The sequence below is a fragment of the Scyliorhinus canicula genome, chromosome 4 (genome assembly GCF_902713615.1).
Source record: "Scyliorhinus canicula chromosome 4, sScyCan1.1, whole genome shotgun sequence".
Taxonomy (NCBI): domain Eukaryota; kingdom Metazoa; phylum Chordata; class Chondrichthyes; order Carcharhiniformes; family Scyliorhinidae; genus Scyliorhinus; species Scyliorhinus canicula.
Window position 1 is genome coordinate 160,484,772 of NC_052149.1, and position 72,089 is coordinate 160,556,860.

Genomic DNA, 72,089 nt, shown 5'->3' on the forward strand with positions numbered 1-72,089 from the left:
CCTCTATTCACGGGTGAGCCTTGACATTTTTCCCCTCATCCAGGATGTGCCCACCTACTCCAAAGTGATGGCGCTCCTGAAGGTACATTACGTTCGACCTGTGAACCAAATGTACGCCAGGCACCTCCTGGCCACGAGACAGCAACTCCTCAGGGAGACTCTGGACCATTTCCTGCGTGCCCTGCAGGTCCTAGGTAGGAACTGTGACTGTGTAGCCACCTGAGTTGGCCACTTCCCAAGTTAAAATGGAGACACACAAGGAACGCATGGAAAATTGGACAATCCCAGAAAAACAAGCAGTTTGCAGACTTTTCCTGTGTATTCTGCCTGCAAAGAAAGCAGACAGCACTGAAACCAACAGCCATACATATTAATGAGCGATTCCTGGGCACAATAGTAACAATCAAAGGTGATCGAAGTAAAGCTAGACTCCTCGGCGCCAGCAGGAGTCCAAGACAAAAGAAGCAAACGGGCACCCAAGGACCGCCCAGCAATCGGGAAACAGCCCCAGTACTGGGGAATTCAAACATGCAGCAGGGTAGCATGGTGGTTAGCATAAATGCTTCACAGCTCCAGGGTCCAAGGTTCAATTCCCGGCTGGGTCACTGTCTGTGTGGAGTCTGCACATCCTCCCCCTGTGTGCGTGGGTTTCCTCCGGGTGCTCCGGTTTCCTCCCACAGTCCAAAGATGTGCGGGTTAGGTGGATTGGCCATGCTAAATTGCCCGTAGTGTCCTAATAAAAGTAAGGTTAAGGGGGGGTTGTTGGGTTACGGGTATAGGGTGGATACGTGGGTTTGAGTAGGGTGATCATGGCTCGGCACAACATTGAGGGCCGAAGGGCCTGTTCTGTGCTGTACTGTTCTATGTTCTATGGGCAGCACGGTAGCATGGTGGTTAGCATAAATGCTTCACAGCTCCAGGGTCCCAGGTTCAATTCCCGGCTGGGTCACTGTCTGTGTGGAGTCTGCACATCCTCCCCCTGTGTGCGTGGGTTTCCTCCGGGTGCTCCGGTTTCCTCCCACTGTCCAAAGATGTGCGGGTTAGGTGGATTGGCCATGCTAAATTGCCCGTAGTGTCCTAATAAAAGTAAGGTTAAGGGGGGGTTGTTGGGTTACGGGTATAGGGTGGATACGTGGGTTTGAGTAGGGTGATCATGGCTCGGCACAACATTGAGGGCCGAAGGGCCTGTTCTGTGCTGTACTGTTCTATGTTCTATGTTCTATGGGCAGCACGGTAGCATGGTGGTTAGCATAAATGCTTCACAGCTCCAGGGTCCCAGGTTCGATTCCCGGCTGGGTCACTGTCTGTGCGGAGTCTGCACATCCTCCCCGTGTGTGCGTGGGTTTCCTCCGGGTGCTCCGGTTTCCTCCCACAGTCCAAAGATGTGCGGGTTAGGTGGATTGGCCATGCTAAATTGCCCGTAGTGTCCTAAAAAGTAAGGTTAAGGGGGGGTTGTTGGGTTACGGGTATAGGGTGGATACGTGGGTTTGAGTAGGGTGATCATTGCTCGGCACAACATCGAGGGCCGAAGGGCCTGTTCTGTGCTGTACTGTTCTATGTTCTATGTTCTAAATCGATTGGTATGGGATCCAATCCATTGGAGGTAAGCTCGGGGTCCACCCAAAAGGGTCCCTGAGGACTATAAGATAGAGCCCCCAAGGTCAGTTCGCTCTCTTAGCCAGCCCTCCCAGCAGAACATCTTAGCAGCTCTCGAAGAACTTGACCGTAAGAAGGAGAGGCCTGGCCAACTGCTGCACCATCAAGTAAGTGTCCAGTCAACGCACGCTACGAGATAGATGCTCCTGTCCGCTTAGTCCATACCAGCTGGAAGCCTGCAGACTCAGGATCGCGCAAGAGGTCATTGTTACCTGACCCAGTGGGTTCCCTTATCCAGATAAGTACTGGCCTGTTAGTGGTAGGAATAGCCTAGTCTTTCAGTATTGTATGCATGAGTAGCGATTAACTGTGTATTAATAAACGTGTTTTGATTTGAACCTTACTAATTGGTGTATTGAGTCATTGATCTGAACTTGAACTTAAATCTCGTGGTGCTATCATAAGGATACCTGGCGACTCTAGAGCTAAGTAATAAAACAGAGCCAATTGAGTGTAAAGCGCACTAACCAGAACGAGCAACAACTGCCAGGCAGTTTCGGCAGTCCAGTACACCGAACTTTTAATTAGAGACGCTTACGTCACGGGCATGAAGTCTGCTTACGTCCGCCAATGGCAACTGGAAGGGGGTACGCTCAATCTTGCAGGAACTAGGCAGCTCGCTAATTCATTAGAAGCGGCCTCCCGCAACGTTCAGTCCTACGCCCCGACCGTGCGGCACCTTCATGGGCATCATGGGCCCCACCAGCTGCCGACTCCAGCTAACCGCAAGCCTACGCCGTGCGGAAGCCAGCCAACCCTAGGGGGCCCTAGTGTTATTTTTGCAGGCAACATAAACACCCCAGGCAGCGCTGCCTGGCGCGGAGCGCGACCTGCAACGGGTGTGGGAAGAAAGGACACTTCGCTTCTGTTTGCCAGGCCCGGTCGGTCGCCGCTGTTTTCAGGCCCGGCGTTCCTACACCCCCGACGTGCGACCCAGGGATGCCACCATTTTCCCCTTCACAAGACACGTGTGGCCCGTGGGCGTCGCCATCGTTGATGCCGCCTGCCATGTGCGCCCCGTGGGCGCCGCCATCTTCGGTGCCATTTTGGTGGCGCCTCAGGACCCCTGCTCATCTGGCCGTTCATCGCCTGCCGCTACCTCTGCCACCGCTGACCAGCCCGGGACTTCCTAGCATCTGCCGCAGCTCGCCTCTATCACCCTGGATCAGTCCCGAGCCCGCAACTTCGCGACCGCGACGATGACGGTGAAGATCGATGGGCACGAGACGACCTGCCTCTTTGATTCCGGGAGCACAGAGAGCTTCATCCATCCCACTACGGTAAGGCGCTGCTCCCTCCCGGTACACCCCGTCACCCATGAAATCTCCCTGGCCTCTGGATCCCATTCTGTGGAAATCCGGGGGGTACTGTATCGCGACCCTCACCGTCCAAGACGTAGAGTTCAGCAACTTCCGGCTCTACGTCCTCCCCCACCTCCGCACTGCCCTGTTACTCGGCCTGGATTTTTAGTGCCATCTCCAAAGCCTAAATTTAAAATTCAGCGGACCTCTACCCCCCTCACTGTTTGACGCCTCACCTTCCTTGATCCACCTTCCCTGTTTGTGAACCTCACCCTGGATTGTAAACCCGTCGCCATTGAGTGCAGACAGTACAATGCCCAGGACAGAACCTTCATCAGGTCGGAGGTCCAATGGCTTCTGCGGGAATGGGTCATTGAGGCCAGCAACAGCCCCTGGAGAGCTCAAGTGGTGGTAGTGAAGACTGGGGAGAAGCATAGGATGGTCATTGACTACAGTCAGACCATCAATCGGTACACGCAGCTCGACGCGTACCCCCTCCTATGCATATCTGACATGGTCAATCAGATTGCGCAGTATCGGGTCTTTTCCACAGTGGACTTGAAGTCCGCCTACCACCAGCTCCCCATCCGCCCGGAGGACCTCCAATACACTGTGTTCAAAGCAGATGGCCGCCTCTATCACTTCGTTCGGGTTCCCTTCGGTGTTACTAATGGGGCCTCGGTCTTCCAGCAAGAGATGGACCGAATGGTTGACCGATATGGACTGCGGGCCGAGATAACGTCACCATCTGCGACCACAATCAGCAGGACCATGATGCAAACCTCCAAAAATTCCTCCAGACCGCCAAACTCCTTAATCTCACATACCATAAGGAGAAATGCGTTTTCCACACCAACCGCTTAGCCATCGTTGGCTATGTCGTGGAAAATGGAGTCCTAGAGCCCGAACCCAACTGCATGCACCCCCTCCTGGAACTCTCCCTCCCCTACAGCCACAAGGCCCTGAAACGATGCCTGGGGTTTTTTTTTCCATTACGCCCAGTGGGTCCCTAATTATGCGGACAAGGCCCGCCCACTCATTCAGTCCACAGTTTTCCCCCTGGTGGCTGAGGCCCGCCAGGCCTTCAACCGCATCAAAGCAGACATCGCTAAGGCCACGATGCATGTGGTCGACGAGTCCCTTCCCTTTCAGTTTGAAAGCGATGCATCGGATGTAGCTCTGGCCGCCACCCTCAACCAGGCGGGCAGGCCCGTAATCTTCTTTTCCCGCACCCTCCATGCCTCAGAAATGCGACACTTCTCTGCTGAAAAGGAGGCCCAAGCCATTGTGGAAGCTGTGTGACATTGGAAGCATTACCTGGCCGGCAGGAGATTCACTCTCCTCACTGACCAACGATCGGTTGCCTTTATGTTTAATAATACACAGCGGGGCAAGATCAAAAATGCCAAGATTTTGAGGTGGAGGATCGAGCTCTCCACCTATAATTATGAGATCTTGTATCGCCCGGGTAAGCTCAACCAGCCCCCGATGCCCTATCCCGCGGTACATGTGCCAGCGCACAAGTGGACCGACCCCAGGCTCCCCACTATGACCTCTGCCACGGGGGTCACCCGGTTCTTCCATTTTATCAATGCCCGCAACCTGCCCTACTCCATTGAGGAGGTCAGGACCGTCACCAGAGACTGCTAAGTCTGCGCAGAGTGCAAGCAGCACTTCTACCAGCCGGATCGAGCGCACCTGGTGAAAGTCTCCCGCCCCTTTGAACACCTCAGTGTGGACTTCAAAGGTCCCCTCCCCTCCACCAACCGCAATACGTACTTTCTGAACATGATTGATGAGTACTCCCGGTTCCCTTTCGCCATCCCATGCCCTGATATGACTTCTGCCACGATAATCAAAGCCCTGCACAGCATCTTCACTCTGTTCGGTTTCCCCACCTACATCCACAACGATCGGGGATCTGCTTTCATGAGCGATGAGCTGCATCAGTTCCTGCTCAGCAAGGGCATCGCCTCGAGCAGGATGACCAGCTACCCACCCCTGGGGAAACAGGCAGGTGGAGAGGGAGAACGGTACGGTCTGGAAGGCCGTCTGCTGGCCCTGCCATCTAAAAATCTCCCGGTCTCCTGCTGGCAGGAGTTCCTCCCTGACACGCTCCATTCCATCCGATCTCTCTTCTGCACCGCGACTAACGAGGACCCTCACGAACGTGTGTTTGCCTGCCCCATGAAGTCTACCTCCGGCGTCTCGCTCCCAACGTGACTGACAGTTCCTGGACCCATCCTCCTCCGGAAGCATGTGCGGACCCATAAGTCAGACCCCTTGGTCGAAAAGGTCCACCTCTTACATGCAAACCCGCAGTACGCCTACGGGGCACACCCAGACGGGCGCCAAGACACAGTCTCCCTCCGGGACCTGGCACGCGCTGGATTCCCACCCACGACCCACGATGAATGTGGTAGTAACCACTAGTGGCATATTAAATGCATTACGGCATTGCCCGTATATTAGAGGTACAATAGTAAAAGTGTGTGCTCTCCGATGTTGCAGCCATTCTGGTTCCAGCTATAGAAGGCACGACATCTTGCTCAATAAAGCCTCGATTGGTCCACCATTCTTGTCTTGTGGTAATTGATGGTGCATCAGATGCCCCACCAGCAGGATTGCAAATGATGCCTGTTCTGTGAAACTGAGCAGGAATAGATGGAATCTCACATCTCGCTAGTCATGTGTGCAGCCATAGTTATCTATGTAGAAAATATGGAGGCATGGGATTCAAGGTGATTTAGCAGTTTGGATCAGAAAGTGGCTTGCTGTAAGAAGACAGACGGTGGTGGTTGATGGGAAATGTTCAGCCTGGAGTTCAGTTACTAGTGGTGTACCACAGGATCTGTTTTGGGGCCACTGCTGTTTGTTATTTTTATAAATGACCTGGAGGAGGGCGTAGAAGGATGGGTGAGTAAACTTGCAGATGACACTAAAGTCGGTGGAGTTGTGGACAGTGAGGAAGGATGTTGCAGGTTACAGAGGGACATAGATAAGCTGCAGAGCTGGGCTGAGAGGTGGCAAATGGAGTTTAATGCAGAAAAGTGTGAGATAATTCATTTTGGAAGGAGTAACAGGAAGGCAGAGTACTGGGCTAATGGTAAGATTCTTGGTAGTGTGGATGAGCAGAGAGATCTCGGTGTCCATGTACATAGATCCCTGAAAGTTGCCAGCCAAGTTGATAGGGTTGTTAAGAAGGTGTACGGTGTGTTAGCTTTTATTGGTAGAGGGATTGAGTTTCGGAGCCATGAGTTCATGTTGCAGCTGTACAAAACTCTGGTGCGGCCGCATTTGGAGTATTGCGTGCAGTTCTGGTCGCCGCATTATAGGAAGGATGTGGAAGCATTGGAAAGGGTGCAGAGGAGATTTACCAGGATGTTGCCTCGTATGGAGGGATGATCTTATGAGGAAAGGCTGAGGGACTTAAGGCTGTTTTTGTTAGAGAGAAGAAGGTTAAGAGGTGACTTAATTGAGGCATACAAGATGATCAGAGGATTAGATAGGGTGGACAGTGAGAGCCTTTTTCCTCGGATGGTGATGGCTAACACGAGGGGACATAGCTTTAAATTGAGGGGAGATAGATATAGGAGAGATGTCAGAGGTAGGTTCTTTACTCAGAGAGTGGTAAGGGCGTGGAATGCCCTGCCTGCAACAGTAGTGGTCTCGCCAACATTAAGGGCATTAAAATGGTCATTGGATAAACATATGGACGATAAGGGGATAATGCAGATGGGCTTTAGAGTGGTTTCACATGTTGGTGCAACATCAAGGGCTGAAGGGCCTGTACTCCACTGTAATGTTCTATGTTCTATGTTCTAGGCCCGGATTTTCCCCTACCCGGCGGGGCGGGGGGTCACGGCGTTTCGGAGTGGCGTGAACCACTCTGGCGTCGGGCCGCCCCAAAGGTGCCGAATTCTCCGCACCTTTAGGGGCCGAGCCCTCACATTGAGGGGCTAGGCCCGCGCCGGAGTGGTTCCCACTCCGTCGGCTGGCGTGAACGGCTTTTGGCGCCATGCCTGCTGGGGCCGAAAGGACTTCGCCGGCTGGCGTAAGTCTGCGCATGCACCGAAGCGTCAGCGGCTGCTGACGTCATACTGGCGCATGCGCAGGGGAGGGGGTCTCTTCCGCCTCTGCCATGGTGAAGGCCATGGCGGAAGAAAAAGAGTGCCCCACATGGCACAGGCCCACCCGCTGATCGGTGGACCCCGATCGCGGGCCAGGCCACCGTGGTCAGATCGCCCTGCGCCCCCCCCCCCCCCCCCCCCCAGGACCCCGGAGCCCGCCCGCCCCGCCTATCCCGCCAGTAAGGTAGGTGGTCAGCCGCGGGACTTCGGCCCATCGCGGGCCGGAAGAATCACCGCGGGGGGCCCGTCGACCGACGCGGCGCGATTCCCGCCTCCGCCGAATTTTGGGGGCGGAGAATTCGGGACACGGCGGGGGCGGGAGTGACGCCGGCCCCGGGCGATTCTCTGGCCCACCGGGGGGTCGGAGAATTCTGCCCCTAATGTCTTAGCCAGACTTCAGATGCCAGATGTGGCAAATTTTCTTGTTCACTGCACATTACTTGAATTGTTAATTATATGTTTGCTAATGGTTGTATTTGGATCTTTTAAACATCCAAAAGCAATTTAATATTTAGAAGCGACTTTGTGATATGAATTCATCATATGTAACAAAGTATAAAATACTTTGCAGCAAGACAATAACGGGTAAGCACAAACGTTTGGACTGACAATAAAGGATTACATGGCTTCTGGTGTTAACCTCTAAACAAACTAAACACTGCAGCAAAGTTGCCAGGCAATATTCATAGTCCACCACATTCTGATAACAAGAAAATCCAACTAGGATTGTCAAGTCCTTTTTTGATTACAGGGCACACGACAATTTATCAAACACTAAAGTGCAGTTTTGGGGCTCAGGAAGGTTCAATGCATTAAGCTAAAAACTGTGACCTTGAAATTGCATTGAGCACAGAAACTCTTAATACATTATTCTGCTATTCTTTTCTCTACCATTTATCAGAGGCTTTACGAGGTTATATTTTAGTTCCTCCGCTAAAATATCAAACAAATGCATTTCAGCAAATGTTTTGACAATGCACATGCTATTAACTCACGTTGGGATTATAGTCCCTCCATATCTGATGGCATCAAGTAATAACTGTCATTCAATTCCTTTGATAATGAAACCCGAGGATTTATCCATGAAAACAAAACTATCCAATCTGATAAGCAGAATTGGACATAAAGTAGCAGTGGACATTAAAATTAGTCCTTGTTCATCCCTTGGAATGATGAATTCAAAAATTTCAAACTTGCCGTTTAATATCCAAACTCTTGACGAATCATAGCAAAACGAGAGATAGTGGAAGTTAAGGTTCTATGCAAAAAGCACATAAACAAATTACTGCTGCATTGGCACAGAAATTAAATATTGCAATTTCCAGTGTTGTAAAAGCTGTTCATTGCAGAGGTGGAACATGAATATTTACATTACGAGTTAATTAAGCAATAGCAAGCGAGCATTACAGTTAGATAGTTGAAGCCAATTTGTTCCAGGCTTGTGATGGTTTAGATTTAACTACAGGAGGCTGACTCAATCACGCATATGCAAAATATAAACAGAAAGCGTGAGGAGCATACAGCTGATCAGTCAACATTCTGTGGAAACATCTTGCCTGTGAGAAACTTGTAGGCAGGTGGGGGAACATTGGCTGTTTCTTCTGTTTCAGATACTGCCTAACCTGCTGTGCCTTTCTATTCCAACTTGGTGTGTTTTTGCTAACCGCAAGGAAACCTAAGGAAGGGTGGTCGAAATCTGGAATTCACTGCCCTCAAAGGTTGTAGATGTTGGATCAGTTGGAGTTTTAAAATTGAGGGCAATGTAGTTATGTTTAGTAAGGGTATGAAGAGATGTGTGAATAAAGTTGAGGTACGGACTGAGCATGATTTCACTTCAAGGTGGAGACAGCGCAAGGGGTTGAATACTCTTAAGGTTTGACCCTGGACCACGCTGCCTTCTCTTAAATCAAGCCTAGAGGTACAAGCAACAATGGAATTCTGATTTTCCACGCCTTCATACAGCTCTGCTTGATTAATGTATGTTCGTTAACCCTTCATTCCCAATCATGTTTTTTCCTTTTCAACTAAAACAAAGACACCCTCTTATTTTTGGATTATGGAGAACAATTGGAGATGGCATTGGTAAGTGTAAACATTTTGAGCTACTCTTGCATTTATGTCCTTTTCATATCTGTTTGCTGTGTTTTAGCAATCATTTGTGCCACTGTGATTTCTGTTTGGTAATAGCTGTGTGAAGTGTTTCAGTGTCAGTCCGCCCCCGAGGCTTGTGTACTTTACAAGAAATGCTTGCAGGTCGCAACGATTATTTTGCTTACACAAGAGGAGATTTGGAAAATAGCATGCAAGATCTAATACTACACAATTCCAGATGAAATAGAAAACACCACATGTAATTTCAAAATCCAGGATTTGTTGCATTTTCTCTCAGCTGCTGAGCTTACCATGGAGGATCCTAAATTAGGAGGCATCATGTTCGTCAAATACGACATTCATGACCTGCCTCCTACTCACAATGTGTCCAGAATTTGTTCTTTCATTCATGCCTGTCCCTTGTTTTTGCTTGTGAACCAGTTCTGCAACACTGAGAGCATCTCATCCCCGATGACCAGGTTCTTACCTGAAATGGAAGATGAACATTGCTCTCATATGCCCAGATTTTGTTTCACGATAACTTCATGCTCCTTATAGTTTTAGTGCACACCCTGGGCCCTCTGAAACATATCCCAAGCACCTATGGGCAAGCCAATGGTGAAGGGGATAAGGAATCAATGTGACAAGTTCCAAAAGAACACTATCCCCTTTTTGGCACAAGCCCTCTGGACTCAACATTGAGTTTAATAACTTCAGACCATGAACACAGAGGTCTCTTTTCTGTGAGGGGAGCGGGGTCTGTGTGGGGTAGGGTCTGTGTGAGGGGATCCGTTTATGTAGGGGCCCTTGTGGGGGATTTCTCCATTACCGTATGGAGGGTCACTCCATTACAGGTGTCCCAATGGGAAGTCCCATTGGTCAGGGGGTCCAGGTCTCCCCATTACAAGGGTCTCGGAGAGCAGGTCAGGACACTGATATACTTGTGGGTGGGGGGGTCATCCATGTAATTTGGGGGTTGGGGCTGCTCTGATGTACGGGGGTGGGAGGTTTGGGTCTGATTTGCGGTGCAGGGTGGGCTGGCCAGCTGCGGGACCTCGCTATTGGCCCACCTGCTCAAAATAGCAGCCTGATAACAGGGGCGGAATTCTCCGCTCCTGGGAAGAATCGGGAGGGCCGTCGTGAACTCGGCTGAGTTTCACGACGGCCTCGGAGGCCGCTCCTCACCCCCTATTCTCCCCTCCCGGCGGGGCTAGGAGCGGCGCTCTGTAAATCTTGGCTGCGGGCGTCGTGCCGAGAATGGCGCGGCCGGCGCGCCAAATGACGTCAGCCGTGCATGCGCAGATTGGTCAGCTCCAACCCGCGCATGCGCGGCTGACGCCATGACATTGACGGCATGAACCCGCGCATGCGCGGTGGCCGTCTTTCCCCTCAGCCGCCCCGCAAGACGTGGCGGCTTGATCTTGCGGGGCGGCGGAGGGGAAATAGAGCGTCCGATTTGGACGCCGGCACGACGATCGGTGGGCACTGATCATGGGCCTGTCCCCTCCCAAGCACAGTCGTGGTACTCTTTCCTTTCTAGGCCACCTACAAGCCCCAAAGGGGCTTCTCACTCCCGTTTCACGCCGGCAGCGACTAGGTGTGTTTGCCGCCGTCGTGAAACGGGCGTGAATGGCAGGCCGCTCGGCCCACCCGGGTCGGAGAATCGGCGTTCGCCGTGAAAAACGGCGAGCGGCGATTCTTCCGAGCGGGAACAGGGGGGGGGGGGGGGGGGGGAGAATCGCGGGGGGGAGGGGGACGTGAATTTTGTCGGGGGGGCGCTCCCGCGATTCTCCCACGCCACGTGGGGAGGGGAGAATCGCGCCCCAGGTTTCTCTCAAGAATCCCTCTTATTCCACCCCATCAACAAATTTGCATGGCAAGGAATATGGAATTACTTGCCGGTTGTAATTTACCTCCGGTGGGAGAACATGCGGCAGTATTCTCCGCCGGCCGACCTTGAAATCGTGAAGCGCGATTGGGTGGAAAATAACCTCTGATATCAAAATCGCAGTAGGCGCCGGTTTGACGCAAAATCGGGATGCCCCGGCACCCTGAAAATTACTGAAATGTGTCGCTCACCGCGTGGTGTTTAAGCAGGCCTGACCCTCTGCAATTCACTACCGCCGATGGGCCGAGTTCCCAATGTCCTTCCAGTAGCCGAGTGGGGACCTGTCCGGAGTCTCACAGACCTCAGTGCACAGGTGCATCCGTGCAATCACAGAGGCTCTATATGCCAGGCGGGTCAATACATTCATTGCAACATGGACTGAGCCCACCAGGATGCCCGGGCAGCTCAATTCGCTGCCATCGCCGAGATTCCCCGTGTCCAGGGGTGATAGACGGGATGCATGTCGCCCTACGGGCACCAACGGATAACAGGCTGCTGTACAGAAACTGGAAGGGATACCACTCAATGAACATACAGCTGGTCTGTTACCATCAGCTGTGCATCGTGCACCTCTGCGCCCGATACCTGGGCAGTGTGCACGATTCCTTCATCCTGGCACACTCGGCGATCCCTGACATGTTTTGGGACTCCTCTCCCGGCTGGGGGGTTGGGTCCTGGGCAACAGGGGCTATCCGCTGCGGTCGTAGCTGATGACACCTATCCGGAGGCCACAGACTGATGTTGACACCGATTACAACAATGGTCATAAAGCAACCAGGAATGTGATCGAGTGGTGCTTCAACCTCCTGAAGATGCGGTTCATGTGCTTGGACCAGTTTTCAACAGCCCTCCAGGACAAAGCTGAGAGGGTCGTCCGCATTGTGGCGGCCTGCTGCATCCTTCACAATATCGCGCAGCAGAGGGGCAATGTGTTGGAGGAGGAGGATGAGGAGGAAAGGAAGGACTCGTCCAATGAGGAGGATGCGGGGTTGGGGGGGACGATGAGCAGGAGATGGGGCCCAGGCAAGCAGGGGAGGTCACATGACAGCTGCGCCAGGGCCAGTGTGCACAGGACACTCCAATCACCTCCAGATTCACCGACTAGAGAGAGGAGATCGAGTGAGGGTGCTGGCCAGTGGTACGGACACCACAACCCAAACCCACACCCCCTCATGTCCCACCCTGTCAAACCACCTGCTTGCACATCCCTCTGTTACATATACCTGCGGCACTATGAGCTGGGGGCCTGGGTTGGCAGTAACAGCGGGTCTGCTCCATGGGATGGAGGCCGATGACAACCTGCTCTGCGATGAACTCTGGTGTTGCGCATCATATGACAATGCCTGACTCAGTCCCACAGTAGCACCATCCACCTGGGTGATCCCTGCATGCGAGCTGACCAATCCATCACACGGTCCCATCGAATCCTTGGAGTGGGGGTGCTGGGGATGGTCAGGACACGAGGGGGGAAAAGAAGGGTGGGGAACACGTTCCCTCCACAGGGCCTGCACTGGTTTCCCCCCCACTCCCCCCCCACCCCGGCTGCCAGACCAGCCCATCCCCACACCCATCAGACAGAGCACCGAGGCAGGTAGTAACGGTGGTAGCAGGTGTTTAATGTGAGCAAATAAAGTCTGTGCCCTAGCCCTGCACCCGTGCCAACCTAGCTGGTGTCTAACTTTCTGGCCTTACGGGACCTAACACTACGCGGAGGTGGTTCCCCAGACGGTATAGAAGGAGTTGAGGCGGCCTCCGCCGCCGGTCGAACGTGTCAGGTTTTGAAGATGGCCGCTCCCATGACTCGCACGAGGTTCGATGACGCGTCGGAAGTGGGCGTGCCCGGCCGCTGCGCAGCTGCGTTGCGGGGTCTGTGAGACAGGGAGCTTGATTTCTGGGCCTGGTGAGGGTTTCGTTTGTGGCCTTTGGTCCCAGCCAGGCAGACTTTAGCGAAGTGCCCTTTCTTCCCGCAGTCATTGCAGATCGCGGAGCGGGCCGGGCAACGCTGACGTGGGTGCTGGCCTTGCCCACAGAAATAGCATGGGGAACCCCCGGAGTGAGCGGATCGCCGCGCGGCACAGGCCTGTAGCGTGGCCAAGTCTGGAGGGGATCGGGAGGGGTTCGCAAGGTCCGCAGAGTATGTACGGAGGTTACGGTGGGCCGTTTTGAGAGAAGAGGCGAGCATTACCGTGCCCTGGAGATCTTTTTCCCCGTCTTCTAGGAGCCGCTGCCGGATGTACGAGGACCTGATACTGGACACAAGGGCGTCGCGAATATGCAAGTTCCTGTGGTTTTCTGCCGTCACTGCTTTGTGGTTACAGTTCCTCGCGAGCGCAGTGAGTCTTTCCACGAACTCGTCCAGCATTTCCCCGGAACGCTGGCTGCAGGTTGAGAGCAAATATCTGCCGTGTACCTCGTTAGTAGGTTTTATGAAGCGTTTCTTCAGTATTTCGACCGCCGCATCATAGGTCGTAGTGTTCTCGATCACGGCGGAGAGTCGGTGGCCCACCCGGCCATGTAGTAAACGCAGCTTGCGAGTGCTGTCAACGTCAGTCGTTGAGGAGTCCAGATAGTCCTCGAAACACCGGAGCCAATATTTTAACATTTCCGGGGCTTCCGGCAACCTGGCGTCCAGGTTGCGTTTCTCCGGTTTTAGAGCGCTGTCCATCTTGATGTGTCTGTAGATTAAATTGAGGCACCCTCAATTACGACGCGATAGCGAGGTCGGTAATCAAAAGGCTTTAATCTACACAGAACTGAACAGCATCCGAGAGAAGTGCGCTCACCACATGGAGCCTTATCCACCATTTCCTGGGGGCGTAGCCAGAGGCGGAGTTGACCAGGGTTCCAAGCATCTTAAAGGGGCAAGGTATTAAAGGTCAGGTACCGTTTACAGCAGTTATTAATACCGTTCATCACACTGAAGCATGTCCAGAAGGCAATAAAATAACAAGTTCAGTGGCCTAAACATGAGGAGCAGCAGAACCATTTTAAAGGGATTATTTGCAAATCTCGTGAATTGACCTCTCTTGATCCCTCCACTTTCTGATTTGTCACACTGCTTGTCCAGCATCCAGGATTGGATGAGTGGCAATTACCTTTGGCTGAAGACAAGCTATTGTCTGAGGTCCTTCCACAAAAATCTGTTCCCTATCTATTGTTTCTATCTTTCTCCTGAGCTTCTTCTTCTGTAACTGAACCACAGCATTCACAACCGTAGTGGGCAGCACAGTAGTATTGTGGATAGCGCAATTGCTTCACAGCTCCAGGGTCCCAGGTTCGATTCCGGCTTGGGTCACTGTCTGTGCGGAGTCTGCACATCCTCCCCGTGTGTGAGTGGGTTTCCTCTGGGTGCTCCGGTTTCCTCCCACAGTCCAAAGATGTGGAGGTTAGGTGGATTGACCATGATAAATTGCCCTTCGTGTCCAAAATTGCCCTTAGTGTTGGGTGGGGTTACTGGGTTATGAGGATAGGGTGGAGGTATTGACCTTGGGTCGGGTGCTCTTTCCAAGAGCCGGTGCAGACTCGATGGGCCGAATGGCCTCCTTCTGCACTGTAAATTCTATGATAAGTTCTGAAGAAGAGTCACATTTGCTGCGATTTTGCACCATGTTCACTGCCAGTGCAAACGGTGACTTGGGTACAAAGCTTCGCGAGAATTACAAAACGGGAATCTCGTCGGTGAGATCTCGTTTTCCAATTTTCCCCACCCCACACCAGTGGTGTAACAAAGTTCCCACCCAGGAAGTTCAGGAATCTCATTTCAATACGTTTTAATATAGCTTCCCTGCACCTTCTCCTCCCACATTTGGAATTCCCCCCTCGTTGATATGACGTCCCACCGGCAACTGCTTTTCAGAGGCAGGAACCAGGCAAGGGGAACCCACCGGGGGTGCAGGGATAATATAGCCCCCAGGGGGAAAAGGCCCCCCTTCTGGGGGCAGTGCCAGGGTGCCGGAGCAGTGCCAGGGTCCCAGTGGCAGTGCCATTGACAGTGCCAGGGTGCTGGGGGGGTACTTTGCTGTCCATTTTTTACTTATCTTGAATTGTTGTCTTGGTTGTTCTCTCTACAGACGTTGACTGATCTGCTCTGTGTAACCAGCTTTTTAGAATCCTACAGTGCAGAAGGAGGCTATTCGGTCCATCGAGTCTGCACCGACCCTCCGAAAGAGGCCCTACCGAGGCCTAATCTCCCATCTTACCCCCGTAGCCCTGTAACCTTACCGAACCTTTCGGCACTAAGGGGCAATTTAACATGGCCAATCCACCTAACCTGCACATCATTGTACTGCATGAGAAAGCTGGAGCACCCGGAGGAAAGCCAAGCAGGACACAGGGAGAAACTCCACACAGACAGTCACCCAAGGTCAGAATCGAACCCAGATCCCTGGCACTGTGATGCAGCAGTGCTAACCACTGTGCCACCGATTCTGTTTCAGATTTCCAGCATGTACGCTATTTTACTTTAATGTACTGCTGTTGATTGCATGTACAGACATTGGTGTCACACTATTTCACATTGTCTTTGAAAGTTGGATGGAAATGTCACAGTTGGTCAGTGCATCAACTACTAGCTGCATGTGGTTAATTGGGAATCCAGATGTGGCTAATTGCATTTTTGATTAGTAAGTAAAAATGGGTAACACAAACACTGTCATTGGGCATATGATTTTAATACTTATATCCTATTCACAGTGTGCCTGTACATTTTAATCTTTGTGTGTCTTTGGTGTTAAAATGGTCAGATGGAAAGTAGAGTGAGCCTTCTTTGTTTATTATAAGCACTTTACTTCTGCAGGATACTGAATGGAAGTAGATGTTTGATAAATTTTCACATGCGGAGAACATTTAGTTGTACTGTGTCCGTGTGTTGGACAAACCTGCTTAAATTCCAATTATCACAGATATTTAATACTGGAGAACAAATACGGAGCATTTAAAAATGCCACGTAGTTAAGAGAAATGCAGCTTGAAGTTAAGAAAGTAAGCTCAAAGATCTGCAAGTGAAGGAGGAATTCAGAGATCAGATAGTGAGAGGCAGCTAATTAGAGAAATAGAAGAAGCTACAACGGACAACTCTGAAGGAAGGCTGGTGGAACTCAATGGCAGGCGTGATTGGGGAAACAGGTGAAGAAGTGTGCGGCCGGTCATCAAGGAGGAGGAAGGCCGGGAAGGTCAAGTAAAAACACAAAAAATGCAATAAAAGATGAACTGTAAATTAAGTAGAAACAGACAAGGCTCAAAGAATATAAAGAACAGCACAAGTCGGCAAAAATGAATGCCAAGAAAGCGACTATTAGAGAACGATCACTGGCCATGGAATGAATGTATGAATGTTTGGATACCAAAGAGGGACAATACATAGCTGCAGAATGGCGGCAGCAAGAGATAGATGAAGAAACGATGTGGGAAATATATGTAAATGAAAGGGTGCAGGTGGAGGAAACTTAGTGAAAGAGAATTAAATCAAAGAGAGCATGGGGCCAATTCTTTAATTGGAGTATTTGATGAATGTAGGACTTTAGATATATTGAATTTTAACCATTCAGTGAAGTAAGGATTAAAAGCCTGGGTTAGGGTGTGCTTGACTGCTGCGGGCATGTTTTTAAAAGGACCTTGGTTTGAAAGACAAAAAAGCTTTTAGGAGCTTAAGTTACAATTAACAGGGTCATAAAAGCTTGGGCCAATTTTTCAGTTTCAGTTCATGGAGCTGTGTCCAGAAGTGAGGCAGTTCTGCTCTCACTGTAAGTTCATTAAAAGAGATTAACTGTAGTTAAAGAAGTGCAGACTCATCTGAGGACAAGGGGGAACTGAAATAAGCCGGTTGAAACAGCTTTGAAGGCATTCAGCCAGAGTTTCTGTAGGGGTTCGGACTGGACTCAAAGAATGTAAAGCAAGTATTCTTCTCTGTCAATAATATTTATGATGGGTTGAGTGCTGAATTGGTCTATTTTACTTTTGTTTAAGTGGGAATAAAGATAGCAAGTAAGGATATTGAGATGAATTCTCCACACCCCGACGCCGAAATCGCATTCGGCGATGGGGTGGAGAATCCGGTTTCCCACACGAAATCAGGTCCGGCGCCGGTTCCGCGATTCTCCGCTACCCAAAAAGCGGTGGGGAGTACGTTGCGCCGATTATCCACCACCTGAGGCCATTTCCTGATGCCTGCCCTGCTATTCTCTGTCCCAGACTGGCCGAATTCCCGACGACGTGGACCACTCATGGTCTCATCGTCCGTGATACTCGCGTGGTGGCTGTGGACTCAGTTCACGGCCGCCATAGTCAGGGGTGGGCTGATCGGAGGGCATAGGTGGCCTCATTCGGGACTGGGGGTTTTTTGTGCGGGCGGTCGGGGTTGGGAGAGCAGCCGATTGGGGGCACTATTTCTGCGGTCTGGGTCCATGGTCTGAGTCCGCGTTGGAGCACGCGTGGCCGCTGGAGGCTGCCGCCTTGCATATGCACGGCCTCTGACCCAGAAGTGCGGGGGGCCATATCGGCAGCTGGAGCTGCAAGCCCCAAGACAGCTGCCTTCTAGCCCCCTGCAAGACTGTGAATCTGTGGCCTTTTGACGGTGGTTTTCCTGGCATAAAAGACCACAGTTTTCACGACCATGTGGGGACATAGTCCCACAAATGGAGAATCGAGCTCACTGTATTCACCGGGTTGGATAGTATAGTTTAAGAGGTAATTGTAAGATATTTTTGAGTGTGATGTTAAAGATTTTCATACTGTGTTAATAATAAAGATTTGTTTTATACCATAGCTCTATTTCTTCATGCAATCACTACTGTAGCGAAGTATCCTTTCCTCAAAGTCTTAAAAAATTAAACTAAAATATTGGAGTTTCAGTCCGGCATCCTAGTCACTGTTGGGGTCTGGTCTGGGATCGTAATACTTATGAATGAAGAAAACCTGAAGACAAAGGCAGATGAACTAGTTGCAAATCAAGGAAGACAGCCTGCAGCAAGCTGGATGAAATTCGAGCGGAACTGAAAGGAATAAAAAACAGTAATGCAATATGAGTGGATGCGTTAAGAGCAGAAGCGAGGACCTGACTCGGTGAATATGGGGTCCATATCCTGAACAACCGATTTAAATGTGTTATGATAAGAGAGAACACTCCAAGGCCATGGATCAAGGCGAAGTATTTTGTTTCTAATATTCAAGATTGCAAAAACTATAAATGGATTAAACTCCTTTCATAAACCTTCAAGATACGGAAGAGAGTCATGGAAAAAAGGCTGATGAAAGTAGTGGAAATCCATGAAGGTCAGTTCAGATTCATGTCTGGAAGAAGGAGGACCGCTACCCTTTTTGTTTTCAGACAAATAATGGAGAAATATCGGGAAGGCCAATACAACATTTAAAACTAACAGAATGCTGCGAGGCCTGGATAGAGTGGACGTGGAGCGGATTTTTACACTTGTCGGAGAAACTAGAACGAGGGGACACCATCTCAGACTAAAGGGACAATCCTTTAAAACAGAGATGAGGAGGAATTTCTTCAGTCAGAGGGTAGTGAATCTGTGGAACTCTTTGCTGCAGAAGGTTGTGGAGGCCAAATCACTGAGTGTCTTTAAGACAGAGATAGACAGGTTCTTGATTAATAAGGGGATTGTGGGTTATGGGGAGAAGGCAAGAGAATGGGGATGAGAAAATATCAGCCTTGATTGAATGGCGGAGCAGACTTGATGGGCCGAGTGGCCTAATTGTGCTCCTATGTCTTATGGTCTTATTGGTCTTATAACATGAAGATTGTATTCATCCATCTAGATCAGGCGTATGACTAGGTATATGGGGAGGAAGTCTGGGGATGTTCTAGAATCTGTGGAGTTGCTGAGAAGCACATACAATTATTACATGTACAAGGAATGCCAGACAAGACTAAAAACATTATGGGGGAGAACGAGAGTTGCGAAGCCAAAGTTGGATTACACCAAAGGTCATCGTTGAGCATCTTCCTTTTCCTGATTTTCATGGATGTTCTAACTGAGCAAATGGGATGGTCTAATTGAGCAGGAAGTGCCATTTACAATGATGTTTGAATTGAGGTATGTGGTGGTGATGATCATCTATGACTGAATATCTGGAGAACGTGAAAAAAGCACTGGAAGACCGAGGTATGAAAATCAGTAGAGATTATGAATGACGATTAAGGAAAGTGAATAGTTTCAAGTACCTAAGATCAGTGATGACAGAAGATGGAAGTATGGAAATGGAAATTAAGCATTGGATTAACTCCAGTTGGAGTAGTTCAAAGAAGTGTAATGGATGTTAAGTGATAGCAAAGTATTGCTGAAACTGAAAAGAAGAAATGTGCAAGACAGTTGTGAGACCGGCTTTGTTATACAGAGCAGAAACTAGGACAAAATCAATACGAGAGCGACAACGACTGAACACTATGAGACTTAAATGCTGAGATGTGGAGTGACAAGAAAGGACATGATCAGGTTTGAGTGAAGATTATGGAAGCACCAAAGAAAATAGCCGAGAAGAGATTGAATTGATATTGTCCTATGTTGCAGAGAAGAGAGAGCGAGAGAGGGGTAATATGATGGAGCTGGGACTACCAAAACGGAGTAAGGGGAATTCCAAGACCAGAAGATGTAATGGCGACAGACTTAAAGTAGGATTAGAAAAGGTGATTGACAGGAGGAGATGGGAAAGGATGATCAAATCAGCATTGTGGCGACTCCACGTAAAATGGGAGAAGTTAAAAGATGAAGCAATTTGAAGTTAATTCGCTTTTCATTCTGTTCATTTAGGAGATGTGGACTGTTCTACCACTGCATTCAGTTGGTTTAAATGATTCTGATGTTTTTGCTCCAGTACTCTAGCTCTGAATCGATTCAAACTGCTGATTATATTATGTGTGAAAAAGAAAGTCCCAAGGTCCTCAATTTTTCTTTGCTGAACTTGTATCTATCTCTCTTTCATCCTATGCCTGCCATTTTAATAATCAGATTTACCTTTTTCCATATGATATACACTTTTATATATATCTTGTATTATCTCTATAATGACTCATCTTAGAGGCCTCCTTTGAAGGCTGAAGAGGTCATGAGGATTATTTTGTGCGTTAGTATGAAGCGAACCAGCCGGCCATTTTTCAACCCTCCCAATTTTTCTTTCCATTGGTTTCATGTTCTTGTGTTCATCTCACTGAACCCCAGTTCCTTTACCCCTGCATGATTTACAGAGATAACTTCCCTTTTTATTTCGCTTTTGAATGTTCATTAATCCATTAGGATCATTCTTATTTAGTTTAAGGTAACTGGATCATGGCCAGCCTCATCATTTCACAAGTCCCATGGTATGAATCGCAGATAAGGATACCACTGATTCCATCCTTCGATCCCACTTCAGCCACAGTCACCTTCCCTTTCTAACCCTTCTTCCTTTGTGCCTGGAAAATATCTCTCTCAATTCATTTATGACAGTGAATACAAATTCCAAACTGTCCCTGTTAATTATTAATTATCATCGGATCTACAGCTACCAGTCAGCTCAATCATATCTTTATCATAGAATTTACAGTGCAGAAGGTGACCATTCGGCCCATCATGTCCGCATTAGCCCTTGGAAAGAGCACCCTACTTAAGCTTAAACCCACACCTCCACCCTACCCCTGTCAACCAGTAACCCCACCTAACCTTTTGGACACTAATTTAGCATGGCCAATCCACCTAACCTGCACATCTTTGGAGTGTGGGAGGAAACCGGAGCAGAGATGGGGAGAAAGTACAAACTCCACACAGCCAGTCACTCAAGGCCAGATTTGAACCCGGGTTTCTTGAGCTGTGAGGCAGCAGTGCTAACCACTGTGTTACCGTGCCGCCCTATCCTATCTCTTTCATGAGGTTTGTAGCCATTTGTTCTAATAGGTAGCATAACTTTGATCGATTGCACCCCTGTGAGATTGGAATGGTTTACCACGTTAAAGGTGCTTTTTCAATACAAATTATTGTTGTTGTTGAACCGGAATATATATTTATCCAGTGTAGAGAACATTACAACTTAATGTTTTCCACTTGTCTCTGCTGAAGTGTTGGAGAGCAACCACCTCAGTCAACTTAATTTATTCCCAGGATTTTTTTGAAATCAATTCTTTTCCAAGTAGGTATCCAGCATCTGGTCACAGAACAAGTTGAACTGAATCATTTAGTGGCCACTGTCCCTCAAGCTTGGCATTTGTATGCAGTGTCTGGATAATTTACACATACCAGGCCTGATAAACCTTGCGTCCTATTGTTTCCTTTGCATTCTGTGCCATGCAACCAATACTTCAGAGCTCTGAGACCAAACCATTTGGACTTCCTGGATTACATTAGGTTGACTGAATTTGCCAAATACAGTAACTCACATGCCTTCTGGTCTCCCCAGACAATGAAGCAGTCATGTTTGAAGCGTAACACCTCGTGTTTTTACATCAAGTTGCATTGTTCACTTGTGTTTTCAGATTTCTTGTTGCATTCTGTTCCTTTCCCAAAGCATTATGTTACATTCCCAATCACTGAGGTAGTCCACCTGGATGTGTCTATTGAATCTCCAAAAACATTTTGCCTCGGCTGTTTACCACATTACCACAGATTACCACAATCAATCTCTTCGTACCTTCTTCAATATTCCTACTGTTATTTTATAGCTGAATGTTGCTTAACAGGTTCTGTATTCAATAACTTGCCTTTTGGTTTAAAACCTAAACCTCTGTCTGAAAAACTGTACTTTTAAAACTGCCAATGGAAAATAATGAGAAACATGTGGTAGCACAAAGTACATTCCGATAAATTGGTACAAAGTGGGAATGGAGTATTTGTTTGAAATCTGGGCCTTGTTACATTTACCCACATTTTGAGCAGATCAAGACACACTGCAGATTATAGGGAACACAAGGTGCATTTAGGAGAATGGTTGGTGGCACTAATCCAAGTGGAATATTTTGCATAAAATCCAGAAACGTAACATCCTTTGGATGCAACTGCACATAAGAATTTGACAGCAAGACTTGCTATTCAGAGAACATGCCAGCAACATTTTGTATTTCGGGATCTAAATCAGAATCAAAGTCTCCAGGGAAATCATTTTTAGAACAGTGAATTTGTTTTTTCTTCAACAACAAAGACAAGGTAAAGCTTGAACTCTTCAACTTGTTCAAAGTAATTTTCCAGAAAAGAATAATTCATGTTATTATATTCCTGTGTTGCTTTACAGCGTACTTTCAAGTTTCAATGTGGAATCTTAATATTGTACTGTATCTGGTAATATTAGAAAAGCAATACATTTGGCGTTTATTTCCTGTCCAGCAATCTTCAACATTAAATGTGAAGGACTATGATATGTTGGGCTGGCTGGGTCTATGTGGACTGCGTTTGATGCAGTGAAGCGAGAGACAGACTTCCAACACTTGATGAGATGCAACACGATATTATTTAACATCTAACTATTTTACATGATCAACTGTGGGTTGACACTATGCTGACTTGACTGGAGACCTGAGGCTAGCCTGACCAGACTTACTGACTACCACATGGTATTTTCACTGGCTATGCTCACGAGCTCTCACTGTCTCAGAGGCTGGATCCCGAGAGAGCACAGACTGGTGTCTTCTGGCTTTATAGTGGTCGTGTCCTGTCTGGTGATTGGCTGCTGTGTTCTGTGTACTTACTGGTCATCCTGTGTGTCAATCACTGCCTGTCTTCACTCCATTATATACATGGATGTATATTATGACAGACTATACTCACATATAGAACACTTCCAGAATAGTAAAAAGAACCTATGGGTATAGGAAACAGTAGCAGAAGTACACACCCCTGTCAGCATCAACGGGGCTGAGGTGGAGATGGTTAGCAGTTTCAAATTCCTAGGGGTGCATATCTCCAAAAATCTGTCCTGGTCCATCCATGTCGATGTTACTCCCAGGAAAGCACAACGGCGCCTATACTTCCTCAGGAAACTTAGGAAATTCGACATGTCCACATTAACTCTTACCAACTTTTACGGATCCACCATAGAAAGCATCCTATCTGGCTGTATCACAGCCTGGTATGGCAACTGCTCGGCCAAGGACCGCAAGAAACTTCAGAGAGTTGTGAACACAGCCCAGTCCATCACACAAAACTGCCTCCCATCCATTGACTCTATCTACACCTTCCGCTGCCTGGGGAAAGCGGGCAGCATAATCAAAGACCCCTCCCACCCGGCTTACTCAACTTCTTCCATCGGGCAGGAGAGACAGAAGTCTGTGAACACGCACAAACAGACTCAAAAACAGCTTCTTCCCCGCTGTTACCAGATTCCTAAATGACCCTCTTATGGACTGCCCTCATTAACACTACACCCCTGTATGCTTCACCCGATGCCTGTGCTTATGTAGTTACATTGTGTACCTTGTGTTGCCCTATTATGTATTTTCTTTTATTTCCTTTTCTTTTCATGTACTTAACGATCTGTTGAGCTGCTCGCAGAAAAATACTTTTTACTGTACTTCGGTACACGTGACAATAAACAAATCCAATCCAAGTAGGCCATTTCGCCCCGGCGCCTGCTCCACCGTGCAATAAGATCATGGCCGATCTGTTTGTTTTGAGTTCTGCATTCCCCATCTACCCTCGATGAACTTTGATTTCTTTGCCAACAAAAATCTATCCACCGCTGCCTTAAAACTATTCAGTGGTCCCTCTTCCACCACCTTCTGAGGCAGAGAGATTAAAAGATACACAATCCTCTGAGAGAAAAAATGTCTCCTCAACACCGTCCTATAAGGGTGACCCCTAATTTTAAATCAGTGCCCCTATTTCTGGACTCACCCAGAAAATCCTTTCAAATTGACCAGCAGGATGAGGAATGTTTGCAATTAAATTGCATCGCAGCACCCAGAGTGGCCAGCATGCAAGTCTAAACTCACCGTTTAGAGATGGAACTCAATATAGGTGCTGCAATTTCCGTCACTGGGTGGCAGATACTCAATAGCATAAAATCTGGGGTTCAACAATTACATTTGCAGGGTACGGTGGTGCAATTGGCAACTTGTATGACTGAGCCAGTTGCCATTCTGGGGACTGTGATAACCCTTGTGATTTAAGGGGACCAGTCGGTAAGACTTCCGCTGATTGTGGTGATGGGTCCCGCCCCCAGCTTGTTAGGCCACGACTGGTTGCAAAGCCTCCACTTGAACTGGCAACAGATTTTCCAGATGGGGACTGGAGGCCTCGACAAGGTGCTGGGGAAGTTCCTCGAGGTTTCCCAGCCAGGATTAGGTAAAAGTAGGGGAGCCATGTTGAAGATTCAGGTGCACCTGGATGCATAGTCAAAATATTTTAGGATCCATCCGATTCCTTATGCACTCGTGGAAAAGGTCGACGCTAAATTAAACCTAGAGTGCCTCGATATTATCCGGCTGGTACAATTTGCTGATTGGTTGGTGCCAGTGGTACTCGTGCTTTAACCGGCCAAGACAGTGCGGCTCTGCTATGACTACAAGCTGACAGTAAATAGAGCTTGCAGATTGGATAGATACCCGATGCCTCACATCGAAAATTCAAAGCTGGCTGGCGGTCATTCATTCACCAAATAGACATGAACCATGGATATATACAGCATCATGGAAATATGTCACCATAAGTACCCATTGGGGCCTTTATGAATGTATTAGGCTGCACTTTGACGTATCACCGGCTTGTGCTATTTTCCAGAGGGCCATAGAGAAGATACTGCGAGGATTGCCACGTGTGGCGGTTTATTTTGACGACGTCTTGGGCACTAGGACGTCAGAACAGGAATTTACTCATGGGGAAAACATGTTGGAGATACCTGCTCGCTGGTGTACTTCAACATTCAGCACTCTGTGCCGCCAGGAGATGCACAATATTCTTCTGAGGAATCAGAGGTGGAAGCTGTTCAGCTACTTTTGTTTTCTTGCAGACGTTGTCCATACTTTTCTACTGTAAAGAAAAATGTCGAAAACACAAGTTATCAAAGAGCTTTGTCTTCTCAGTTAGTTTGCTGTTGATTCACACTTATCATCTCATAACAGCTGAATTCAGCGTGAAGCGACAAGTTACTGGTGAAAGAAAATTACTGAGGATGCTGGAATCTGAAATAAAAACAGAAAATACTGGACAATCCCAGCAGGTCTGCCAGCATCTGTAGTGAGAGAAGGGAGCTAACATATTGAGTCTGGATGGCTCTTTGTCAAGGTCAGAGAGAACTGGAAACAGAGTCAGATTTATACTGATGTCAGGAGGGGGGGAGGTACTTGTGGAGCAGTGGGGCTGGATAGAGGTCCTGTGATAGGTGGAGATAGACAAAGATCTCATGGGTAGAAAGAAAAAAGGGAGTGTAAATGGGGGTGATTAATGCTAATAAGGATGCCGATAGTGGCACATAAAGAGATTAGAATGTGTGAATGGCAGAACAACGGTGAGCAGTGTGTCAAAGGGCAATTAGGAACAGGGAAATGATGGCCCAAGTGGGGTGGGGAGAGGGAGACAATGGCGAGGGAAACCCAGATCAATGGAAGATAAATTGATAGAAATAAAAATCGGGTGAAGGTGGAGGAGAGAGTTCGCTGTCTGAAGTTATTAAACTCAATGTTAAGTCCAGAAGGCTGTCATGGAAGCCTAATCAGAAGATGAGGTGCTGTTCCTCCAATTTGTGTGAGCTTCACTGGGACGTTGCAGCAGGCCAAGGACAGACATGTGGACATGAGAGCAGGACGGAGAGTTGAAATGGCAGGCGATAGGAAGGTCTGTGTGCTGCTTGCGGATGGATGTAAGGTGGCCCAAAGGGTTACCCACTCTTCATTTGGTCTCTCTTTGTAGAGAAAAAGGTAAGGTAAAGTTGCCATAGTCCCAGATGACCATAGAATGCTCTCCCCTTTGAGGGGGTGAGTTGACTGGTGGTGATTTAATCTGAGGGTCACCATACTTCAGGCAAGAGGAAAAGTTGAGAAGGCGGGCCATCATGAATAAGGTTCATGAATAACCTGGCACTGGGAGCAGCAAAGAAATAGACCAGATTTAAGGAGGTGCACGTGAAGCGCTGCCTCACTTGAAAAGAGTGTTTAGACCCCTGGATGGTGAGCACGGAGGAGGTAAGGTGACAGATATTACACCTTCTGCAATTGCATTGAAAGGTGCAGTGGGAAGAGGGTAAGGTTTTGGGGTGATGTAGGAGTGGACTAGGGTATTCTGGATACCTGGGATTACTGTTAATTGTTACTGGTAATTGTTAATCCAAAGTATGTGCAGCTGTCAATCAGCATTAGGCTGAGGTTATCGGTGCTGATCAAAGATGGTGATTCTACCTCCTGGCCCATAACGTTGGCATTGCTGGTGCTGATTGTCAGTCTAAACTCATTGCAAGGCCGGGAGAACCAATTTAAAAGCAATTCAACTTCAGTATGGAAAGCCAGTGCGTATCATCAGCAAACAGCAGCTCAAGGACGAGGAATTTATACACTTTGCTTATGGCGAGCAGGGTGACATTAGGATGACAGTAATACAGAAAGGGCGAGCAGGAGAAAGAGAGAAAGTCAGGGTCAGAGAGAAATGAGTGGAAATTAATGATGTCTGACACTCAATAACATAGGAAGTAGGAAGGAAGTGGATGTTGTGTTTCAGAAGAAGAAAAATAACATGTATTATGTCCTTGGAAAGTGCATTGTGCATTATAAAGGGAAAAATTGCAGATGCTGGAAATCTGAAATAATTCCCTGTTATAACATAGCATTTCCAGCACCCAGCTGTTAGCCACTCTACTGCAACTCCATTGGTTAATAAGACATTCAGAACTTCCGGTCCTTTTAAAAAATTCTTCTTCTTTGGGACATACTAGCATTTTAATTGCCCTTGAGATGGTGTTGGGGAGCCTCCGTCGTGAACCGCTGCAGTCCATGTGATGAAGGTACACCCAAAAATGCTTTATGGAGGAAGAGGGATCTCTGGATGGTTGTACCCCAGAAGTAACCCCACATTGCACTAAGGGATGCATTGGAAATCCCGATGCACAGACTACATGGGAATTGCCTGGGAAGTCTGGATTCCGATGGGCAGTTCTCCTGCATCTGGAACCCTCCGGAACGCTGATGTCAATTGGAGACTTTGGATGTTTCCGAATCACTGACCAGATTAGTTGCCCAGGAAAAGTTAAAATGATTAAAATCCGTTCAAACTCCTACTATTGAACTCCCGCCCACCAAGCTCCACACTAGACTCCCCGAATACTGTCTGAGCCAATAGCCCTCCTGACCCTTCCTTGACCCATCGACTACCCCCGTAAAGCTCCCCCGCCCAACTAACCCCCAACGCCCAAACTACTCCCGTGATCTAACGACCCCTCAATCTGACTATCCCCAACTAGTCGACTATTCCCCTGACCTGACTAGCTCCAGACCCCACGACTGCCCTCTGAGCGAACTACCTCCCGACTATACGCTCCTTACTCAACTACTGTACGGAACCCTCTTGTGAAATCCTTGTTCGACTCCGTTTTAATTGCTGTTTTATCGGTGCTATCATTCTGGCACCTGGGCTTTGCTGGGACCTACACCTTCATTTTAAAAAATCACTGGCAGCATGTGCTGGCATCAGTGGTGACAAAATTGACTGACAGCGAATCGGCTATTTTCATTTCCCGGGATGTGGCAGATTCTCCATGCGGATTATTGTAGAATATCCTGCTGGTGCTTCTCTGTGTTTTTACTTTCAATTTTGTTTGGGGATTCCTGAGCTAAGCAGAATCCTTTTTTGATTCTCTCCCCCAGAAGAGGAGAATTCTCTCTCAAATCTTAGCTGGAGCTCCCTTCAGGTCTACAGAGCAGTTTGTGAGTAATTAAAGCCTGAAGGCAGAGCTGGGAAAGGGAAACTTTCTGGATTCCTCTCCCATTAAAGGTACCAGAAAACTAAAAGGCCTTGTGAAAACTGCTGCTCTGATATTCAGTTAAACTGAAACAAGCTGTTGGTGAGTCTGTTGAAGCTGACTTCATACCAGAAACTGAGCAGGCCTGAATTGCACCTTCCTTAAGTAAGACTCATCCCAACGCAAGTTAGACTGTGTCCCCTGAGAGGATCCCTCAGCCTGAGTGTCCGGCCTGAGTTGTCCAGCTTGAAGATCCAAACCAGCCAATGGTTCAACACTTTGCAGCCTGAAGGGATCAACGTCTACGTCTTCAACTCCAGCAGCAAAGATCCTCAAATCTCTCATACTTCTTAATCCCAGTTATTTTGTTGACCTTTCCTACTCCCTTTACCGTGTGCCTGTCTTGTGTTTATCTGGGGGGTGGGGGGCGGTTGGGAATAGGTAGACCATTGTCCCATTACTTCTATTATATATTCATCTTTTACGCTTGTTATAAATAAATGGTGTGTTAATGTTTTACTTGTAAATCTGTTTCCTGTAACTCATTGGAGCAGTCAAGGGTTAAAGATCTCAGTAAAGTACACAAATTATTGGTTAATTCACTTCTGTTGGGACTCCGTGACCTGTGGGGCTGGAACTGACCGCGCATTCACCCAGGGTGTCGTAACACTAACCCCATCCAGACTACACCCTTTGACCACACGGCTACCCCCCTTTACTATCCCCCCCACAGATCACCTTACCATCCTCGACTATCTGGCTATCCCCGAACCAACTCTAACACCCATTTACTTGCCACCCCACCCACTCACCTACCATCCTACTTCATCACCCAATTGCCAATCTATTCCTTCATCCATCCATCTGCCCTCAAGCCCTCACCCAAACACAAGGCTATTCCCTCACCTGTGTACCTGCCACTCTACCCTTCAGCTACCTGCCACCCTACACTATCAGCCATTACCTTACACTTTTGCCTTCTCTCCACAGCTTCTCACCTGCACACCAGCACCTGTTGAGTCTCTTCCAAGACACCCACATCCTGACTTGGAACAATACTGCTGTTCCTTCACTGTTGCTGGGTCAAAATCCTGGAATTCCCTCCCCAACAGGACTGTGAATGTGCCGAGGCCACTGCAACGATTCATCAAGTTAGCTCGCCACCACCTTCTCCAGAGCAATTAGGGATGGGCAATACATGCTGACCTAACCAACAAAAGCTACATCACTTGAACAAACAATAAAAAAGTGGCTTTGGGACATTTAAACATTCTACCAGAATACGACAGCTAGTGCCATTAAAAGGAGGCAGTACTTCGACGATGATTCTCTCCACTGCTCCATCTGAGGATCATTGCATTGCGTTAGTTTGGAAGGGCCCTCCATTCACCTTCCCAATCATAGGTGGGTACGTTGATAACCTTTTATCTGATTTAGATCGAAGATTGGGATTCTGACGCAGACCGGTAGTTCCGGGCTGAGCCATACTATTAGGAACTAAAGCCTGATCCAGATGATGCTCAAATGATCAATACTTCAGTTGTTTTACTACAGGACATGGGTGCGGCACGATGGTGCAGTGGTTAGCACTGCTGCCTCACGGCGCCGAGGACCCGGGTTTAATCCCGGCCCTGGGTCATTGACCATGTGGAGTTTGTACATTCTCCCTGTGACTGCATGGGCCTCACCTCCACACCCCAAAGATGTGCAGATTAAGTGGATTGGCCACGCTAAATTGCCCTTAATTGGAAAAAATTAGAATTGGGTACTCTAAATATATTTTAAAAACATTTTACCTTGGGACATTACAATTTTAATGTAATAATGGGAATGTAGAAATTGTAAAACGAAGAGAGTAAGAATAAGTTAGTTTAAAAAATTCCATGATTTAAATTGCTCCTAATTCTTATAAAATCGATGTCTAAAGTCCCTGAAAACCAAGGGTCTAATTTTCAAAAGTTTATACATTTTTCAGAACTCCACTGAGAAAATTTTTGAACGTACTAAATTATTAAATTCTGACAAGTTGCAACATGTTTCTATCAAGATGATGTGTCAATTAACACTTTTAATCAAAGCAGAAACATTATTTGGCTAAATTCACTCGAATTTACAATGCTTAAGGGTAATTTGATCAAAGTATTCAAGATAGGAACAGGGAAAGTCAGGGTAGATAAAGATAAACTATTTCTCCTGGAGATTCTAAAACTAGGGAGGCATAATCTAAAAAGTAGGGCTAGACTGTTCAGGAGAGATGTTCGGAAGAACTTCTTCACTCAAAGGGTGGTGGAGGTTGAGAATCTTCTCCCACAAGCAGCAGTTGAAGCTAGAACAGTTGTTTATTTTAAATCTGAGATAGATAGGTTTTTATTAAGCCAAGATATTAAGTGATATGGGCCAAATGAGTTAGGCCACAGACCAGCTTCTGGCTACACTGCGCCGGAAAGGCATCTCACCGCGGCGCAGAGGCACCATTGAAAGCTGGGAGACGCCACTCCCGCGATCCACCTGGCTCGCAACTCCTAGCAAGATTCAACGCAATCTCGTGAGATGTGGCAAGGGAAATCCTGCCCACAATGGGCAGGATCACTTCTTAGCAAATCTGCATCTTAGAGCGAGGCAGTAACGCTCTCTCTAATGGTCAGATTCCCAAGGTAACACTCGGGCGAGCGCTGTTTGGATGCTCAGAATCCCACGGTAACAAGGGCCTTGGGCGAGCGCTGTTTGGTACTGGTCCCCACAAACGGGGACCACATGGAACAGCAGTCACGGGTGTCTCCAAGGGGATTGGGGGCCCCAGCTGAATGCCTTTTGGGCAGGGTCGTACCCTAGGACTGCTGGTGCCACCTGGGTACACTGGCAGAGTCAACCTGGCACCCTGGCACTGTCAGCGTACCACCGTGGCAGTGTCATCTGGGTCCCAGCCTGGCACCGCCAAGATACCCACATGAAACTGCCAGCTGGCGGGGCACTGCCATGGTGCCAAGCTGGCATTTTATGAGCGCGTACGATCGGGCCAGGGTTGCCCGCTGTGGGTGTTGTGGGGTGTGGGGGCCAGGGACAATCCCATGTTGTGTTCAGGCTGGGGCGGAGGTCGGGGATTCTTTTCAACGCCTCAGAGCTCGGGATACCATTTAAAAAGGTGTCCTGATCTCTCGCAACACCGGGGTGTTCCCCATTGTAAAAAATGGAGCTATGTGAACCCTTGCCGCACTTTCCCCATTTAGACCACTTATTCAAAATGAGTTACATTGAATAGCCGTGTGTTTCCCGGCCCTGTGAGTGCCAGGAACCACGTGGCTAAAAGCACTCGCTCGGGGACTTTGTTCCCTTTTGGGAAGATCGCGCCCATGATCTCATTAAATGGCGGGACAATCTCCAGGGCCTAAATGGCCTACTCCTGTTCCTGTGGTTTGGTGCAGTATTGAGGGCTCCCAACAAAAATACAAATAAGGTCTCTTCGTCTTGCATTATGACTGTCAGCTGGCCTTTTTAAAATTATTTTGTTGGTGTCACTGGCTCGATTACCTTTTGTTGCTCTTCCCTAATTACCTGATGTAAAGAAAATGAGGGAGCAAACCCACCAGTTTCCTGGTGCTAGATAGATAGTTTTTTGAAGAATAAAGGGATTAAGGGTTATGGTGTTCGGGCCGGAAAGTGGAGCTGAGTCCACAAAAGATCAGCCATGATCTCATTGAATGGCGGAGCAGGCTCGAGGGGCCAGATGGCCTACTCCTGCTCCTAGTTCTTATGTCCCCACCGGCAGTGGGATTTTACATCCTAGTCGGCCGACCAATGGGGTTTCCCATTGTGGGCACCCCCATGTCGTTGGGAAATCCGCAGGCGTTAAGTGTGTTGCCGGCGAAACGGAGGATCCCGCCGATGGAGAATCCAGCCCATTTTCTCTAGGGTCAGCACCAATAGATCTGCAACTGTAATTGCTTTAAATAAGCAACCTGCCACCTGGGCACCCTGGCACTGCACAGATGACCATTTGACATATCTGCTGATGTGTCAATGAGCAGGTGAAATTACTTTCACATTGTTGGTTTGAATGGATTTTCTTGTCTATTAGAGAAGGTATAGCAGCCATTAAGGTGCAAGGTGATTTGAGGAACCAAGCATCAACACTGATAGTATCAGTTTCATCTTTCAGGCTCAGTTTTCCAAAAGATTTTTCAGTTGTCAGATGTGACAACTATTGTTGACATCTTCTTTTGACCTTCTCTACTCTCACACCAACCTTTCCAATTAAGACAAGTGACAGTGAATTTCTGGTTTGGAATGCCCCATAACCTTTGCTTTATAAAATAAATTTAAGATCAGTGGAAGTCAGATGTCACTGGAGGCCCATCCACTGGTAACTCCATATTAGAATGTACATTCAGGAAATCTTGTACACCCTTTAGCCATAGAAGCAGTTAGACCATAAGACATAGAAGCAGAATTAGGCCACTCAGCCCATCGAGCCTGCTCCGCCATTCAATCATGGCTGATATTGTCTCATCCCCATTCTCCTGCCTTCTCTCCATAACCCCAGTTCCCATGAAGACGTCACTAACCATCACTTTATCATGCTGCAAGCTGCTCTACTGCAGGATATTTCACAGCTCGTGGCTGTTACAGAAAGAGTTTGCATTTCTTTAGCATCTTTCATGACTTAAGGACATCCTAAAGTGCTTTATAGCCAATGAGACACTTTGTGTCACTGTTGAAATGTAAGAAACAGGGCAGCCAATTTGCACACAGCAAGCTCCATGAGACTGAGACAGTAATGTCAGAATGAGCAGATCCGCTGGCTATTAGTGATATCGGCTGAGGGATGAATATTGGCCAGGACAATGAGAAGAACTCTCCTGCTGTTCTTGGAACCCCCCCTCCCCAGGGTGGCGTTATGCCTGGACCATGTTTGTGTGGGCCAGTACTAAACGGCGCCCTGGCAAGGTCTCAGAGGTATGGTCAGTTAGTCCTGGGCGCTGGGTGAATTTGGCGGCGGGCATTTAAGTGTACCATTAGGCTCATTTAAATGTTCAGATCTGGAACGCACCCAGCGAGTGTGAGATCCAGGTCACATCGGGTGGAGCGAGTCAGGTGACATACGATCGGCCCGGCGCCTGTCTCGGAGCCCGATTTAGGGCTCTCGCGCGATTTACCTATTGCGTTTGACTCCGTGCCAGGCGCAATGGGGTCACTGAATCGCAACCAACATCTCCAATAGTGCAACACTCTTCAGTACTTGTTTCTTTTTATTCATTCATGGGATATGTACATTGCTGGCTGAACCAGTATTTATTGCCCATCCCTAATTGCCCTTGAGTAGATGGTGACGATCTGACTTTTTGAACCACTGCAGTCCATGTAATGTAGGTACATAGATAGTGCTGTTAGGAAGTGGGTTTCAGGATTTTGACCCAGCGACAGTGAAGGAACAGTGAAAAAGTTCAAAGTCTGGATTACTTGTGGCTTGGAGGGCAGCTTGCTGGTGGTCAAACTTGTATCTGCTACTTTGTTCTTCCAGGTGGTAGAGGCCACGAGTATGGAGCGTCCACCCAGATTACATATGCAACTTTCTGTCCCTAACTTTAATGTATTCCAGGCGACCACTGGGACAGCACGAGCACAGATGTGTTAAGTAAGTTATGGATGCATGCCAGAGGTCACGAGTTCAAATCTAACAATAGCAGGTTGTGAAATTGAGGTTAATAAAGCTGTTCTTTGATGGATTAGGATGTAGTCAGAGCCAAATTGGTTCAATAATCTCCTTCAGTGACAAAATCTTGTCACCTTACCCTGTCTGACCTACATATGTTTTTTTTTCATTATGTTACGTAGTTGACTCCATTGAGGTAGCTTAGCAAGTCGTTCATTAAGGAGGCTCCCACTCTATTGGGGCAAAAAGAGACTTTCAATGAATACAGACTGCCCAGTGTTAAATATATTATGAGAACAAAAAAACTCACCAAGCAACCACTTTATGCACAAGCTGAAAGAAATTTTAAAATCTTTGTGTTACTTTAATGCAACCATAATGCTCGTGAGTAACCTTACGCTTCTTTCCACAATGTTGTTCTGTTCATGCCTGTGTGAAAAATATGTGCTTTTAGCTTTCGTCTTCTGTTCCTCTATGATGCTGCTTTAGTGGCAAGGGTAATGAGGCACTTTGGAATGTCTCATTTTCATAGTAGATACTGAGATAGGCCTACTGTTACTGCAGCTCTGATGCCACAGCATGATCAGCTTGCCCTTGTGTTCGATATTAACTATGCTGTCATCCAGAGAGAGAGAGGAAGACAGAAAGGACACAATTCACAATCTGTACCTTTTGATGCCATCACACGAGAATCAACCACTGGTCCAACACTCCTCTCTGAAAAGGAAGCTCAAATGATCCTAGTGGCATCAGTATTATACTTGTATGATAACCAGTCCTGAATACTTTGGAAACCTTAAAAAAAACATTCTCTTCAATCTGAAACTCCAGGCACCAGAGATTGTCATCTGTATGAGCATTAATAGAGGAAGCACAGGGGTCTCTGATACTGGGACAATAATGGAAGTGCCACTGGCTCCATGGTGGTTTCTCGAGTTGAAAATCATGAGCCTCCAATGACCTGTGGATACTCAGTTGTCGAGTTTATTCAAGTCTGAGATCAATAGACTTTTGCACTCAAGGGGAATCAAGGGATATGGGGGAGGGTAGGAAAGTGGAGTTGAAGTCAAATATCAACCATGATTCTATTGAGTGGTGAAGCAATAGCAAGTGGGCATATAGCCTATTCCTAGGGACCTTCAAGCGGCTATTGGATAGGTACATGGATTACGCTAGAATGATGGAGTGTAGATTAATTTGTTCTTAAGGGCAGCACGGTAGCATTGTGGATAGCACAATTGCTTCACAGCTCCAGGGTCCCAGGTTCGATTCCGGCTTGGGTCACTGTCCGTGTGGAGTCTGCACATCCTCCCCGTGTGTGCGTGGGTTTCCTCCGGGTGCTCCGGTTTCCTCCCACAGTCCAAAGATGTGCAGGTTAGATGGACTGGCCATGATAAATTGCCATTCATGTCCAAAACCTCATGTGTTGGTTGTTATATTCTAATACTGAGACAATGATTGAGTCAATGTACCAAATTACATCCAGTTCTAGACTAGTCAAATTTATTATTGTACAACAAACTGTGTGTTGGAAACTAATACTAACAAACTGGAACAATCACAAACACAACTAATCACAACAAATTCTCCCACAGACTCCCCCTAGGTTACAGTGTCACATAGTATAACTAGCATGCCACCTAGTGGTTGGAGGTCAAGCCATATTTACATGCACAATTGCTTATGCATATCACTACACTAGTGACTGCATGTTCTTCTTCAGGAACATCTAGAGGATGGAAGGAATCAATGCTTCCTTTTTTTCCAGCATTCCATGTAACTTACAATGAAAAGTAACAATATGTTTTGTGAGTCATTTTTCCTTTACAACAAGGTTGGTGACCAAGAAACACTACAAAGTCTGATTAATATATTTTATTCATCAAATCATTGATACATTGATGCCATTACGTGCAATATCCATGAGACTGGTTCCAAAGGTGGCTCATGTGCATCAGACTTATTGGATTTTATAAGCCTGTCCTCCTGACTGCTCATGTTAACCTAAGCAAGATTAATTAAAAGTCTCTAAAGAGACTTTGGTGCACCACCTCTTTTTGTATCACATCTCCTCAATTATATTCACCATTATATCAATGCATCCTATCTACAACTAATGAATATGTGATTTTGTTTACCTAACACATCACTATGTCAATGATGTTCTCTTAAAGTGTCTGTGCCATGCTATCAATCTCTCTTCTTTGTTCATTCTACATGAGTAACCACACCTGTCAGACATGACCTTCACTCTCTTATATCTTCTTAATCCAATTTGCAGCAAACTATTCATGTTTCACCCTCCCTTCCACTCGCCGGACTTTCAGACACCACAACTGTTTGTTAACATTCCTTTCTCATCTCTTCCTGCAGACTCTTATTAAGCCCTGTCTGTCAGTTTATAAACATTGACCTCGTCTCGATGAACACATACAGGGATTATAGAATTAGTATGCGGGGTACAATAAGCCAAAAGAGATTGCCGCATTTCCTATTGCATCTCCATCTCTGATACCCAATATGGCCTGCCCAGAGCTGAAGATGAAATTCCATAAAGGGGGTGAGAGGTCCAAAGTGGCTGTCACATGTTGTAACTCCCTCTTTCTCTCTCTCCTTCTCTTTCTCTCTCATGTCTGGAGATATGGGGCTGGGTTCTCCGTTTCTGAGACTAAGTTCTGACGCTGGCATGGGAACCATGGTGTTTTCCCAACAGGAACAGGCGCACCGATTCAGCAAACCGAAATGGGTTAGCACACCGTCCGAGTCAACAGGATGGCTGGAAGGAGAGCAGCGTCACGGTTCAGGGACATTGAGCTGGTTACCCACCTGGACGCCTTGGGAGAGAGGTGGACGTTCCTGTACCCGGTCCGAGAGAAAAGCCGCCAGGCGCCACTGTTCGTCGTGCCTGGGCGCAGGTGGCAGACGCGGTCGTGGTTACCCGGACTGGCCAGCAGTGCCGGAAGAAACTGCACGACCCCCTCAGGGTGGCCAGGGTGAGTAGGCAGTGCTGCACCCCTGGCACTAACCCGACCCTCCCGCACACACTTAGCCCAGCCCCTCGCCCCCACCCTGCCCCACATGACAACACCCATGCCAGCCGCAATGGCCGGAGGCTCTGGCCACTGATGGCATAATCTACCCAGCCCCTGGGCTGCATACGCGGACCGTCTAACAGTGTCGTTGTTTGTGTGTGTCTGTGGGTGTGTGTGTGTTCAGCAGAAGGCCGCGCACAACCGCCAGGAGCGGGAGAAGACCGGAGAGGGCCCACCAGCCATGCGGCCCTTCACCATGCTTGAGCAGAGGGCACTGGACTTGGTCGGCGGCCTGGAGGAAAGGGAGGCCGATGTGGAGGTCAGTGGTGGGCGAGCAAGTGAGATCCTGCTTAGTTGCGGATCCCCAGGACACGTTTGTGGACACACACCCCCACACCCCTCACCCCACCTCACCCCGCCTCACTTCCCCCTTACTCCCCCTTACCCCTCCTCCCTTACCCCACTCACCCCCCTCACCACCTCACCCCCTCATCTCCTCCCCCCCCCCCCCCATGCACCCCGGCCCGCTCTCTAACCATAAATGTCATCTTGTGTCTTACAGGACCTGCCGGAAATGGGGTCGGTCCATTTGGAGATCTCCGCCCCCAGCCAGTGCCAGGGCCGGTGCCCCCCAGACGGTCGAGCACTGATGGGGTGAGCATCCCGAACACCAGCCCTCTGCCCGGGACTCAGGGAGGCCCCCGGAGCGCGGGCCAGAAGAGGATACTGACTTTCCTTCACAGCTGTCTCCAACACCCTCCACCGTCTTAGACACTAACACCTTGGTTGGACACTTCGGTAAAGAGGCTCCTGGGACACTATCTGGTGCACATCACACATCGCATCCACGTGCGATAGAGGAGCAGCCGAGTGGCCGAACTGTCGGAGGGCAGTCCGGTCTCAAGAACCAGCAGGCGTCCAGATGGGTTCCTGCTACAGGGACATCCAGTCCCAGCCACAGTGCAGATGCAGTCAGAGACCCAGGGACTACAGGAGGGGATGACGGCTGGCATCCAGCACCTGCAGGAGCAGCTGGAGGAGTCCATCCACATGCAGGAGCAGAGGGTGGTGCTGGTCATGCGTGCCACCCAGGCCGACACCGCACGGGGAGAACAGTCCGAACACCAGGTGGAGGCAATGGTTGTCTATGGGTCAGAGTGTGCAAGGCCTGGGGCATTCTGTGCAAGCGGGAGCCAAGGCCCAGGACAGGGCTGCCCTCTCACAGGTAGCCATGTGCCAGAGCCACCTGGAGATTGCAGCAGCGCTCCTCAGCGTGGCCCAATCACAGCAGGTCATGGCTCAGAGTGTCGCCAGCATTGCTCAGGCGTTGGCGGGCGTGGCGCAGACACTGGGCGGGGTGGGTCCCAGAGGGGGCCTCAGGGGATGGCTCCGCTCGCACCCCCGTCCCATGGAGTAGCCCAGAGATGATCAGGCACCCCGATGGAGGAGGAGGTGCTGGGGCCCGTGCCGGTGACCCTCGCAGAGGAGGTTACGGAACAGCGCAGCACCTGAGACTCACTTCCCCCTTACTCCCCCTTACCCCTCCTCCCTTACCCCCACCCCCCCCCCGTCCCTGGTGCATCTGGTGGGCAGCAGGCAGAACAGAGCGCCACCACGCCACCCGGGAAGCCCAAGCAGTGGCTGGCCCCATCTAGGCCGGGTTGCCCCAGGAGATGTGCGCCAATGGGGACCCTTGTCACAGGGCAGGAGGCACAGCAGGCCATCTCCACTCCTGTTGTACCGTCTCGGGAACAACCTAGGCGTGGTGTTAGGGCCCGTAAGACTATAAAGTTGGACACCAGTTAAGTTGGCATGGGTGCAGGGAATAGTCTAGTTATAGGGCTAGGGCACTGACTGTATATATTTCTCCACAATAAATAGCTGTTAACACCGTTGAAGCCTGCCTCGGGGCTCTATCTGATGGATGTAGGGGTGGCCATGTCAGTGCTGACCGGGGGAATGGTGGGTGGGGGACCAATGCAGGCCCTGTGATTGGACCGTACTCCCCACTCTCCCACACCCACTCCCCTGTGCCCCGACTGTCCCCAGCACCCCCAGCGCAGGGATTCGACGGCACCGTGTGATGGACTGGCCAGCTCGCATGCAGGGATCACCCAGGTCGAAGGTGTGGGCATGAGTCAGACATTGTCATACAATGTGGAGCTGCAGAGGTCATCGCAGAGCGGGTTGTCATCATCCTCCATCCCATGACCAGACCCGCTGTCACTACCAACCCAGGGCCCCCAGCCCGCAACACCGTAGGTATATGCCATGGAGGAGGTGTGCATGCAGACGTTTCGTTGGTGTGGGAGATGAGGGGATTTGGGTCTGGGATGTGGTGTCCATGCTCCTAGTCAGCAACACCCTCCCCCTCTTCTAGTCAATGAACCGTGTCGTGATGACGGCATCCCATCCGCGCTGGGCCTGGCGATGGCGTTGTGTGGTCTTCTATGCCTCCCCGGGCCTCATTTCCCACTCATCGCCCACATCCCCCGCATCCTTCTCATTGGACTGGGCCTGCCCTGCCTCCTCATCCGCAGCAGGCCATCACGATGTGGGCAACCCTTCCAACCTCGAGCTGGAGGGGCCCTCTAGAGCGGTCCAGATACCTGAACTGCATCTTTAGGATGCCGAAGCACCGCTCGACCACACCTCTGGTCGCTGTAAGGGCATCATTGTATCGGGTCTCTTTGCCAGTCTGTGGCCTCCGGATAGGCGTCATCAGCCACCACCGCAGCGGGTAACCCCTGTCGTCCAGCAGCCAACCCCGCAGCCGGGTGTGCCTTCGAACATGTCGGGGATCACCGAGTGTGCCAAGATGAACGAGTCGTGCACGCTGACCGGGTATCGGCCGCAGACGTGCATGATGCGCATCTGTTGATCGCAGACCAGCTGTCTGTTCATGGAGTGGAAGCCCTTTCTGTTAGTGTACAGTGGCCTGTTATCCGCAGGTGCTTGTAGGGCAATATGCATCCCATCGATCATCCCCTGGACGCGGTGCATCCCGGCGATGGCAGCAAACCCCGCTGCCCGGGCATCCTAGTGGACGCGGTCCACATGGAACAGGATATACTGCTTCATGTGTGTATACGGCGTCCGTTTTGGCATGGATGCAACTGTGCACCGATGTCTGCGAGATGCCGGACAGGTCCCCACTTGTCGACTGGAATGACTCCGTCGCATAAAGGTTCAAGGCAACCGTCACCTTGATAGTCACTGGGAGTGGGTGTCCTCCCCCATACCCCCACGGTGCCAGGTGTGCCATGATCTGGCAGATGTGTCTCACAGTCCGTCTGCTCATCTGCAGTCTCCGTCTGCTTGCCCAGTCCAACAGATCCTCAAATGCCATGCATTTGCGGTACACGCGGGGCTTCATGAGGTGCCTCCTTGGCACAGCCTCCTCCTGCTCAGTCTATTGCACGGCCAGCCCTCCAGCCTGTGCACCACCACCTACCCATCTGCAACCCGCTTCTCTGCTGCAGCTTCCCCTCCTCTCCACGCCAATCTCACACAGCCACAGGGTATCTTGCAGAGCTGCTGCCATCACCACAGCGGCCAGCATCGTGGGTTGGTGCCCAAATGTCTGCAGGGGGTGAAAGGCCAACATGGAAGCATGGCACATACTCCTGTGCCCATCCAGGTTCCGTGGGCTACACGGTGGCCCTGGTGTGCACTGCAAGCCCCGCACACGCATGTCCCCCTCCCCTCAACTCACCCCCCGTTCCCCTGTCCCATCGATATCCAGCCCCGTCGGTGCCCCCCGGTACTGGCGCCCATCCCTGCTGCCAGGGGTACCATTGGCTGGCACTGCCCTCACTGGGGGCAGCCGTGGATGTGGCCCTGGGTGGTCCCCCAGTGGGTGGATGCCGGTTGGGCGGTGTGCTCGGGGCCGGTGAGGGGGGGGGTAGCGCTGTTTGAAGGGGGAAGAGGGATGAGGGAGGGGGAGTGCACACCCATAAGGCTGGGTGTCACTGTGTACAGTACCAGGGGATGGGGCGGGTGTCAGCAAGATGGCCGCTGTAATGCAGGTCGGTGCCTGGGCACCACGCCAGTCCCGTGGGGGGGGGCACCCCGGCTATTCGGCCCGCACTCCCCCTCCTCACCCCACCCACCCCCCCTCCCCTGCCCTGACCCTGGCATGGGCAACCCCGCCGTAGCCAGCAGGGCCTCTGTCTGGGCCGGCAGCCTGCAGTCACTCCACGCCTTTTCCTACCTCCTCTTTCTCACTCAGCAACCAGGATGCCAGGTTCACAAGTTTTATAACCATAAGTGAACTACACCATCGGAAACACTGCCCATCGGACACGGTGAATCGCAGAGGCCCCGGAGCATCGAGCGTCAGGCCCACTAATGATATGCCTACTGTATTTTTACCCCACACGGCGAGCGCCACAGTTACGCCATTTTCAGGGTGCCGGTGCATCCCGAGTTGGTGTCAAACCGGCGCCGACCGTGATTTTGGTGTCAGACGCTATTCTCCGCCCAATCACGTTTTGCGAGTTTGCCGTCTACAAATGGGGGTGGGATTGTCTGTTCCTGAGACTGAGTGTTGACGTCGGGGCAGGATTCGTGGACTTTCATGACAGCAAAACTGGCTCCGAACCTGGACTGATTCAGTGACTGTGGAGGGGCTAGCACCGGCACCACTTGCAACACAATTGATTGCAATGATAAACGGAGGTGGATTCGTTGTGTCCGTTATTAACACTCGGGAGGCTGTCAAGCTGCGGCCGCCTATACACATTACAATCCCCACACACACTCATCCAACCGAACAAGATGACACTGGTTGTGCTGGAGCCCGTCCAGTCAGCTGATGGGTCAGCTGGGGCCAGAGGGCACCTAGCAGGCGGCCTGGGGGACACCTATCTGATCCGTGGGCCTAAGATCACAGTGGGTTGTCAGTAGAATGCGCAGCTGCATGACTGCCTATCCGGCTGCTCAATGATGCTCCGTGCCCATCCACACTGACCCCACAGCCCACCTCCTGGCCAAACCCCTACGCACCCCCCCAACCCCCACCACTGCCTGACAGAATCCCCCCGGCTGGCGGCATAACTGTCAGCAAATTATGGTGATATTGGACACTTTCTGTACCCTCTCTCTCTCCCTCAGCATCCACAACGCTGGTTTCACCCTCGCTTCATTTCCGGAGTTCAGTTCTTTTGAACGAAGGCTGTAATCTGGGTCGAAATTCTCCGACCCCATGCAGGGTCGGAGAATTGCCTGGGGCCGCCGAATATCCCGTCCCCGCCGTGGCAGAAATTCTCCGCCACCCGGGAATTGGCAGGGGCGGGAATCACCCCATGCCGATCCGCGAGCCCCCTGCGGCGATTCTCCGGCCCGCGATGGGCCGAAGTCCCGCCGCTGGGAGGCCTCTCCCGCCGCCGAGGTTTCAACCACCTCTGGTGGCGATGGGATCGGCGGCGCGAGCGGGCCCCCGGGGTCCTGGGGGGGGGGGGGGGGGGGCACGGAGCGATCAGACCTTGGGGCGTGCCCCCACGGTGGCCAGGCCCGCGATCGGGGCCCACTATTCGGCGGGCGGGCCAGTGCCGTGGGGGCACTCTTTTTCTTCTGCCGCCGCTACTGCCTCCACCATGGCTGAAGCGGAAGAGAATCCCCCACCGGCGCATGCGTGAACCGGCGAAGGCCTTTCGGCCAGCCCCGGCGGCGGGCAGCGGGCATCGGGCATCAAAGGCCGCTGGTGCCGGTTTTGCCGCCAGACGGCGTGGTGCCAACCGCTCCGGCGCGGGCCTAGCCCCCAATGGTGCTGAGAATTCCGCTCCTTTGGGGAGGCCCGCGCCGGAGTGGTTGGCACCACTCCCCTATGCCGGGTCCCCCCGCCCCACCGGGTAGGGGAGAATCCCGCCCAAGATCAGGGGCTGAGTGGCACAGGAGGATCACAAACTGAGTGCCATTGATTGTGAACTTAAAATTGCCCATTCCCACCCTTGTATACAGAAGGTCTCTCTCCTCAACCACACATCCTGGACCAGCTTTTCTACTGCTCCACCTGGAAACCCAGGGGCATTTCACACTAAGAAATTTTCTCTGAACATTGATGCAACAGAAGCTATTGCAACAATGCTTGCCTGTTTAAGCCTGTAGCAATTCCCTGTTTCTCACGGATGACTTCCAAATCAGCAAATATCTTGACCTCATCCAAAATATGAAGCCAATCTTTGGTTTATTTGGTATTATTTCCATCTCTTCATCAGTAGTTGTAGGGAATGAACAACACTCCACCCAGAATTGGCAAGTGGAAACTGGAGTACTCCCACTGAATTCTGGGCTGATATGCAACAGGATACTCATATTCATGCATCTGGATGGTCCTTCCTCATTCCATTGGTTGTAGGAGCTGGTAAATTCCTCTTCTGCAGGACTAACAATCCTAATATTCCCAAAAAGTTCAAGGTCCCCTTGCAAGCTCTGTGGATGTGAATGAAAGCAGGATGGCTGAGCAAACTGACTTTATTGGTGGAAGTTTGGCTCTGATGGTAGTCCTCATTGTCTACATTCAGATTTAGTTACAGTTCACCAGAGACACAGGGCTGCTTATGGAACTAAACAGACACAATAATAATCAAATTGACAGGGCAGAGATTACTGCTTGTTAGATATCTGCAATGGGCCTGGATTATTAGACCAATGTTTCTGCAGCTTGTCATCATTATCATCAGATTCACCCCCTATTTTGGGCACTACGGAATATAGGTCCTAATACCTCACTTAGCAAAAAAGACACCAATTTGGATTATGGTCTGAAGTTCACTGTTAAAATTTTTAGAGATCCCAGCAACCCTTTAGCAATTTGATTCTGAATATGCATTAATGGCATTCCCAGTTTGGTAATTGCAGTTTAGAACCAGACACAAGGAACACATTTCACAAAGATACAAAAGCTATTGCTTTACATTGATTATATAGTGCTGAACACAGGAACAGAGGAAATAGGAGCAAGAATAGATCATTCTGCTGCTCAAATCTGCTCCATCATTTAATTAGATTATGGTTGGTCTTCTACCTCAATGTCATTTTCCTGCATCCGCATCCTTTGATGTCTATACAATCTAAAAAAACTCGATCTCTATGTTTCAATGAGATTGACTTTCATTCTTCTAAACTTTAGAGAATACAGGCCCAGTAATCCTCAATCACTCCTCATGGGATAATACCAACACCCCAGGAATCAGTCTGGTGAACCTTTGTTGCACTACTTCCTTAGGTAAGGAGTCAAAAAACTATACACAATACACCAAATATGTTTTCACAGGCTCTATACAATTGCAGCAAGGCATCTTTACTCTAATCCTGTACACTAAACCTCTTACAGTTAAGGCCAAAATAATGCCTTCCAAAATAGCTTGCTGCACCTGCACGCTAGCTTTCAGTGACTCATCAACAAAGCCATCCAGGTCCCTTTGGAGATCAACGCTTCGCAGTCTGTCACAATTCAAGAAATACTCTGCATTTCCATTTTTCCTTGCAAAGTGGGTAACCTCCACATTGTATTCCATCTGCCATGTTCTTGCCCACTCACTTAACATGTCAAAATCCTCTTGAAGGCCCTTTGCATCCTCCTCACAACATTCTCATCTAGTTTTGCATCTTCAGCAAACATGTGAATATTACATTTGGTCTCCATATCCAAATAATTGATATAGATTATGAATAACTTGGACCCAAGCACTGGGACCCCACTCGTCATAGCCTGCCAATCCAAAAATGACCCATTTATTCTAACTCCCTGTTTTCTGTCCATTAACCAATTCTCAATCCATGCCAGTATATCACCCCCAATCCCATATGTTCTAATTTTGTTTACTATGGTCTTATTTGGGACTTTATCAAAAATCTGAAAATCCAAATACTCCATATCTATTGTTTCTCCTTTATCTATGCTACAAGTAACAGGCTCAAAAACACTGCAACAGGTTTGTCAAACACAAATTCCTCCTTATAAATAACTGTTGACTCACTCCAATCCTACCATTATGTTCTCAGTGTCCAGTTATCACATCCTTTGTAATACTTTCCAGCATTCTCGGTTTTCTCTTCCCGTTCTTTCCTGAAAATTTACAATTGCTACTTTTCAATCTTTGGGAGCTGTTCGAGAATTTATAGAATTTCTGGATGATGATTACTGTTATGGTTTAGAAAACTCCAAAGTATATTGTGGCGTTCACCTGACCTGCAACTGTTTATTGATTTTGGTTACGATGAGCGCAAGAGCCTGTCTTTCAGATGTTATTCAACAGAGTTCTTAGGCACTTTTGATCAAAAAAACAAGCTTTATTTTACAAATTTAGTTAACATGTGTATAAACACACACAGTAAGAATTTTTATCAACTACAACCATAATGACCCCACACAGCAACTATGTATTACCCTTCATGAATTCCCCTTAACTGTTCCAATTCAATAACAAAATCCAGGTAAAACCAGAAACCACTTTTCAAAGGTGTGGCCCAGCACATGGCATTCTTACTGGGATAAAACCTATTATTGATACTCTTGTTCCCCTTTCCAAACAGCAGGTTTGAATTCCTTCCAGAAAACAATAATCTCTTTTAAATTATCAAGTAGACTGGAAACAGATTTTAGAATGAAGATCGAGAAACACTTATTTCAACCTATGCAGCTCAAAACCAGTCCAAAACTCAAAGCGAAAGTAAAATCTCACAGAGCCACAGCCCAACTCCACCCACACAATGACATCACTGAAGCCATGTGATAAGACAAAAACATTTCTTAAAGGGATACTCCCATGACAATTACCAATGCATTCACTATCTCTACTATCACCTTTTTCAACACACTGGGATGTAAATAACTAGATGAAGAATGAACTTTCAGTCCTCATACTATGTTTGTTTTTACTAAAATAAAATCAAAATACTATGGATGCTGGAAGTTTGAAATAAAGACAGAAAATGCTGGAAAAAACCAGCAGGTCTGACAGCATCTATGGAGAGGAACAGAATTAACGTTTCGAGTTCAAATGAGCCTTCTACAGTTCTGAGGCCTGCTGAGTTTATCCAGCATTTTCTGCTCTTATTACTGTATTACTAATCCTAATTCCTTTCAGTTCCTCATTGTGACGAACCCCTTTGTTCTCTGGTATTTCTGGGAAGTTTTTTTAAAATCTTCCTCCGTAAAGACAGACTCAAAGTATTTTGTTCAGATTTTGTTATTTTTGAAAATCATACTTATATGTTATATTTTTTTTTAAAGGAGTCTTAATGAAATGAAAATCGCTTATTGTCACAAGTAGGTTCCAATGAAGTTACTGTGAAAAGCCCCTAGTCTCCACATTCCACCTCCTGTTCAGGGGAGGCTGGTGCAGGAATTGAACCGTGCTGCTGGCCTGCCCTGGTCTGCTTTAAAAGCCAGCTATTTAGCCCAGTGTGCTAAACCAGCCCCAATGGTTAAAGGTTTCCAACTAAATCTTTGTAGCAGAAGCTTTCAGGCCAGAACAGATCTTTATAATTATTAGCTGAAACAGGGAGGAGATTCATTGCAGTTAAAAAGCTGAAAAAGTTAAAGTCTCATATTTGTGACACTGAAACATTTAGGAAATTGTCTCTTTGGTAATTAACACCATGAGTTGATGTTCCTTCTGTATACTTTAAGTCATTATGTTGCAGCGCAAGGCATCTTGTTTTTTTGTCACTGTTTTTGCTCCCTCTACATCTGAGCTTGTGTCGGAGCACACTCAGATATTGACTAAATCCATGAAGGTTAGAGTCTGCCCATTTCACTGGTGAAATCCCAGTGAAATTTTCCAAACCAACACGAGAGGTCAGGGAATTTTAAATATAAGTTGCATCAAAGGGTAAATCAATCACCTGTGAAACTTGTAAGTGGTTCAGTACAGTTTTGTCAAACCTTTTTCAATGATTTAATATCAGGTTGGATACAGGTGGAGGACACTCCTATTAAAGGCATCCATTTTTTTGTGATAAACCAATTTTCAGCCATGTTAATAAAACTGCAGCAGGTTACCTCTCTTACATATATTAGTTCATTATTTTTAATACAAAAAAAAAATAACATTTGCTTTGTAACCAGCTGGGCTGGTTCATGAGAGATTTAAAAAACGGAAATGAATTTGAGAGGAAAATTTGCAGCCGAACCAGTAAAATGTTGAGCACAGTTTGGGCCCGATTTCCCAGTCATGTCCAACGCACAAACCTAGCACCATCTCCATGCTTCCCAGGACTGACCCAATAATTTAGTAGAAGAACATAGGATGCCAGAAAAACTCAGCAGGCGAAAAACAGAGTTTTTTTTTAAATAAATTTAGATTAACCAATTATTTTTTCTATTAAGGGGCAATTTAGCGTGGCCAATCCACCTACTCTGCACATTTTTGGGTTATGGGGGCGAAACCCACGCAGACACGGGGAAAATGTGCAAAGTCCACACGGACAGTGACCCAGAGCCGGGATCGAACCTGGGACCTCAGCGCCGTGAGGCGGTTGTGCTAACCACTAGGCCACCGTGCTGCCCTTGGCGAAAAACAGAGTTAACATTTTGAGTCCTTTGACGCTTCGTCAGAACTGAAAAGAGGGAGAATGTATTTGAGCTATAGAATCTGCAGCACAAAGTAGCAAATTTAAGAACAAATGACAAATGGCCTCACATGAGAGGGGGTGAATATGTTTTTTAAAACAATGGTGGATTTAAGATGGAGGAGATAGGTCAAAATCTAAAGGTTCCAAACTCAACATTGAATACTGAGGGCTGCAACATGACCAACCAGAAAATGAGATGTTGCACTTCCAGATTGCGTTGGGCTTCACCGGAACATTGCAGCAGGCTAAGGACAGGCATGTTAGCATGCGAGCAAGGTGCTGCGTTAAAATGGTGAGTAACAGTAAAGTTGGGGTCTGAGCGAACAGGGTTTCGCAAAGCGATCATCAAGTCTGCATTTTGGCTCTCCACATTGGGAGCAGCAAATATAATTAACCAAACGGCCGAGTGGTCTAAGGATGGCCGAGTGGTCTAAGGCGCCAGACTCAAGGAGAGTGTTTCCTTGCCTCGTTTAAGGGCAGCACGGTGGTTAGCACTGTGACTTCACAGCGCCAGGGTCCCAGGTTCAAGTCCCCACTGGGTCACTGTCTGTGCGGAGTCTGCACATTCTCCCTGTGTCTGCATAGGTTTCCTCCGGGTGCTCCGATTTCCTCCAAAGATGTGCAGGTTAGGTAGATTGGCCATGCTAGGGCAGCACGGTGGCGCAGTGGGTTAGCCCTGCTGCCTCACGGCGCCGAGGTCCCAGGTTCGATCCTGGCTCTGGGTCACTGTCCGTGTGGAGTTTGCACATTCTCCCCGTGTTTGCGTGGGTTTCGCCCCCACAACCCACAGATGTGCAGCGTAGGTGGATTGGCCACACTAAATTGCCCCTTAATTGGAAAAAATGAATTGGACACTCTAAATTTATAAAGAAAAAGAAAGACTGGCCATGCTAAATTGCCCTTAGTGTCCAAAAAGGTCAGGAGGGGTTATTAGGTTACGGGGTAGGGTGGAAGTGAGGGCTTAAAGTGGGTCGGTGCAAACCTGATGGGTCGAATGGCCTTCTTCTGCACTCTATGTTCTATGTTCTATGTTCTAAATTGAAGGTGGTGCAAGTGAAACACTGCTTAACCTGAAAGGAGTGTTTTGGGGCTCTGAATGGTGAGGAGGGATAAAGTAAAGGGACATGTGTTGCACCTTCTGGGATTGAATGGGAAGGTGCCATGGGAAGGGATGGAGATTTGGGCATGATGAAGGAGTAGACCAGGGTATCTTGGAGGGAGCGGTCCCTGCAGAATGCTGAGGGAGGAGAGGGCATGGGGGGGGGGGTGGGTGGTAAGGGGAAGATTTGTTTTTTTTATAGCATTGTGCTGGAGCTGGTAGAAATGGCAGAGAATGATCTTTTGAGTGCAGATGCTAGTGAGGTGAAAGGTGAGGACAATGGGGACCCTAATATGGTCCTGGGAGGAAGTGGAAGGAGAAGAACGTGTGGGAGATGGGTCAAATCCTGTTGAGTTCCTGTTAACCACAGTGGGAGGGATTCCTGAGTTAAGGAAAAGGCAGATAAGTCAGGAGAACCATTTTCGAAGATGATATCATCAGAACAGATGCAACGGAGGTGGAGACATTGGGAGAATGGGGTGGAGTCCTTAGAGAGTGTGGGGTGGGAGGAGCTGTAGTCGAGGCAGCTATGGGAATTGGTGGGTTTGTAACAAATATTGGTGGTCAAACTAGCACCTGAAATGGAGACGGAGAGATCAAGGATGGGAAGGCAAGTGTTGGAGATAGACCAGGTGAAGGCGACAGAGGGGTGAAAATTGGAGGCAAAATTGTTAGCTTTTTCAGGTCCAGATGAGAGAATGAAGTGGCATTGATACAGTCATCATGTAACGGAAAAATAGCTGTGGGAGTGGGCCTAAGTAGTACTGGAATAAGGAACAAGGAATGTTCCACATCCTCCACAAAAAGACAAGCATAACGGGGACCCATGCGGGTCCTATAGCCACACCTTTTATTTGTAGGAAGTGAGACAAGTTAAAGGAGAAATTATTTAGTGAGAGAACAAGTTCTGTCAGGGGCAGGAGATTGGCAGTGAGCACAGATTGTTCAGGCCTTTGCTGAAGGAAGAAGCAGAGAGGAGAGCTCTCTCACCCTCCTGCTGGTGGATGGCATGTAGAGGGATTAAGCATCCACAGTGAAGAGGAGGCAGTTAAAGCCAGGGAGTTGGAAATTGTTAATATGGCGGAGGGCATCTGTGAAATTACGAATATGTAGGTGGGAAGCGACTGCACGAGGGGAGAGAGGATGGAGTCAAGAAAGGAGGAAGTGGGTTCAGTGGGGCAGGAGCAGGCTTATCTGATGGGTCTACCAAGCAGACCTTTTTGTGGATTTTGGGGAGGAGGTAGAAGTAGACTCTGTAAGGTTGGAGGTCTATGAGGTTTGAGGCTGTGGAGGTGTAACCATGTCAGACGGCCACCTGCAAAGGAAGATGGACTCAGATGCACTTAGAGCTTGTGTGTGTATTTGCAACCCGGATAGCTAGATGTGATTGAAATCCCCGCTCGTTTGCATTCTAATTGCCCATTTCCCCACAACAAAAGAACTGTACTCAGGTAACCAATACAGATACCGACTAAACGGCGCCACTCCCTTTACTCAGGGAGCCGAAACAGCCAATGTCAATAAGGACATGCCCAGACATCAAGGCACCCGCCCCTTTATTGGCCAAAATCAAAGGCAGTGATTGAAGCCTGTCGAATTATTGGGTCCAAGTTAAGGACCGCCCCAAAGAGCACGAAATCTCAGAGGGATAAGAGACACAGCCATGTGCTCGGTCTCTCTTGGATCCGGCCTATGCCAACCCAAATGCAGCATAACAACCAGACGGACAAGTTCAAGGCCAACGATCGCTACCAGACAGATGAGCCCAGCAGAAACAGAGCCACTTCTTCCACCCAGCCATGCAAGATCCAGCCAAAGGCCTTGTCCATCTGCATAGAGCCGGTTGCCCTGAAGTTAAGTATAGGTTGTTGTAGTTGTTAGGTGTAGTTTAACCTGCAGTGTTTTGTGTTGCATGTCGAAGTAATCCTTTTGTGTAAATAAACCATCTTTGAACTGGAACTGACTAACTGGTTGTATGGTCCTTTGATCGATATCCGGTAAAGCCTTGTGGTGGTATCATTTGATACCTGGCGACTCTAAAGAGCATCATTATTAATTGGCAACCTTATTGGTGACGCTGGTGGGTTAGTATTCCATTAAATTGGCAACAGAGGGAAGATCTCCAGAGGCAATGCGGCCAGTGACTACCTTGAAAAAAATGGCTTAATATTCAGTGGTGTGGTCATGGTCAGGGGAAGTAGGATGAAGTGTGAGGATCGGCACTCAGCCTCTGCGAGGTAGAGGTTAGACACCAATAACTTGGTGTTGGGTGAGTGGTGACTGTTAGGGTAATGCTTTATTCATCTATTCAGTGATCATACTGTGGCCACCAAGAATCACTTCAGAACATTCACTTCAGTGATTTGTTGATGATTATTCATATTTCACAATTCATGGTCACTGGATTTTCTTGTGCTCAAAACAGCTGCTGTTCCCAAACAACATACTTGATATACGCCAGTAACGACCCTCTAATGGCCACCTGAAAGATTGCTTTCAACAATGGCATCTGTGGGTGGCATGTTGGCACATTGGTTAGCACTGTTGCTTCACAGCACCAGGGACCCGGGTTCAATTCGCGGCTTGGTTCACTGTCTGTGCAGAACCTGCATATTCTCCCGGTGTCTGGTGGATTTCCTCCGGACATTCGGTTTCCTCCCACAAGTCCCGAAAGACTTGCTTGTTAGGTGGATTGGACATTCTCTCCCTCAGTGTATTGAGAACAGGCGCCGGAATTTTGTGACTAGGGGATTTTCACAGTAACTTAAGTGCACTGTTAAAGTAAGCCTACTTGTAAGGCTACTAATAAAGATTATTATTGTTGTCACTAATACCAGCCTACACTACAGTCTAACTCTGCTTTGGGTTCGACTGGGTTCTTATCATGTTCTGAGAACTGGGAAAAAACAGATCGATGTCGATGGGATCAAAAATGTAGGCATGACACCAAGGATAGAAGATAAAAAGCTGGTCAAAAGAATGGAGGGAAAGATATATGCAGAGAATCGGTCGATTGAATACTTGCAGAAGGATTGAGGTGGGAAGTGACAAGATTCTGCACAGTGGCCTAGATCACTCTTGGTTCTCAGTTCCTTACTAGAGGAACAAATGTCAAGTAGAAATCCCATGCTCAACCCTCACACTTCTTCCCTTGCCCAAGTGAAAGAGAGTGCTCTCACTGGTTTCGAGCGCACTCGTACTATTTGGCAGTTTTATACATCTGATCTACATTTTCCATCTGCCAAACATCAGTTCAGCATTGCGTGTCACATATGCAGCTTTAGTTTGAAGGTCAATGGTCAAAATGCGCAGCAATATCAGCAGTACCAGCTGCATCAGGAGAAGTAACATAGGAACACCAGCAGTACCAGCTGCATCAGGAGAAGTAACACAGCAACACCAGCAGTACCAGCTGCATCAGGAGAAGTAACACAACAACACCAAAGGTACCAGCTGCATCAGGAGAAGTAACACAACAACACCAGCAGTACCAGCTGCATCAGGAGAAGTAACACAGCAACACCAGCAATACCAGCTGCATCAGGAGAAGTAACACAGCAACACCAGCGGTACCAGCTCCACCAGGAACAGCATCACCAGCTGCACCAAGAGCAGCAACACCAACAGTACCAACTGCACCAGGAGAAGTATCACAGCAACAGCAACACCAGCGGTACCAGCTGCATTAATAATACCAGCAGCACCAGCTGCACCAGGAGCAGTAACGCCAGCAGTACCAACTGCATTAGCAATACCAGCAGTACCAGCTGCACCAGGAGCAGTAACGCCAGCAGTACCAGCTGCACCAGGAGCAGTAACGCCAGCAGTACCAGCTTCATTAGCAATACCAGCAGTACCAACTGCACCAGGAGTAGTAACGCCAGCAGTACCAGCTTCATTAGCAATACCAGCAGTACCAACTGCACCAGGAGCAGTAACACTAGCAGTACCAGCTTCATTAGCAATACCAGCAATACCAGCTGCACCAGGAGCAGTAACACTAGCAGTACCAGCTTCATTAGCAATACCAGCAGTACCAACTGCATCAGGAACAGGTGCGTCCTCCTCCTTGATCTCCTTCTGTTTCACAGTGGAGAGGGGATGGGCACTGCCATGCATCCCACAGTAGGCAATACCCCCAGCACACAGTCATATCCAAGACCCAGTGCCCCAGGAGGGTCAGTGTTCCGTGTTCCATGTTCACTGATATTTCCAACCTCCTGGAAGATGTTTCCTCACCAGAACAGCTAAGTAAACCTTTCTACTGGCTCTCACTGTCACTTTCATGTTTATTCAGTTCTGGATCATTTCTGGGATCCTCAGGTTATATTTGTGGAATAACATAATCGACTGCCCAGAAAATTAGCTCACAGTGGTAATGTGCTGCTTGCCAGGGCTGCAATATTTGTGCAACAGATGTGAAATGGAAATACTTTGAGCATAATCCCCATCTCCATGTACCCTTGCTCTGTCTTGCCTCTCATAGCCCACATGCACCTTGCTCCCAGCTGTGGGATTGAAAGCAGTTTGTTGCTCATCAGTGGTGCACTGAAGTGCCAAGGTTAGGTTTTCACAAATCCTGTTTGAGCTGACATTCAGACTACGCAAGCAATTGACAAGGGCTAGCATGAGCTTGTGCGACTTCCGCATCTGATGTTCAATATAGATGGCTGTCCTGGAGTTATCATTGCAAGGCATGTATGGCTGAGATAGACTCCTCCAATCTGCCTGCAAAGGGGGGGGGGGGGGGGGGGGGGGGGGGGGGGCGGGGGGATGGGGGGAGGGAGGTGACCAGCACCTCATTCCTCATACATTACTTTTTTCTGCTCCAGAATTGTCAATTCACGGATGACTCCGATGGCTCACCATCTGGCTGAAAAGAGCTTTGAGGTTTCGATCTACCACAGGCGTTTGTGCTGCTCATTGTCTCCCCCCACAAGCACTTGGTGGTTCCACTGATGTGTGCGCACCTGAGCTAATGCATGGTCTGCATGAATCGTGAACGATCTCCTCTGAGAAGTCTTAATTTCCTCCTTTGCCAACCCCTGAGGGATGTTTTGTGGGGTATGTGGGAAGTGAGAAGCTTGATTAAGAACTGTCAAGGCGTTAATTCATCATTGAGCACATCACCATATTCCATTTTCTGGGGACATGCGATCATGTATGTTATACATGCACACAAGAAATTGGAGCAGGAGTAGACCATTTGGCCTGTCCAGCGTGCTTGACAGTTTCATCTGATCATGGATGATCTTGGCTTCAATTCCTCATATCCCTTATTCCCGGAGAGCCCAAATATCTGTCTATCCCAGCCTCAAATGTATTCAGCAATGGTGCATTCCTAACCCCCTGGGGTAGAGAATTCTAAAGATTCACAACCCTTTGAGTGGAGTATTTTTTCCTCATCTCAGTCCTAAATAATCCTCCCCTTATCCAGAGACTGTGCTCCTTTAGTTTAGACTCTGTGACCAACAAAACTAATCACTCAGTGTCTACCCTTTCAAACACCTCTAGACATTTGCAGGTTTGAGTGAGATTGTCTCCCCTTTTTCCAAGACTTTCAAAGCGTCAGGCTCAGACTGAAAATTGGTGTTTAGCTCTCGAGCTGCACAGACCAGTTTTCGCTCCAGATCCAGATCCTCTTTAAAGAAAATAAATGAGTGGATGGGGTTTACCTCATCACATTGGTGGTGCAGGGCCTGATAGAGATGTCACCCGGCTCCACAAAGATCGGGGCACCAATCAAAGCTGAAACTGAATGGCCCCCAGTCCCAAACATGGAGGTATCAGCGGTTCCCCGTCCCTCCTCCAGGTCGGCACTGCCAAGTTGGCACTGTCAAGTTCAGATGTTTAAAACTCTTTGAAAATCTTGTGTGGTGAACTCTGTTTTTTCCTCAGTAAGGCTAGAGGTCATTCTGGTGATACTGGAAACCAAGTAAGAATAAAATGGCACAGTGGTTAGCACTGCTGCCTCACAGTGCCAGGGTCCAGAGTTTGATTCCAGCCGTGGATCATTGCCTGTGTGGAGTTTGTACTTCTCTCTGTGTCTGCGTGGGTTACCTCTGGGCACTCCGGTTTCCTCCCACAATCCAAAGATGTGCAGGTTAGATGGATTGGTCATGTTAAATTACTCCTTAGTGTCTAAAAAGGTTAGGTGGAGTTACAGGGACGGGGAAGGTGCCTAGGTGGGGTAATCTTTCAGAGCATCAGTGCAGCTTCGATGGGCTGAATGGTCTCCTTCTGCACTTTCGGGATTCTATGATTAAAACTCAGGCTCAAGCTAGCCTGAAGTGAGACAAAGAATTTCAAGAATTAAACAGGTTTGAGGTTGTTCCTTTGAGTGAAAGCCCAGGTTAGTAAACATTAAAGTGACTCGCCAGGGGAAATCATATTGTCTGGGAGTACTGACTGATTGCTGTGGCCAGAAGATCATCACAAACACGACGCCAGTGACTTTGATCACTCAGCATCCCAGGAGGATAGCCTGCTGCAAAGAGTTCAACATATGAAGCAGGGACTCTCATCTTTCTTTTCTCATCTTAATCCCTAGTATTTATCTCTTCCCTCCCTCTGTGTGTGTCTGTCTTGTGTGTGTATTTGGATAGAGGGTGGGATAGTCAAAAGGGGGGATAATAGGTTAACTTGCCATTTTCCATTATAACCATTGCATATTTCATCTTTATTAAATAAACATTAATTGTGTTCAAGTTACAACCTTCTGGCTATAACTTTTTGGGCAGTCAGGAGCCAAAGAATCTGAAAATCTTATACGAAGCATTGGTTAATTCACTTGTGTTGGGATTCCAGGGTCTGTGGGGCTGGAATCAACTGCACATAGCCCAGGGTATCGTAACAATGGGAAATCTGATTGAAGCCACCCCACCCCGCCGGGAAACCTGTGAGTGGGGGTGCGTTACCAGTGGGACTAGAGAATCCTGCCATCAGAGAACAGCCAGAAAATTCCAGCAGGATCTTTGATTCAGATCGATGTCTTCCATTTCGTTTTTTTCTCGAGGTTAGGCCGTCTGTTGGGCACTTTCTTTTCCTTCAGCTCACTGCAGATTCACAGTAAGCAACTGGCAGCAGCGAGAGGGTGAAAACACAGTTCCTCTTCCCTCGATGATCTAAAGGCTTCAGGCAGCATCTCTCCGAAAAAAAACACCTGGCAGGAGCCAATCACTGACGGTTGTCAGGTAGAACACTGTCCCTGGTCAACCCTCTGGTTGCCAATTAACCAATTGAACTCACTTCCTCCAAAACAGGTTCCGAAGATTCACTCAGCGCCGACAAGTCTGGTCTCTCCTCTCCAAACATAAAACCTGGAAACACATAGTCCTGACAAGCAGGCTGCTTCAGCTTGGGTTTTTTGCTTAAAGGCACATCCTGATTGTGGATTCATGGGCCAAAAATAATAAAATAAAAGTAATGGGAACAAAGGAAATAACCTAGAAGGACCCTTGCAGATCCTTAAGTTTTCCAATACTTTTTTCTATGTGATTCTGTGACCTAGATGTATTTAATCAATCAATTTTCTTCTGCTCCTGCTGATTCAATCACACACAAATTATCACACATGTACTCTTTTCATCTTGTGCCCATGTATCTTGGGAGTCATCACAATTCTAGTGATGTCTTCTACACAGGAAACAGTGCACCTCTGATGTGCTATGGCTGCATGTGAGGTTAAGTGATTAGCCTATCACTGCATTAACCTATCTTTTTTATAACATGTTATCTATTTCCCGCTTCCCTAAAGCCACCAGATCCCTATATCCACCAAAAGCCAACATAATTGCTTCTTGCATCCCCTATGCAAGGACTGGAATCTGTCCAAAGGTGTTTTATGAGAGGCCTGGGCTGCCAGGTAGGCTTCGTGTGCACCATTTGGGCCAGTGTACGTCTTTTCAGCTGTCATTGTTGCTGAAAATGATCCATCCCACACTTCAAAATGCCCAAGGATACAGTAAATCTCCGTAAATTGAAACTCCATGTCCGGCACAGGCCCCTCTTAACAATTAGCTATCCCAAGGACTAAAGGAGGCTTTGCTCCTAACATGACATGACAACGGTAATGCCAATGCAATACAGGAGCCCAATGTGGCTGGTTCCCAGCCTAATATCTGGCCTTCCTGGCACGATTGCATCAGAAGTATGGGGAGTCTTCAAAGTGTTAATTCTCATTGCAGCCTTTTGTGAAAAAGCAGTTGTGTATGAAAATCGCTCACAAAAGAGTAAAAAGAGTGAGACCGGTCTTTTAAGGAATGCAATGTGCTAACTGACAGTTATGCCATTTTGTTTTGCCAAGAAGGAAACACTTTGTTCAAACTGGTCAGTGTCAAAAAGGTGCTTGTGTTTCAGCAATCAATTAATATTGAATGTTCACATAAGCTTTGCATCGCTTGCTAAGGCACTGCTCAAGGACATGTCTGATCCAATTAATTAGTCAAACAAGATTTCCAGTTCTGGACATGCAGCTCCTGGTCTCTGGTTGTTATACATCACTGCGTTATTGGACAATGGTTCTGGCTGGATGTTCGGTTCATTATAATAAATCTTATTCAGGTAATGAACAACAATTACTCAGTCATACCCTGTAAAACGTTTTACCAGTTTACTATTCATAAATCTTTCCTTTGTTTCCACTCCTGACAGGAATTAATTTTTGGCTGCCTGTGACTTTTATAGACATAGTTACAAGCTGGTAAAAGTTTAAAGGAAGTCATCTTTATTATAAATTTTAAAAGAATCATGGCGAAGGTAAGATTCTATATTTCAAGGCAAATGACATGGAGACGTACTGACTGACTTCACTACCTGAAGCATCACAGATCAAAATACTAATAGGTCAAAATCATTTTTAGTTCATATTTAATTTGACCACCAATTCAAAATGACTTGAACTTGGCAGATTTCAAAGGCGTTTTAAATGTTGCAGTATCCTTTAGCAGGTTTTGTTCGATCCTTTTAAGAAGGCCCAAGAGCCAAATGGAGATTAATTGCGCATCTTGCTGTGTTGAATTACTTTCAGACTCACTGAGTCCTGCAATTACACCTTCAATTCAATTGAACTCCTTTGAAATTCTATGGCATGTCCTTACTAAATATACATTTAAGTCATTTGATTTGCCTTAACCTGCTCGTTGGTCCATCCTCTTTAACAGGCCGCCTTTTAAGCTTCCTTTAGGACATGCACCACGTTTCAATACATCAAATGGTTACAGGTTACTGTTGGGCAGGAATGTTAAGCTTATGGGTGCAAGTACTTCAGTGTGTGTTTGTCAAGTGAATCGATCAGATGGCACGTGTAGGATCTAATGCTCCCTGTGCTTTGTGAGTGTACGCAAGTGTGCAGCAGTCAGTTCTCAATTGACTCTCGGAGCAAAGCCATGACACATTTTTGGTTGTTCGTCCCCTGTGAATATGATGATGAGCAGCTCTATGTTTGCCTTTATTTGCAGGAAATGCTAATTGTGCTGCTGTAAAAGCGTCTATTATGTGGCAAGATCATTCATATTCAGGCACAAGCAACTTCTAGCAGCCCACGCAAACCATTCCAAAAGGTGGAAGAGTGAGTGATGCACTAGCGAAAAGGAAAAGATCATGAGGGATGTCAAAGTTCCCAGGCCACTAATAGCGAAGTTGAAAATGCATCCCTGACATTAGCAAGGGAGCTGCTCTGTGCCTTTTGAATGAACACGGCATACCAATATGCACACCTAGAGAGCACATTTCCTACACCTGCCGTAAGCCTGCCCTTTATAAATTCTACATAAAGGACTCAATTACAATTTTGATACAAACAACAAACTGAAGATATCTCCACTCCAGTGACATGAAGATATAATACAAATATTTTAATCCATGGTTGCTTCTCAACAGTGTCAAACTATGGGTTACAGAAATAATCTGCATTTATATTGCATCTTATTATCATGATCACAGAATATCTCAAAGCACTCAATAACCAGGGGAATACTTTTGAAGTGCAATTGCTGATGTTATATACAAACAAATGTAGCATCCATTTTGTGCACTGCCCATGGAAAGCAGCCAAGTGTCTGACAAGTAGTTCATTCTTGTTGATGTCAGCCAGGAGAAGCATAGACTTTTACAAAACATGTGGAAACCATTCAGCCTATTATGCTTATGCTGGCTCCTTGAAAAGTCTGTCCAGTGCAGTCCCACACTCGTAGATTCCTCCTCACATTCCTGTAACTCAGTCATTCCTATTCTTAATGTAGTGCTTATTATTATTTCCCTAATCTATTTCACTCCTAAAAGTCATAATTGAATCTCTTCTCAATCCCTCTCAGTCACAGCGTTCCAGATCCAAACCACTCAAAGTGTATGTACATGAGGAGGAATTTCTTCTTTCAGAGAATAGTGAATCTGTGGAATTCTTTACCGCAGAGGGCTGTAGAGCTGGGTCAATATGTATGCTCAAAGCTGAGATAGACAGATTTTTAATTAGCAAGGGAATCAAGGGTTATGAGGATAAGGCGGAAAAGTGGAATTGAAGATTATCATATCAGGGGCGAAATTCTCCGACCCGCAGCAGGGTCGGAGAATCGCCTGGGGACGCCTAAAACCCCGCCCCCGCCGTGGCAGAGATTCTCCGCCACCCGGGAAGTGGCGGGGGCAGGAATCCCGCCACTCCAATCGGAGAGGCCCCTGCAGCGATTCTCCGGCCCGGATGGGCCGAAGTCCCGCCGCTGGGAAGCCTCTCCCGCCGCCAAGGTTTAAACTACCTCTGAAACGGCGGGCTCAGTGGCGTGAGCAGGCCCCCGGGGTCCTTGGGGGGCGGGGGGCAATCGAACCCCGGGGGGTGCCCCCACGGTGGCCTGGCCCGCGATTGGGGCCCCCCCTCAGAGTCCGGGCCAGTGTCCTGGCTGCACTAGTTTCTTCCGCGTCCGCCACAGCCTCCGCCATGGCAGAAGCGGAAGAGAACCCCACATCGCGCATGCGCCGGCAGTGACGTCAGCGGCCAGCTGCCGCTGACGTCACTGCCGACGCATGCGCGGACCGGCGAATGACTTTTCTCCAGCCCCGCTGCCGGGGGCGCCAGTTTTTTGCGCCAGTCTTCTGGTGGCAACCGCTCCGGCGCGGGGCTGGCCCCCAAAGGTGGGGAGAATTCCCCACCTTTGGGGAGGCGCAACCCCTGCGTGGTTGGTGCCACTCCCCTACTCCGGGACCCTCCGTCACGCCGGGTAGGGGAGAATGCCGCCCCAGATCAGTCATGATCTCTTTAATAAGGACATGGGAAACCAAACCGATTAAAAATAAGAACAAATTTTGTTTACCAATGGTGCGGGCACAATCTACCGGCCTATGTTGCACCTGAAAGTCAGCGAGCCATGATGCAACATGGCCGGTAGATGCCGAAAGACCCCACACCCAGGATCTACCCAGCTCGCTATGCTCCGCGAGATCTAATGTGATCTCATGAGATGACGCAATGTGAATCCTTCCCATTGTGTGTGGGGTAATGTTTTGGCAAATCTGCATATTCGAGTGAGACAGCTAGTCTCAATCTAATATGCAGTTCCCTGAGATAACCGAGGCATTGGTATCCATATCCTTTGCCTCGAAAACCTGGGGCAAACGCCATTCAGTACTGAGCTCCACAAATGGGGAAGTGCCCCTGGAAGTGCCATCTGGATACCAGCCTTGTGCTGTCAAGGTGCCCAGGTGACACTGGTAGGGCACTGCCAAGTTGGCATTTGTTTACTGGGTAAGGCCTGGGGGTGCCATATGCACGTGAGGTGGTGTGCGGGGGGTCCGAGGACACCCTTATAGGTGAGCTGAGGCTTTAGGGAGGGGTTCGGGGGTCATGTCGGGGATGGCGTCCCCATCTCTCCCTGCACTGAGGAGTCCCACTCACTGGAATTCCTCAGGAAATGGAATAGATTCGGCCACACCTTCCCCGCTATGATCCTGCATCTAACCAGAGTCATGGTAGATAACGTTGTGTTTCTTGGCACTGCAAACACCAGGAAATATGTGACTAAACACATTCACTAGGGGACTCTATTCCCATTTGGTTAGATCGGGCCCTATATTTACACCCCCTGGTAGACCCCTATTGGGTACTTCTCCAGTAGGTGCCTTACTGGCCGACCTTATGTATTCTAGGTAATTAAGATATCCCAACCTCGGGGGGGAGCTCGTACTCCGCAAGGAGCATGGAGAAGACAAGCATTCCCACTCCGTAGTTCCCGTGCAGGATATTACAATCTCATTAAATGGCGGAGCAGACTTAATGGGCCGAATAGCTTACTTCTGCTCCTGCTGCTTATGGTCTTATTGCCAAGTCATCTTTTGTTATTTTGCCAATCAACTCAAATTTGTGTCCTCTGGTTCTACCAATGAGAATAGTTTCTCTCTGTCTCTCTCAGTCCAGACCCCTCATGATTTTGAACCCCTCTGGTGATGCTCTCAATCTGCTCCTCTGAAGAGAACAATCCCAGTGGCCTCATTGTTGGCATCTCATTCAAAATGCAGCATTCCCTTTTGTAGTGCGTCGAAGTGTCAGCAAGCTATCATGCTGAAGTTCATAACGACAACCACTTGCATTTATATAAACAAATGCCAAACAAAATTTGACACCAGGCCACATAAGAAGGCAGTGGGATAGGTAATCAAAACCGTGGTGAGAAGGGTAGGTTTTGAAGAGCTTCTTAAAGAAGAGAGAGTCAAAAAGGTAGGAAGGCTTGTGGGGTGGGGGGGTGGGGGGGGGGGGGGGGGTGGAATTCCAAACCTTAGTGTTGAGGCAGATGAAGGCACGGCCATGGATGATGAAGCTTAAATTCACAAATTCCTCATTCAGAGGCAAGAAGTAAACTGACATTTAACGTATTCAATGTAAATTTGATGTGATGTCCTGATTTGCCAGATCCAAAGCAACATACAAACCTTCTCACTGAATACAACAGAAAAGCACCTGGAATAAGAATGAAATGCTGCTTCTCTGGGCCTGCTGCAGGCAGAAGAGCAAAGCAGAATCAGAAATTTTAAAAAAGGTTTTCCCCTACAGAAGAAGAATCCTTTCAGGTTCAATGAATGTAAACAGTGAGAATTGTTCGCCGGAGGCTTTTCCATAGGTTAATAGGTCATAAATTGGACATTGATAGCTCTTGTTGTCCATTTTCTCCCCATTATTCTCCACTCTTGCCCAGAAACTGCCCAGTTATAGTTAGCGGCCTCCATCAGAATTACCATTACTTATGAGAGGGACTATCAAAATTATGAGAGGTATGGACAGGGTGGATAACTTTTTCCAAGAGTGGGGGTGTCAATTACAAGGGGGTCACGATTTCAAGGTGAAAGGGGGAAAGTTTAAGGGAGATGTGCGTGGAAAGTTTTTTACGCAGAGGGTGGTGGGTGCCTGGAACGCTTTGCCAGCGGAAGTGGTAGAGGCTGGCATGATAGCATAATTTAAGATGCATCCAGACAGATATATGAATGGGCGGGGAACAGAGGGAAGTAGATCCTTGGGAAATAGGCAACAGGTTTAGATAAAGGATCTGGATCGGCGCAGACTGGGAGGGCCGAAGAGCTTTTCCTGTGCAATAATTTTCTTTCTTCTTTGTTCAAAAGCATTTCAACAGTTTGCGCAGGGTGTCAGTGGGAATAGTTACTGGTTGGATTATGAACCTTCTGCCACTACCGTTGCCCTCACCTGACATTCCCTAGATAGCAAATAGGAGACAGCCAACCAGGATGGATTCTTTTTCACTTATCTTGGCTGAGCATAGTTTCCAAGTTGGAGCTTTCCTGCCATTAACTACACTGACTGAGACCAATTTTTACAAAAATGAAGTTTGCAATATTGTTATGCTTTGGGAAGATCTCTCTAATTTAAAGTAAAATGGTGGAAAGAAGGGGTGAAATCACCTGTTCTGAATCTGCTGGCAACAAGTGGTTTGGCTGTTAAAGGGTTACTCAAGTTGTCTTACTAAGAAGAAGGTGCAAGACATTTGCACCTGTAGACAATGACCAGAGCAGCTGTACTGGTGTCAGATAAATCTTTCGCCCTGAATTCCTGCTCCCGAGTCGCAAAAATTCTCAATTCCCCAAACCCGACTTGGGACAGACTTCCCTGAATGGCTAGAGTTTTACTCTGGGAGTTGGGAGTGATGAAATGGGCACATGCTGGAGTTGGACCAGCTGACCCAGGAAGATGTGGCGGCGGGCCCAGCATGGGTGACATGACTCAGGAGTGTTGTACAAATAGTTCCTGCTATGAAGCAGGAAGTGGATACAAGAGTTGCTGTTGCTCAGAGGAGATGTACTAACTGTAATAGTTGTCCAACTGGTTACTGACACTGCAAGCGATGGCACATCATGGCCTTTTCATTTAAAAATAGAATCTTTGTTGCTGCCTATTCACCTTGTAATGAAGGATCACACTCTACAAAGCCAAGGCTGGAAACCTTCACAATACACAACTATGAGGGTGGCAGCACCTTGACACCTTCAGCTTCTCACAATATTCTGCATTGACTCAGGTTAGCATAATATCTCAGGAAATGACTGACACCACATTTGCTACAAACTTTTTCTGAGTTCGACCTACCCTCTTTCCACCAATCCCTCAGGGTGCGGTTATTTATTTGGGCCTTGACCAGGACCCCCAAAGCGGCGCTCTATCATGGCTGAATGGTGTGATTCTGAGGGAGCAGGAGAAATGGGTAGTTTGCAGTTGAGAGCGCAACATGTCATCTGCGAATGACAGGAACAAACACCAAGCTATCCTGCATTCATTCTGCCCCAATCTCTAAATCCCGACATTAGGCATTGATGAGCTGGAGAACATGGTTCATGTATGTAAGCAGGCATATGTGTGAGACTATTTGAAACTGGAAGCCTTACATGCTTTTTCTTTTTCCATTTCTCATGTCTGAATGATACAAAGAAAGGAAAGTGTTAAGAATTGCTTTTGAGTGAAGATAGCGGCAAGTTTACATGTGCCATTGCCTTCAAGAACTGCAAAGTATACTCCGCCCTGTTTCCCATTCCCCCACCCCCACCCCCACATCAGGCCCCCCAACTCCCACCCCAGCAAAAATGGTAGCTACTGGATACAGGGAAGGGACACTGGATTCAGGGCTTTGCTGCCAATTTGTTTCAGGTATGGAGCATTTCCATCATCATTAAAATTTAGGCCTTAATCTTAAAGGGAAGTATTCCGAATGTTGGGTTTCATAAATGGCTATAATTTAATCAGCATTGCTATCTGAGTACAAGGCCCATGTAATTCACATTGCAAGGCAGATGGGCTTTGGGAAGGGCGAGGTCCATATCAAGCCATTGAAGAATTGGGTTATAGGCTTTCTTAACAATTCTTAGAACCCCGTGGGCAGGTCAGTTTGCAAGAATTGGAAAGAGGGAACAGAGAGGTAAAGGCAGTCGGTCAATATTCTTTGCAGCATGCTGGCGGGAACTTGCACTCAGAATAAAGAGACCAAGTTTTTGAGGAATTAAATGATAATAAAACAGTAACCTAATTTTAGTTAGAGGGAGGAATCTCCAGGATAATCCTCACTGTGAAAGTCAGTTCAGTGATTAGAAGTTACCCACCTGGAAAAGGAAAGGAAGTTGGGAGCTGAGAATACTTTTTGTGGTTCCTGGAGAATGAAGTGTCCTCTTACGGGACAGGGAAATGTATAAGGAAGGGGACTTTTTAACTTAAAAGCTAAATGGCAGGATTTTCTATAGTATAGAGTTTAAGTTGCCTACTGAATAGCATTTATTCAAAGTTATTTTTAGTTTGTTGCAGTAAAAGTTTTATGGTTGCATTCTCCGAGCCGGCTCACGGCCGGATAATAGGCGTTCACGCCGGAACAGCCCGCGGCACCGTTCCGACGCAGTTTTGCGACTCTCCGCTGACCCGAAAACCACGCGATCGCGGCGTGTGTCGCATGGCTCGGAGAATCGCGGGAGGTGGCCTGACGAACGATTCTCCGGGCCCCCAACGATCCTGAATGCCCAAGTCTCGATGGCGTGGTCAGAAGTCATGATAGCGTAGAGGGCAGCACGGTGGTCTAGTGGTTAGCACAGTTGCCTCACGGCGCTGAGGTCCCAGGTTCGATCCCGACTCTGGGTCATTGTCCGTGTGGAGTTTGCACATTCTCCCCGTGTCTGCGTGGGTTTCGCCCCCACAACCCAAAAATGTGCAGAGTAGGTGGATTGGCCACACTAAATTGCCCCTTAATTGGAAAAAATGATTGAGTTCGCTAAATTAAAAAAAAAAGAAAAGTGGGCAGAAGTTCATCAAGTAGTGTTATAGATAGGTAGGGTATAGAAAGGAGGTGTTGCGAGTTGCACATGAGGTACCAGTGGGAGGTCATTTGTGAATAAGGAAAACTCAAGCTAAAATCCAGAAACATTTTTATTGGCCTGGACTACATTAAGATGTAGTTAAATTTTGTTAATCATGTCACACATGTCAAGTGATAGGGAAACCTCAAGCAGTGATAAAACCAGAGCCCTTAATACCCATTTGAGGAACCTTTTACAAGGGTCCTAATCGATTGTGTAGGACCGTTTCCTAAAACAAAAAGTGGGAATCAATATCTTTTGACTATAATGGATGTGTCTACTAGGTTTCCAGAGGCCATTCCAGTATGCAATATTACAGCTAAACGGATTATGGAGGAGTTACTTAAATTCTTTACTAGATATGGACTACCCACAAATTCAATCGGATCAAGGATCGAATTTTACTTCAAAGTTATTCAAAGAAGTTATGGATAGCTTAGGAATAAAACAATTTAAATCCACTTCGTACCATCCAGAATCGCAGGGAGCGTTAGAAAGGTGGCATCAGACATTAAAGACAGTGTTGAGAGCATATTGTCAAGATTATCCAGAGGATTGGGATAAAGGAATTCCATTCGTATTGTTTGCAATTAGGGTTACACCTAATGAGTCGATCAAATTTAGTCCTTTTGAACTAATTTTTGGTTATGAGGTAAGAGGACCACTTAAATTGATTAAGGAAAAACTGGTGAGTGAGAAATCGGAAATTACACTATTGGATTACGTGTCAAATTTTAGGGAACGATTAAATAGAGCAGGTGAATTGGCTAGACAACATTTGAAAGTTGCACAAAATGTGATGAAATGGGCAGTGGACAAGAAGTCCAAAGTTCTTAGTTTTGTCCGTGGGGATAAAATTTTAGTGTTGTTACCAGTGGTAGGTTAGCCTTTAAAAGATAGGTTTTGTGGACCGTATCAGATTGAAAGGAAATTAAGTGAGGTGAATTATGTGGTAAAAACACCAGATAGAAGGAAGACTCACCGAGTGTGTCATGTGAATATGCTTAAAAGGTACTTTGAAAGAGAAGGAGAGAAAAAGGAAGTTTTAATGATTCTAACTCAAAGTGACAAACCAAATCCAGATGACTGTGAATTTGACATACCTCAAATTAAATTGGAAAATGAGGATGTTCTTAAAAATTGGGATGAATTGTTAAGTTATCTTCCAGAGGAAAAACAAACTGACCTGAAAGAGTTATTGATATCACATGGGCAACTTTGTAGAGATAAATTGGGAAGTACTAAAATGGTTATACATGATATAGATGTGGGAAATGCTGTTCCTATCAAACAACATCCATATAGACTTAATCCTTTAAAATTGGCACAGGTTAACAGAGAGATTGAGAGTATGCTGAAAAATGGCATAATTGAAGTGGGTTGCAGCCAATGGAGCTCACCCATAGTGATGACACCTAAACAAGACAGGATCCAACGGTTGTGTGTGGACTATCGAAAGGTGAATGCAGTTACAAGAACGGACTCATACACTATCCCACGTTTGAAGGAATGCATTGAGAAAATGGGACAATCTGCTTTTATTTCCAACTTCCAGATGTGGAAAGAACATTTAAAACATCGTATCGGGTTCTTCGATTGACTTCAGGAGGCGGGTTTGGTGATGAACCTAGCCGAAAGTGAATTTGGAGAAGCCCGAATCACTTTCCTTGAGGAGTTTCCGATACCCTCAAGACGAAGGGAAATAATGCGATTTCTTAGCATGAGTGGATTTGATCGAACATTTGTGCAAAAGTTTTGTGGAGTGATTACTCCACTGACGGACTTGCTAAAGAAACGTCAAAATTTTCAATGGACAGCGGACTTTCCACAGGCATGTGACTGCCTGAATGCTGTGATAACTGATACTCCTGTATTGGAGAATTGCAAGGAACTCTGTGATCAGATTGAACTGAAGTATCTAACTTTAAAGAGAATTGCCAAGGCATAGAGGAATGGATGGATCGTGCATTGACATTCTTGTTCAAAGAGACTGCCAATCGAGAAGGATTTTGGTTGGAGGAAGAAGAACGGGAATGATGGACTTTATTATTATGCCTGTTTGCATGTGTTGTTTTTTTTGTGAATCGAAAAAGTATATTTACTGTGTACATTTCTTAGAGGATGGTGCAAAAGTGAAAAATGAAACCATCTTGAAGTTGATGGGTTTTTGTTCTTGGGGGGAGGTGTCATGTGAGAGTATCTTTAAGAAATGCATGTTTAAGCAATGTACCTTTAAGAAATTGATCAGCTCATATTACTGAAGTGATGTCAGAGAGTGGGGGGAGCTGAGCTCACTTCTGCTTTTAGTTTCAGTTTGAGAGAGAGCAGCTGAAAAGTGCCTGGCTGGTTTGCTGTGAGCTGTTTGAAAGGAGAAAGTCGTGTTTTGAGAAAAATAGCTTGGGTGTGTCTGTATTTGCAGTGAGCTGGATCTGCAGTGACCTCTGCCATGAAAGACCATCTCTGAATCATTTGGGTGATTTAAACTCATAATAGTAATGTCTTTAACCTGATGTGTTTCTGTTGTTAAAGGTGAAGTCTTTTGGAGGTTTGAAGGAACATTTTGAGGGATTATTTAGTGTTGTATTATTTTTGGGGCTATCTTTGATGTAAGGGGTGTTAAGTGATCCAATGTTTATTTAAAAGGTTCAGTTGAATTCATGGAACAAACATTGTTTTGTGTTTAAAAACCCACGTGTCCATAATTGTAATACCACACCTGTAGAATAAGCCGTGTGCTTCAAAAGCAACAATCCATTAAAGGGAGAGGTTGGTTGAACTCCATGATACATTTTGGGGTTCTGAAAACACCGCTCCCATAACACTGTCCTCTGTGTGTCCGTCCTCTGTGTGTCCGTCCTCTGTGTGTCTGTCCTCTGTGTGTCCGTCCTCTGTGTGTCCGTCCTCTGTGTGTCTGTCCTCTGTGTGTCTGTCCTCTGTGTGTCCGTCCTCTGTGTGTCTGTCTTCTGTGTGTCTATCCTCTGCATGTCCGTCCGCTGTGTGTCTGTCCTCTGTGTGTCCGTCGCCGTCCTCTGTGTGTCTGTCCTCTGTGTGTCCGCCCTCTGTGTGTCCTTCCTCTGTGTGTCCGTCGCCGTCCTCTATGAGTCTGTCCTCTGTGTGTCCGTCCTCTGTGTGTCCGTCGCCGTCCTCTGTTTGTCTGTCCTCTGTGTGTCTGTCCTCTATGTGTCTATCCTCTGTGTGGCTCTCCTCTGTGTGTCCATCCTCTGTGTGTCTATCCTCTGTGTGGCTCTCCTCTGTGTGTCCATCCTCTGTGTGCCCGTCGTTTGAGTCTCAGTGTCCTGGGTCTCAGTGCCGTGCACTGGCTGGGGGCAGGGGGCGCCGGATGGGCTTGGACCACTGCTGGCTGCTCCTGTAAGACACAAAACAGCATTTATGGTTATACAGGTGGACCTAGGTGAGGGGATGGGGTGAGTGGGTGGGGTAAGGGAGTGCGGTGAGGGGGTGGGGTGAGGGGGTGGGTCAGTGGGTGGGGTAAGGGGGTGGGGTAAGGGGGTGGGATCTCACTTGGTGGTGCGCTTCTGATCTGAGCATCTGTAACCACCCGGTCCTCGGGTCTGCCAGTGCCCTCTGCTCATGCATGGTGAGGTGGTGCAGTATAGGTGTACCCCCTCCGGTTTTCTCCCACTCTCTTCGGTTGTGGCCGTTCTTCTCCTGGGGGGTGGCGGGGGGGGGGGGGGGGGGGGGGGGGTGCGCACACAAACATCAGCAGTGTTAGGCAATCCGACGCATGCGGCCCAGCGGTTGTGTCTATGGTAGCATAGGTGCTCAGGGAACCCGGCCAATGCAGCTGGCATGAGTGGGTACAGCCATGAGGGTCAGGGTGGGGGTTGTACCGTTCCCCTTGTGGGAGGGGGGGGGTGGTGTCACATATGCGGAGGGTAGGGGTTTTGTGCCAGGTGCTGGGTACTCACCCTATCAGCGCTGAGGAGGTCATACAGCTTTTTACGGCACTGCTCGCCTGTCCTGGCTACCGGTCCAGTGGCACTGATGGCAGTGCCCGCCTCCATTTACAAACGGCAAACAGTGGAGCCTGGGGTCCTGCAGCCGGATTCTGCTCCACGGTATCCAGGAGCGAGTCCAGATCGCTATCATGGAACCTGGGCGTTGAGCGGCGGGCGGCCATCTTCCCTCCGACGGCTGTGTGTGGGGGGGAATGCGTTTTTTTAAGACGCTGCAGTGCCGTGTCAATGACGTGACCCGTGTATCGGACGCCGATCGCAGGTCACTCCCCCGCACTTCTCGTGGCACCCGTACTGGCTCCTTGTGGGCCGCTGAATCGGTGAACTCTGGGGCCCATTGACGCCCTCATAAAACACTCTGGTTTTTATGACAGCGTCAACACTTAGCCCCATTATTAGAGAATCTCGCCCCTAAAGTTTTAAGTCCTGTGTGGTCCTTTCAGTCAGTCACTGGAAATTCAAATCACTTCATAAATGTTATCAGTCTGTCAGGTGATCTGACACAATTTGCTCATCATAAACTAAAGATTGAACCTGATCCTTCCTGGTGCTTAGTGCAATTCTGGGTAGACAGATTGAACAGCTGTGCACTTTACAATTGAGCTTTGGCTGGAGGAGTGCGCCAGTTATTTATTATCCTTTTGTCCAAGCCAATTTCCTCCTCATCCAAAGCCAAAGATTCCATCTTGTAGTTCATGTTTACTAAATGCCACCTGGCTTAAAGTATTTCCGCTAAGTAACTATTATAAAAGGGCAAGCCTTGACAATGAGTGTTGCTCAGTTATTCGGCTGCTGAGACATCACACTCAAGGCTGACACTGTTCTCAATTGGCGTACATACATGCACTTTCAGCCAGGTGTCTGAGATAGCAATCAGAAGCTGGAACATGGCTGATTTTCCATGATGAAATTGCAACAAGATAATTGATGCTCGATCAATGACTCCAGAAGCGAGATTGGATGACAATTGAAGGCTTTATTGGACGAGATGTTTCCCCCAGCAGCGCAGGTACGGAATGCAGCAGCTGAGGAGACACAGACTCTTATACTCCGCCTTACTGGGCGGAACCAGCAGGCAGGCTTCACAAATGATCTTGCTGTCTCAGGTACCTCCCACACCAATGGTCTTACAGACTCAACCTGGCTACCGTAATACCCCTAATACCGACTACCACAATAATGGATTAACAAATAACATCTACATCAACCGGAATTATCCAGCCATTGGGATTACCTGTTCCCGCCGGCTACCTTAAATCCCATTATACATTGCGGCCACAATGCTTGTTCCTGCTATGTTCTAAGAATACATGTTTAATGGTTAATAATGATTACTGGATATACTTTCTATGATTAGTTTCAATCCTTAATAAACTAATTTATGTGTTTTTTTTATTTAGAGTGCCCAATTAATTTTTTCCAATTAAGGGGCAATTTAGTGTAACCAATCCATCTACCCTGTACATCTTTGGGTTGTGGGGGCGAGACCCACGCAAACATGGGGAGAATGTGCAAACTCCACAAAGACAGTGACCCAGGGTTAGGGTCGGACCTGGGACCCCAGCACCATGAGGAGGCAGTGCTAACCACTGCATCACCGTGCTGCCCTAGTGTTATCCCAATTATCCGGTTTTGAGGAGACTCATCGCAGGACCCCCCCCCCCCTCTTCACAAGCAGTGGACGTAGAGAATCCCATTGCCAGTGAACAGCGCACTACCAAGAAACATGGGGCTGGGAGGCCTGAGGATCCCACCCATCATAGGTCCCACCCATCAATTGAGTGGGTCAGTGGAAGAACTTCCAGAGTTCTTTTTTTCCGTCTTTGCTTTGGTGTTATCTTTTATTTTTCCTCTCATCGGAGACATGGCTGAAGCCAGGTGGAAGGCCAAAGTGTTTAGTCATGACACTCTAGCCATCACGAGTGTAAGGAAGGCTTGATGGGGAAACTGGTCTTTTGCCTGCTAACTTTGCATGCCAGCAATAAGAGTTTTCCTGGAATGTTTTAAGTGTTACCATTGGGTAAAATACAATTTGATTAAAGGCAATCATCCCTTCTGGGAAATGTTGCATGCTGTATATGGTGCTTTTATTAATTAATATTGTCCTCCCTTTAATTTACGCATTCCAAGGGCTGGATTTTCCATTCTCCTGTGGTGTGTTTTCTGGTGGTAGAGGTAGCTCCCAGTAGCCAGCGGCTGGGTCTTCTGCGCCTGCCGATGTCTACGGCATTATGCACGACCAGCCCGTCCTGTTGCCAGGGAAACTGCCACGTGGGTCACCTTTGGGAGGACTGGAAGATCTCATCGATGGGAAGGGCCAGAAAATCTCATCCCCAATTTTGCAATTGTTAAGCTGATCAACCTAGATTCCTATAACTTTGGTGAGGGCCTTTAACAAGTGTTTCTCTGGTAAGGCCTCTTAATGCACTCATTTAAAGTGAGACATCAGTTAGAACTGTTCTTGTGGGCCAACAATTTTGTGTTAGAACAAGTGGGAAATTAAACATTCACGTTTGCCCAATAGCAACTAATATCCACGCCAATTCCCGTCCCTGCCTATACCTCACTCACATGATGACTGAAAAGCACCTTCACACTTTTGCCAGCCTCAGGTTTCACTCGTGCCCCCTCTGCAGGGCTCTGGAACTCCATCATGCACTCATTCCAAAATTGCAGCTGACATGAAGATAAAGGAGCAACAATGTAGGAGTGACATACCACACTTCTATGCAGATGAACTGAAACAGACCTGAGAGCCTTTCTTGTATGTCTTGTGCCCTTGTGAACATGTTCACAAGGGCTTAAACATTGATTTAATGTTAGAAATTCAACAAACAATCCCTAGTCAGTTGTAGTGCCCAGTGAGTGACTAGCCTTCCAGCCAGAAAGGTCTCAGATTTAATGCCAGTTTCTGTTCAGTTAGCTAAGACAGCTGTAGATTTTGCACAACTTGCCTTCACACCATTGTGAAAAGTCAGTCCGGCTACCCCCAGCTCTTGATCTCCATTCGACAATCCTTGCTGGAAGTTTATTTTTCTGTATGCTGGCTCAGTTGGATTTGGTGTTGACGCCTCTCAAAGTGGAATAGCCTGTCAGCAAACATCCCAGAGACCCGCACTTTTTGACGGGAGGACAACTTATGTTATGGAATCGGACCACAACAGTAAATCATTGTTTTCAGGGAAGAAGAGTGGAAAGAAAATTGACAAGCAAAAACAGGACTCCAACTGACTATTTACTACAGCTGGGTCATGTAAACGGAAGGTGACGCAACTGTAATAAGTAACTGTGGTGATGTTTTTGTGATCCAAAGGTTCGGGTCACCTTTATTCATAATGAGAGGCTTACCATCCATTCATTAGAATGGAATAGTTAATTTGATCATTTTAAAAAGGCTTTTAGAATAGAATTCCTAAATTTTAACCACTGTTATACAGCACTAGTTAATTGTAAATTAACCAACCATAAAATGAGTTGATTATGCAAGGTTAGGGGTGTATTTCT